Source organism: Homalodisca vitripennis, unplaced genomic scaffold, assembly GCF_021130785.1.
Source record: "Homalodisca vitripennis isolate AUS2020 unplaced genomic scaffold, UT_GWSS_2.1 ScUCBcl_2614;HRSCAF=7556, whole genome shotgun sequence".
Classification (NCBI taxonomy): domain Eukaryota; kingdom Metazoa; phylum Arthropoda; class Insecta; order Hemiptera; family Cicadellidae; genus Homalodisca; species Homalodisca vitripennis.
In genome coordinates, this window is record NW_025778738.1 from 6,906 (window position 1) to 72,248 (window position 65,343).

At 34.4% G+C, this 65,343-nt stretch overlaps 1 protein-coding gene across 2 annotated transcripts; it reads left to right on the top strand.

Annotated features, from left to right (window-relative positions):
* The first annotated feature begins 18,429 nt into the window (after window positions 1-18,429).
* Window positions 18,430-59,204, top strand: LOC124372147. 2 transcript variants are annotated; one of them, XM_046830515.1, is made up of 5 exons: window positions 18,430-18,584; window positions 38,488-38,708; window positions 54,687-55,350; window positions 57,679-58,001; window positions 59,017-59,204. In XM_046830515.1, exons 2-4 carry the CDS (start codon window positions 38,496-38,498, stop codon window positions 57,786-57,788), a joined length of 987 nt encoding a protein of 328 aa, XP_046686471.1. In that variant the 5' UTR covers window positions 18,430-18,584; window positions 38,488-38,495; the 3' UTR covers window positions 57,789-58,001; window positions 59,017-59,204. The 2 variants fall into 2 exon arrangements, with proteins under 2 accessions (XP_046686471.1, XP_046686470.1); XM_046830514.1 differs by lacking the exon at window positions 18,430-18,584 and adding an exon at window positions 29,018-29,174 and having other exon boundaries at window positions 59,017-59,203.
* The last annotated feature ends 6,139 nt before the right edge of the window (window positions 59,205-65,343 follow it).

Below are 65,343 nucleotides of genomic sequence, written 5' to 3' on the forward strand. Positions count from 1 at the left end.
AATAAACCTAGAATATGTAGGGATTGTGCTGGACCCTTCCACACAGATCCTTGTCAGGCTCCCCGCAAGTGTGTTCACTGCGGTGATTCACATAGCAGTAACTCTACATATTGCCCAGAGTATATAAGGCAAAAAAAATATTAAAGATCGGATGAGTCTCATGAAAGAAGGTTATCATGTGGCAGCACAGTATTTTCCTATTACTTATAAAAAACAAGGTAAACCATCTCGATTACTAGGCCTATCTTATTCACAGGTCGCCCAATTAGACTTCACTGATGATGAAATCTACCCAACACTACCAAGCTCACAGGCATCAACACCTATCAGTCAATTAAATGTAAGTAATAGGTATACACCACTGCTTGCAGTCTCAGAACCAAGTTCATCCAGCCAGCAACCGTTTTCTTCACAGTTTAAGGTTAGTAGAACTAGCTATCGTAGGCCCATCAGAAATAGTAGTTTATATAAACCTAAAGAAATAAGTAGGCCTATTGTAGATAAAACCAATCCGCCTACCAAACCAGTTCAGGATGATAGACTTAGTGTTCAGGATAAGTCCCACCTCACATCACTCCTGAAAATAAAAATTGAGGAAATTAGAAATAAATTGAACTCTACAAACATCACCAATCTCAAACAAGTTGATGAAATCTTACTAAGCTATTTAAAGACTGGTACAACAGTTCAACAGAAAATAAATTCACCAAATATCAAAATAAAATCTACTCCTGGAACATCGCCAGGTAACAAACAGTTAGGCCTATCTCAACAAACGAAATTAGTAAATAAGAATGGTAACAAATAAACTTAACATAGTACAGTGGAATGCAAGGTCTCTTAAGCCTAAATGGCCTGAGGTCATGCATTTATTTACAAAAAAGGAGATCCACATAGGTATTATCCAAGAATCTTGGTTACAAAATAATGATAAACCTATTAGATAATAATTACATTGTACATAACCTTAACATACCTGATGGATATGGAGGAACCTCCTTCATTATACATAAGTCAATTTCATATAATGTTGTTACAGAATACAACGATAACTATACACAAATGCAAGCAATACAGGTAAATAATTACAAGAGACCTATTATCATTTATAATATTTACTGCACAAATAATAAGATTAGGAATAGTTTTTTGGCACGAACTATTTAACCAAGATGAAGGTTATACTTTATTATGTGGTGATTTTAATGCCCATCACCCTTATTGGAATTCGAGCAAAGCAAATCACAGAGGTAATATAATTTTCAATGAGTATAATGAATCAAAATTCATACTATTAAATAATAAAAAACCATACAACATTACCAACCCTTTACCACCAAGCATCTACAATAGATCTGACCTTCGCCACACCCAATCTTCATGCCTTAGTAGACGTATGGGAGGTAGGTAATGATTCGTTAGGCAGCAATCACCTGCCTATATTCATGCAATTTAATATTAATTCCCTATCTAATGACTTCAATGTACATACAAGTTATTTTAATACTAATAATAAATGGAACTTTAAAAAGGCAAATTGGTCTCTATATACAGAGACTGTTGAAAAATTGACTAATGAACTGCCAGACATCCCATTGGAAAAACAATGGGATGAAATGTTTAGTATAATTAAATTAGCAGCAGACAAAGCAATACCAAAGTACAATACAGCAATTAATAGGCCTAAATTTACACCAAAAACAATGGTGGAATGAAGCTTGCTCTCAAGCTGTTGCCAGCAGAAGGCTTGTATTTAGTAAATTTAAAAACTGTATGACTGCTCTCAATTATCAAAACTATCAAGCTGCACAAATTAAAGCTAGGGAAGTAATTAAAATAGCTAAAAAACAAGGTTGGGAAAATTTATGTCAAAAAATTAATGACAAAAATAACTCCTCATTTGCATGGAAAATAATTAAAAAACTTAAAACTAATAATAAGGCAAATACAATTTCTTCAATCTTTGAAGACAACGATCTTTGTGACAAATTCATGTGCCATATAGTTCCGGATTCAGTTCCCATGGAAAGCGAGATAATTATTCCCAGGTACACCTTCTATGAAAATGCTTCTCCTATAGAAACTAATTTTAGTATTAAAGAACTAAATGTAGCCATAGATTTTAAGAGGAAAGATACAACACCTGGTTTAGATGGAGTATCTTACAGCATGTTAAGACATCTACCACTCGTTGCTCGATTATATATCCTAAATATATTCAATAATATATGGAATGGAAGTATAGAATTACCAAGTAAGTGGAAAACAAAGCAGAATTATAGCCATCTTGAAAACCGGAAAAAATAAACATTTGGAGACTTCATATAGGCCTATATCGTTAATACCCTGCATACTAAAATTATTTAATATAATTTATTAAAAGTAGACTGGAATGGTTTGTTGAAAACTCTAACATTCTACCAAATACCCAATATGGATTTAGGAAAAGAATAGGATGTAATGATTATTTAATTAATTTTGTTTCAGAAATTCAAACTGCACTGACTTACAATGAAACTACTATTGCTGCCTCTTTAGATTTATCAAATGCTTATGATACAGTACACATACCAGAATTAATAGAAAAGCTGAAGTGTTATAATATTCCATGTAAATTTATTTCCCATATTAATTCATGGCTAATCAATAGACAATTAATTTTAATTAGCTCTAAGTCAACTATAACTAGGGTCACGAATAAGGGATTACCGCAAGGTAGTGTTCTAAGTCCCTTGTTGTTCGCACTGTACATAGCACACATTAATGATTATATTCCTAATTATGTAAAATCACTTCAATTTGCAGATGACATTGTGTTATACTCCTCTGGAAAACATATCGAGGCGGTCTACACAAACATGCAACACACCCTCAGCACAGTACAATCAAACTTCAGTCAACTCCATCTAGAATTCAATGCAACCAAAAGTAAGGTAATAATATTCACACGAAAAAAAAACATTAACACCGATAAACTAATTACAATTAATAATCAAATAATACCTGTAGTAAGTTCTATTAAACTATTAGGTATGATTATAGACAATAAGTTAGATTTCAAAATTCATATTAATAAATTGTTTGTAAAATGCCAAAAAGACATTGATATAATAAAGTCTGTAGTTTGTGGCATTAACGGTGCAACACCTGAGTTTGCACTAATTATATATAAAAGCTTAATAAGAGCAAAATTAGATTATGGAGCATTTCTTTATGGACATGCATGTAGAAAAGAATTAAAAAAACTAGATTCAATCCAAAACCAAGCCATAAGAATATCATTAGGCGCTTTTAAAACAACACCAATTATTGCTCTACAAGCAGAAGCCGGTATTCAATCCTTAAGCAACAGAAGAAAGTTTCTGTGTGATAAATTGATTTATAAAACCATAACTCATGAAAATCATCCAGCATACAGAAGTTTAATGTTTCTTAAAATGTTGACAGACTGTATGCCATACTGGAAGAAAAAAAATCAGCCACTGTACATACAATCTATATCAAAAAATTCATTCCTTAGATTTAAATATATTAAAAAAGGAAAGTTACAAAACCTTTTGGGATTTCAACTATCCAATATTAATGATGACCAACAATATTAAATTTAAGCACAACATAGACAATCCACATACTTCAAAAAAGGTAAGCAATAGCACAATTACCAAACAAACCTTTTTGGAACTAATCAATACCAACTATGAACAACATTTGCACTTCTACACTGATGGATCAAAATCCACATTGGGGACAGGTGCAGCTTACTATGTCCCAGAGCTGGACATCATAGGTAAGTTTTCATTAGAAAATCAGGTTTCCAGTTACTCAGCTGAACTACTTGCTATTTTAAAAGCAACACAAACCTTTAATTCAATAGAACAACAAGATATAGTAATATTTACCGATTCACAAGCAGCTATACAAGCACTCGATAAAGTCTATAACAGCTATAAAGGAGAAGGCATACCAGTAAGTATTATCTATGAAGTTATTAAAAGTGGTAAAAATGTAACATTCCAATGGATCCCGGGACACTCAGGTATTTATTGTAATGAATACGTAGATAGCCTAGCCAAAGACTCAATAATAAACGGCAACAAGATAACAAATATTTACATTCCACCAGATGATTTCAAAGCCTACCAACGGAGAAAGTCTGCAGCAGAAAATGAACAGGCGTACCAACTATCACAAAAAGCGCAATGGTATAAGCAAATTCAGACAACGACTATTCATAATCGATGGTATAGTATTGCAGACTTCAACAGAAGAGAAGTGGTAAATATAATAAGATTAAGGTTTGGACATGCTAAGGTAAACGATAGACTATATAATATTAAAAAATATTTCACACCATTGTGTCTAAGCTGCACTCAAGCTCAACGAGAAACACTATACCATGTAATTTTACAATGCCCAGCCTACGAATATGCAAGAGATCGGTGCTTTAAGGTAATTAAAAATGTAACATCAATATCTAATATTATCTTAACGTATTTAATGAAATTAGAAGACACAAAAGTATATAAAGAAATAAATAACTTTCTCAGGACCATAAACAAATACATTTAATAACAAAACACAATACATATATGTATCCTGGTTTTGGCCTTTATATCCGTGGTCCATATTTCGGATTAGGAATGCCTGAAGGACCCCTGGCGGGAAGACTCCCCAAATCCAGAATATCCATCTATAGAATCCCATAGTAATCCCGCTATGTATTAACAAACACAAACAGTATAGGTACACAAAACATATATGTCAAATACATTAAACCATAAACTTATAAAAATAACTAATTCTTCCCAATTAAATTACCACAGAGGTTTAACAACACAGTGAAACCACGAGGCTGCATGGGAGCATACCCGAGCCTTTATTATAAACAGGAATAAAAAAAAAAAAAAAAAAATAATAATCTTTGGGCAATAACTTTAAAAATATAGTATTAAATTAAATAAATCAAAACAAAGCATGGAATAGTGTAATTAAAGCGTTTAGTTTTTGGTGACCAATGTCTAGATAAATTACATTTATGAAAGTAAATAAATAAAAAAGTTGGTAGAAAATGAGTTATGCATCATGATTGACAGTTGGATGATGAATGACTGAAATGGTTTAATATAAGTAAAGTTATTGTGGTGGCAGAATTGATGCCTGTGTACACAAGGTATTTCGTAACCAATGAAAGTTTAACTTCCCAGTAACTTTCATTGGCTACGAAATACCCTATGTACACAGGCACGATCAATTCTACCACCACAATAACTTTACTTATATTAAACCATTTTAGTCATTTAGTTCAGTTAGTCATTATACTAGCACATGCGTTTTGAATAAATATTTAACATTAACAACGCATAACGAAAATGTAGTACGAAAATTAAGGCTTATCAAGTTATTGTACACTGGTAAACAAAGCCAAGTTAATTCACTTGATTCAATTTAATACCAAGAAGTCTTACAAAAATATTTGATATAATTTAGTTTGGACTTTACATTTTTTAAATACTCTTTTATTTTTGGTTTTTAAATTGGTTTGTAATGTTTGAGGTTTGTATTTTTCTTTGTTATAACGGTATTTAAACATAATTTACTTTTATTCATTTCACCTACTATATATTTAAAACAAAATCTAAATATAAGCAACAAATAGGATGATAATAGTCTCATGTAGTCATCTAATTCAAAATAACGATTTTATATTTCTACTGTAATTACATTTGATTTTATGGAAAATGTTTTTAAATATTACGAATTTCTTCTTGATGCTAATTGTGGTACAATTTTACACCATGCATAAAAAATGTAAAGTGTAAATAATTTGTTCAAATAGCCAAATGTATGTTATAAAACGTAAAAACAGATCCTTAAATACCGGATTGGATCTCGAAATGCTGGGGTTACAAAAATGGTTCAGGACTACAATCCTTTTTACGAAAAAAAATAAATAGGGAACATAAGGGAAGGTGACAAATAAGTAGGCAATTTGCATCTAGTTCATTCCTTTATTACAGTGTCAGTGAAGGCAGAGTATCTAGATTTGGTTTCAACACTTAAGTACAAAACGTTCAACCTGAGAGAATCTGAAATAAAAACGTTAAAAATAATAAACTAAACATCAATATTTTTATTTGATTTACACCTTAAAGTTTCCATACTAAAATACGTAACTAAATTATAAATAAAATTCGAGACCACGCATTTACACTAACTCAACTAGGATGAAAAATAAACATTAATTTAACCGCGCTACAATGTTATCACGATTCTTGTACTGTTTGATTGTTTTAAAATATTACAAATTCTATAAAACTGCATTATTTTTATTTTACCTCTAACTCCAATTTCGATGCTTAAGGGTGCGCTCTACCACAGGCCAGAAATCGCAGTACGATGTTTCAAAAATCCGCTTGGAGCGCTGGCAAAATCGTTGTAGGGAGGGCAATGAGTAGTTGCTGTGGAGGGGATCGGAACTTCCCGAGCGCCTCCGACATTTGCCGAGCGGGGGACCCGAGCCAGGTGCGCGACGTCCGACTCTCACACGCGCTGGAGGGTACAGCTTCGTGTTTAATGGGGATGGGCTAGTAGGCCTTTCACTCTTCAGCCACTTTACCCACGCCACATGCTACTTTACCCACCGACCGGCAACTCCAGAACATCCGACGTAGCGGAGGCTCGGCGATCTTAGTGCATCGGCGAGTGACTCACCGTCTCCTGGCAGCAGTCCCTGCCCCAGGAATCGAGATCACTCGGGCTGCCGTCCAGTACAGTGGAACTGAACTGGAGATCGCCTCTGTATACAACCCGCCTCAGAGGATCATCCAGCCACGCTGCCTAGATGCCCTGCTGCGACCTGGCTCCCCTGCACTTGTTGCCGGGGACCTCAACGCCAAGCACCTGGACTGGGGATGCCGGAACTCCAACTCCACCGGCAGAGAACTCCACCGTCTCCTGGAAAACCGTCGCCACATCCAAGTACTGAGTCCCGAAGAACCGACACACTACAGCTACAACGGGCGTCATCTTCCAGACATACTGGACATCGGTCTAGCTGGCCACTTACCGGCCACATCGAGGTTTTCGCGGTGTCCGATCTTTCATCAGACCACGTGCCAGTTGTCTTTGACCTGCCAGACGACGGAGCTATAGCCTATCCACCGGCTCGCTCCACCAAGGTCAACTGGCACAAATACGCGAACTACATCGCTGACAGGCATCGACCGCCACCAACTCCTGCCGAGTCACCGGACCAGCTAGACCGACAAGTACTCGACCTGACGAGCACCCCTCAGGAAGCTGTGACAGCCTCATCATCACCTCTCTCCAGGACGGACATCGCACCACCTCTACCTGAGGACTTGAGAGAGGAGATACGTCTTCGACGCAGACTGCGAAGGGAGTAGTATCAGCAGTCCCGTTGTCCCCACGCCAAGCAGACCTTCAACCGCCAGGCCAGGAGGTGCTCGCGTCTCCTGGCGGAACACAGAGCGGCAGCGTGGGATGACTTCGTGGAGCACCAAGCTGACAGTGGTGTCGGCGGCATCTGGAAACTCTCCAGAGCCCTCCGAGGGGAGCAGAAGACGAGGCGGCCACTTCACGGCCAGCGTGGTATCGTCTACTCCCCTGGAGACCGAGCGGAAGCCTTCGCCGACACCATGGAAGACAAATTCTCCCCACACGCAGACGTCTACGACGAGGACACCTTCGAGATGATCGAGGACTTCCTGGAAGACTACCAACCCGAAGATGACGACCCGTTGCCACTTGTGACCACTCTCGAAGTGCAGGACTACCTTCGCCGCCTTCGCCCGAAGAAGGCCCCTGGCCCGGACTCCTTGGGGACTCCAGCATTGAAGAATCTGCCGGCTTGGGTGATCGTCACGATCACCTGCATCTTTAACTCATATTTACGTCTGGCTCACTTCCCGACCACCTGGAAGGATGCCAAGGTGATCATGATACCCAAGCCCAGCAAGGACCCTCTCTTCCCGGAGAATCACAGGCCAATCTCTCTCCTGCCTGTGCTCTCCAAGATCCTGGAGAGGATCGTCCTGGCGAGGTTCCCTGAGGAGTTCTTCACGTCTATCAGGACTGAACAGTTCGGCTTTCGCTCTGGACACTCCACCACACTACAGCTCCGCAGAGTATTAAATACCATCACTGGAGCTGTGGAGAGGAAGCACCACTCCACTTCGGTTCTGATAGACGTGAGCAAAGCCTTCGACAAGGTATGGCATGAGGGACTGCTCTTCAAACTCACAGAGTCCCCGTTGCCTGGCAGGATCTTCAAGCTACTCCGCAGTTATCTCCACCTCCGGACCTTCAGCGTCAGCGTTGCCCGATCCGCCTCCACGACCCACCCAGTGACATCTGGTGTGCCACAGGGATCGGTTCTCGGCCCGATCCTGTACCTGTCGTACACAAACGACTTTCCGGTCGCTCCGAGAGTGCAGCTGTCCCTGAACGCGGACGATGCGATCCTCACGGCCACGTCTGCCAAACTGAGGATGGCTGGATTCTACATCCAGCGGCAGCTGCACCTACAGGAGCCCTGGTTGACCAAGTGGAGGATTAAGGTCAACGTTGACAAGTGTGAAGCGATAAACTTCACCAGGACAAGGAGACAAGCCGACGGACGACACCTGTCACTCAACGGGGACTACATCCCTTGGAAGACGACAGTAAAGTACCTGGGGGTACTCCTGGACTCCAAGCTGACGTTCACTCCTCCCCACGTCAAGAGGATCTGCGGCCAAGCGAGGAAGGGCATCGGCAGCATCGCCCCCCTGCTCAACTCCACGAAGCTACCGACCAGGACCAAAGTCCTGCTCTACACGGCTCTGATACGACCAGTGCTCACATACGCGACCCCAGCATGGTACTACCTCACCTGCAAGACCGCATGGAGACAGCTGCTCGCAGTCCAGAGCGTCTGCCTCCGGCGGGCCCCTGGGTCGCCCTGGTTCGTGAGGAACACCGTGGTCAGGGCTTCGTCCAACGTCCCTACCATCAGGAGCTTCGTGGACGGACTAACATCCAGACTAGAAGAAACCGCAGCATCTTCACCGTGGGAACATCCACTACAGCTCAGTGCCCAGGAGGTCCCCCAAGTTCGTCTTCCAATGGAAGACTGATAGACATCGGTGACTACGACAACTACTACACTGCAAAACTACATCAAAATACTGACAAGTAGCGAAAGCTACTAGGGCTTTGATCCTTGCATACACTAAGTAAAAGCCAAATCGGCAGAGGCTTAGAAAGACGTGGGGGAACAACACCTCCACAGTCACAGTGACTGACTGACTGCAGTATCGGGACTACGGAGCATCTCAGTTATTTGCCGAAAGAAAATGCGTTCGGTGTCGTACGGCTCGTAACAACGCGGAGATCGGCTAAATCAGTATGAAACTGTAACCGGTACTTTTCCTACCGTTACTCGTTGGTACAACATACTTTTATTATTATGCAATAAAACGTTTTAGTAAAATATATTTTATTTTTGTTAATTTAAATTCGGTCTACTGAAATATTTGAAAACTAACAGAAACGTAATCATTCCAGTGATATTGTCAGGTCAGAGTGTCTACCGATCTGGAATACGTGGAAAAAACTGGGCAAGGCAGGAATTGTAATAAAAACCATAGAAAATTTAAATAATTTTAATGTTATCAACAAAACTAACATAATTTTATTAATTCTTTGATACAAAATGTAAAACCCACACATTTTCTTGTTTATATAATCATTCTTTAATTCTTTAGAATCATCAGATTACATAAGATTTTTAAGACTAAATAACCACGCTACCCGTAATGTGGTTAGTTAAAATGTACATTAAAAATAAATTTATAGATACATTATATCAAAGATAACAGTATATTAAAAAAATTACATATTTTATGAGCTCAGTTCATATTTACGACTTAATACATACAGCTACAAGTCACTCTCTGTGCGTCTGACAAATTAGAATGTAATTATAACTTTGTAACAACAAAAAACTTTACAGAATTGAACAATAGTAACGTAACAAAATTCAGCAACAAAAAACAAAGTCACAACAAGACATTAAAATTACTATCATGCAAAATATCACAAGACCAACATAAGAGAAATTACAGTTTTTACTTAGCAAATTGTATAGGATAAAAATTTACCTGAGTATATATACTGGATTAGATGTAAAATGAATTAAATGTCTCTAACATCTTTCTTCAACTTTTGGAAACAACTCATTTTAGTTATAAAAATACAATTTCTATTATCCTTAATTCCTATTATTACGCAAAAATAATAATGTTGAATTTAAACTAATAACACATACCGACCTATCTGTCATATTTAATTGTGTAGTTTGTTTTTTAACATACCACTAGTCTCCATGACTGTAAGGGATAATATAGGTATATATGCGAATTAAATGAATTACTGTATCAGCTGCTCTCGTCACGTCTATTGCATTATACTAACATAAAATTGGAGTTGTAAAACATCTATAAAAATTATATAAATTTTATTAATATATATATAAAAATATAAGCCTACTCTCTATTACCACCGTCACAGAGTGGAGGAATGTCCCTATCGACCGGTGCAAAAGTCCAAAAAGTGAAAATCAGACCTAGTCTAAAAATCTAGATTAAAAAAATTTTAATTGCTTTATTTTGTAATGGGTAACAGCTTCTCATGTAATGAGATTTTGTTTAACAATCAAATGAAGCAATCATACATTAAGTCAAATAAAAACTATTATAGTTAGACTATAATATTGCACTAAACAAAATACCTCATAATGAGGTATGTCACTCATACTTTGAAAATATTGACATTAATCAATAATTTATTATTCCCCAGGAGGTAGAGGTAGGTGAACACACTTACGAATTCATTGTTACAGAAAGAGTTCGCCAACACTATTTTGGTGATATGAAGATGTATGTGAGAGCTTCCACACGACACGATCATTCACAACATGGGCGCGCCACGATGGCGCGTAAGTTGTGTTTCGTCCATGGCCGCTGGAAAGACCCGGCGCGGCGCGTTCCTTTGAAACAGCCGCCCGTGAGCTCAGTGGGGCCTGTTATCCTATGCGATCCTATCCTTTCACACTGATCGGATGACGAATAAATAAAAATATTGTAGTTCATACTTTATACATACTTGTTCATAGTACATTATTACGAGGGTCGTCCATAAAGTAACCGCCGTTTGGGCGTGGCGCGATAAGTAGTGGGAGGGTAGTTCCGCCATTCTCACATCGGTGTGCGCAAGCCGTTCAGTACGCTTCTAGCTGTGCAAGGGAGAGCATCGTGCGATCGCGCGTTCTTTTCGTACAACGTAAAAAACATGAGCGCCGTGATAGAAAATCCGCCACGTGTGAAGTGCGTGGTGTAATAAGATTTCTGTGGTCGAAAAGTTACACAGCAGCTGAAATTCATCGTGAATTGATTGCGGTGTATGGCCCAAACATTATGAGCGAAGGTGTAGTCCATTCAATGCAATGGTGTCATACCGCTTCGCCAAGCAAGCCAAAGAAAGCTCGCCAATCTTTTTCAGCGAGGAAAATTGATGGCTACAGTTTTTTGGGTTGCTAAGGGCATCTTGCTCGTTGAATTTATGGAGCGTGGTACGACCATTACAGCTTGCAGCTTACTGTGAAACCTTAAAACGGCAGCGACGAGCGATTCAAAGCAAGCGTCGTGGTCTTCTGACATCTGGTGTTGTGTTTGTCCATGACAACGCCCGCCCCTCATACAGCTCAAAGAACAACAGAACTTTTGGAAAAGTTCAAATGGGACGTTTTTGACCATCCCCCCTACAGCCCGGACTTGGCTCCCAGTGATTTCCATCTTTTCCCGTACATGAAGCGGTGGCTTGCATCTCAGAGGTTTGCAAGTGATGAAGAGCTTCAAAAACGCTGTAACATGTTGGCTACGTTCTCAGGCGGCAAGATTTGTTTAAAGACGGAATTTAAAAAACTGTTTAAAAGATATGATAAGTGCTTGAATTTGTATGGTGAATATGTAGAAAAGTAGAGAAAAGCTGCAGTTTTAACATTTATATAATTAAATGTTTTGTATCTCAACTGGTTTATTTTATATTTCAAAACGGAGGTTACTTTGTGGACGACCCTCGTATTTAAAAACAAAATATTTACTACAATTTTTCATTTGTGCAAGATAGGAACTTGATTATTAATGTATGAATAGATATTATAAATCAACAAATTGAAGGAACACCAACACTGAAAGGCCACACGTTATAACCTAGCGAAAGCGGGTGAGGGGAAATATCCAGCAGGTAGTGGTGGGAGAGTTGCTTACAGTTTCCGGTTGTAGCCGCCACGCGCTCCACCTGACAGAGCGTTGAATAGCACTTGCAGACCTTTCATGTCTGCCTTATTGTACCTTAACTTCAGAACTTTTTAATAAACCGTTTTCAGTTTTACGTTTACTATATTCCAATCTACGAATGTCTGTATTCAATTCTTTAATAAAAATTCACGTTTTTATTTTATGAAGCGTTGAAAATACCCTTTATTTAAAAACTTTCCACCTGATGTGCAGCTTAAGTTGAATCGAAATTGAAATTTCAAAAACTAATGCACGTATACAAATATTTAGTTACTTAAATGACATCAAAATGTTTGTAATAGCTCAAAAAATAAGCCTACAATGAGGCAGTTTCAAAACCCTTGCATCAGCGTTCACCAGAGTGGTAGAGCGTAGCCAGCGCCTTCAAATAGTTTTTCGCTATTTAATATACTTAACTGTCTCGTAATCGCAGTTTTATAGTGTAGAAGCGCTTCAAAAACTTTTAACTTTTGCATTGCCGCTTGGTGGCGAGATACATCAATAGGCATAGCATATAAACCTTCTCCGTCAAAAAAATACATTAATGTACAAACTTTCATAATGATCGGTCAAATAGTTTACGATTCCATAAAGGACAAACACACAAACATTCATTTTTATATATATATATATATATATATATATATATATATATATATATATATATATATATATATATATATAGATGATAAATAAATACAAAAATATAAAATAACTATTTCTTGATTTTATTATTATTACTATAAAAATTGTAATTTTATTTTTATTAATAAAATATGCCCAAAGTTTGGTATATTGCATTTTAATTCACAGTTTATAAGAACGTTCTTTTATAAATAATCATACAAATGACAATAATTGTCTACTTAAGTAAATAAAGCAAAACAATTAAAACTAGTCAGATATGGTTATTACTCTTATAAAAATAAGCCAATACTTTTGAGTAGTATAAAAAAATAATCAATCAGTTTATTCTCTGTTTCATTACCCGAAGCAAAACGCTTCCTGTGTCACCAGGTTATAAACGGCTTGAAGGTGAATTTAAATAAACCCACCATTTTCTCGGAATTAACAAACAATAGGAAGGAACAGTAAAAATTGTATTAATTAGAATCTTTTGTGTTTGATTAAATATCACCATCTAGTGATTTATTTACGAAAATCTTTTCATCAAAAGGTAGGCTACTTACATGACCTTTTTTACCCAACAAATGATGACCAGTTAAAGACATTCAAACATCTCCATGAAATAGGTCCTTAATATATTAACTATTAAAGTAATGGTGGCTCTGAGGTAGTGGGTAAATAAATCTATGGATTAGATATCCAGCAAAATATCTTTCCGATATTGAAGCTAACTTTGACAGTAATATTGGGCGAGGAAGAAAGACGCAATAGATTTTTCAGCGTCGTTATTGTTACCAAAATCTAATTCAATTGCTAATTATTCTTTTCAGTAATGCCACATAAAGCTAAAAAATTTAATACATAAAACAATAAACTTTCAAACATGTATCCAATTTTGTAAATGTAAAATTGTCATTCAAACAGATTTGAAACTTATGGAATTAATACATACACATATAGTTTACCCACACAATTATATTTTTGGACATGTTATGGTAATGTACATATCAATGTAATATTTCAAGCATTTAAAAATATAATTATTTCCAAATAATTTCAGACATATCCTCCGTTCTGAATATATCGATATAACAAACATTTATTAAGTAAACCCCATAAGGTAGGTTTATCTACTTTTTGAAACTATGTGTACAATTTTAAACAATTTGTATATTTTGGAATTTTTCAAATGAGCTTTAGATACTGAATCTGTATGTAAAACATATCTAAATTACTATTTTTAAAACACAGAATGTTATAAAAAATAACTATGCATGACAAAACATTATTGTATACTATTAAGTAATTTTTATGATTTACCTACGTAGTTTATTCAATGTACATGTAAAAATAATGAAATAGTTTATTTGTTTTACATTGATTTGGCAAACTTTGAACGTACCGTTTTGCATCAGGAAGAACATGCAGCAGCTTAACTTACAACACTGTATACACTTCTATGTTTTATTAACAAAATGACAGCACAAACAATACCTCATGAGCAAAACTGCGTCTTATCCAGATATCGACAGCTATCACTACTGCTATATAGATTACCTTCAATTCCACTACTACCTTTTTTACTGTGAAGAGTAAATTCAAACTTACTAACAATGCCAGAAAGGCGTAGTTTTATATATTTAGGTGTATAACTAGACATTTCAAGAAACTGTTCTATCCTCAGTTAAACGATTGAACCACATTTAAATTAATACAAACATGTGGAAAATGCTGAAATGTGTCGACCATTGAACACTTCCCGGTGAATATGATAGATAGGTAGGCATTTATTTAATTTGAAATCCAATTTTCTCGGTTTTTACTTCAACTTCCTCTCCACTTTCCATACATAACAAGTGGAGAGTGTACTCGTACTTGTGCTAAGACTAAATTATCTGTTGGCTTGGTGTGATCGTTATCGAGTGGATAGTATAACAAAAACAAACAAATATTTCGTATAAAAAGTTAATATGATGGAGGGATACTAAAGAATGGCCGGGTAGCAGGGTGGTGGATTCGGGGGGAGGGCGCCGAAATAAGTTCTTGCAAGGATTGAGTTTCTAGTTCAGACTCAATTGTATGGCTTTTGTAAAACGCTTTCTGAGATTTCATTACTTTCTGCTTAAAAACTAAATGTTAGTAGTACGTAACACAGCCAAGCAAAACAGTACATCCATCCTCATTTATAAGAAATGCAAGTTCAACACTCCACTGGTACTCTTGTTCACTATTCAGAACTCTTTTAATATGTGAATTATTCAAGCAGTGGTCTTAAAAATTACAATAGCATAACATTATTAGGTATTTCATAATTTCTTGTGGACCCCAAATTTTGTGTGTTCACTCTACAATCAGCAAATCCATGGAAACCAATGAAGATGAATTATAAAATATTTGTTGTTTAAAAAAAAATAATTATTTCCAAGGATACGATTGTCTTTAAGTAGGTATTTGTTGGTCGATTTCTATTGTTCTAGTTGCGATTTTGGAACATTTACAAACGAACAAAAAACTACTTTTGAAAGCAAGTGCCTGAAGTTAAGAAAGGAGGGACAGAATCAATCGAAGTAGTCAAGCGTAACGCCTGTTCAATTTCGTCTAGAAGACACCAAAGCGTTTAGAAGACACTCTCAAGAAGAACTTGAAAAGAGTTTTCAAGTAGTCAAGCGTAACGCCTGTTGAATTTCGTCTAGAAGACACCGAAGCGTTTAGAAGAAACACAAGAAGAACTTGAAGGGTTTTCAATTAGTCAAGCGTAACGCCTGTTGAATTTCGTCTAGAAGACACCAAAGCGTTTAGAAGAAATTCTCAAGAAGAACTTGAAAAGAGTTTTGAAGTAGTCAAGGGTAATGCCTGTTGAATTTCGTCTAGAAGACACCGAAGCGTTTAGAAGAAACTCTCAAGAAGAACTTGAAAAGTTTTCGTGCCTGTAGAAAAGAAGCAACAAATTTCAGCGTAGATTTATATCAGCTAGCAGTAAAGACTTCGTTGCTACATCGAAGCTTCGGCCAGAACATCTCCTAGAACCCCAGAACAAGGGTCGACCTCTCGTGTAGCAATGGAGATGTTCTTACTCATCCTCCTGCGCCAGGTATCAGAACGATGGGACGACATCCACTGGTGCCCCATTGAACATGTTATTAATCTATGTAAAAACATAATCGATTTTTTTAGTCAATAAATTGACTTCTACTAATTCTATGTATGATCTATAAAAGCTATCATCTATATAGGCTATACGCTTTCATCATTAAAATAGAGGAATCGCCTAGGACATGAACAAAAAGTGTTTCATAATATTACTAAAACGTCCAAAACTGGACTTATTGTTTGGAAGTATGAAGACAGATGGGAACCTGCTTATGACTAACATAAGTTTCATCATAACAACATTAAAACCTGGCTGTACTACCAGATTGTATCCCTATAGAGCAATGCTAAACCTAAATAACGCTCTTATGGGTCGGAAAATGTTTGGTAGAACTTTCATTTTAGATATGCTCATAATGCATCCAGATGTCATTTTAAATTTTTAAACATTATTTTACTTTATTGTATACTAAAATAGTATACACTCTACTAGAAAAACATAAAAAATTTCGATGTGTATTATTCATGTCTTTAAAATGAGACACCAATAATAAATCTGCAACAAAAAATATGGACGTAGCAGTATTTGAGGTTGAACACAGGTCATTCGGGATAAAGCTCAAGGTTATTTCAGATACCTTTACACATATATCACATCACACGAAACATTGAAATAATAAGATGTCGATATGTCCCCTATAGTTATTGAGTTTATTGAGCTTTGAAGGGATCCGCGCCCTTCGAGTACCTTATCTTCTCAATATTACACCAGGATTTTCACGTGGTATAAACTGTCGCAAATCCTATTATCGTTAAATAAATCCTCACAATTCGCGTTCAAGTCATCTCCAGGTTACACACATCGTTCACGTTATTCTGCGTAATGGGTTCTTATCTTCCTCACATGAATACTATTAAACAATCGAATTAAATAATCATGCAGTGATGCAATGTGGACACATTAGTAGGTACAGTATTTACTCTCACATAAGTGGAGCTCTCACTTCATTATCTAGGCTAATGAAGACTAATCAATAAAATAAAATAATTAAAATATTTGCCTCAGTTAGTTGGTTGGTCGAAGAATGCAAACGTATTGTGACCTGTATTCTGCAGTTCTTTTTTAATAATTAGTGTTGTGTTTAGTTTTTTATAAAGTGTATGTTTTAGAGTTAGTGAAGTTGACACACAACATGGTGGCTGTGATTCCTGGCATAGGCGTGTCACAACGCTCAACGGTATGATGTGTTTATTTTAACCTAGTTTTGAATTATGTTAGGTTGCTTATTTACCTGAAGAGACCAGATTGCAGATCTCGATCCGTAGTGTTACTGATTTTTTTGTTTCACTGAACGATGGCTTATGTCCGGAGAGATCCTGTTTCCTTGACACAATTATTTTTTAATTGTCTCTCACCAATACAAACATATGTGCTATATTTGGTTTCTTTAGCTCAGCTATTTTTAGAGTTGATAATTTTTATAAAGAATTAAAAATGGCGGCTAGAGGCTATACGAGACATTTCTCGGCCCTATATTTATATGATATTTTTTGTAAATGATGAGTACTATCAGCCACAGAAGTTTGTGACGCCCTTTTGGGAACACTCTGTATATTTAAAAGTGTTAAGTTTAAATTACTTACTTCCGTCCACAACTCTAAAAAGGAATAAACTCCAATAGCTTCAGCGACGAGGTTTCATATCGTATTTCACGACAACGTTTGATGTCACAGCCTATATCTACCCTGCGTTTGGCCTATCCCTATTTATACTGTCACTTCTATTTATAGCAACCTAGGTTTGTAAGAGCGTAGATGAGATTCTTCACTATTTTAAACGTTTTGTTGCAACAGTCTGGCGCTTATTTATTCATGCTTATGTATCAAACTATGTAAATTAGTTTTTGGATGATTTTAAAATGTTGTGTTTGATTATTTATAGTTCTTTATCGTTCGAGGTTATATTGCCTCGTATGCTTGGTTTGAACAATCTGATGTTAGACAATAGTAGCAGACACAACAGCTGGTCGTAGTTACTTTTGTCTGTTTTTGTCGTCAGAGTCCTGTAGGTTAGTTTCACATTGAGGCGATATTCCCAAATTACAAACGAGTCTTCGACTTTTTAGTCTGTTTATTTTTATACTTGTCTTATATTTTTAGAATACTTGGCATTATATTTTAAAAGTGAAATCGGTACTTTATACCCTATATTAGTGTAACTTTTGTGTTGTTATTTAAATTGTGATTTAACGTTAATTTGATATATTATAATCAATCCAATTTTAATTACAAATTGAAGTGTAAAATCATAGAACACTGTGGTATTCTTTCTGAATTGAGAATTGACTATTACAGTTTGTTGAAATGTAACATAAATAGTGTTTGGAATTTGATATGATAATTAGTTAAAAGTTTAATAGATATCTCTCTGCTCAACTAGTGATGTCTTCCCAAAAACATTCGGCTTTTCCTTAAAGCCCCTCCTTCGCTATTCTCGTTGCCCAAGAGGTAAGAACTGGAATATTTACTGATTTATTCTATTGTCTCTTGGTTATATTCAAATAGAAGTGTTACGATAGTTCCGTTCTTTTAAACCAATTACAGAATGACAGCGCTCCTAGGAGCCAGCAGCTGCTAGAAATTTCCCTGAAAACTAGCTCTTGCTTTTGATTCCAAGTGAATAAAGATAAATGTCTAGGTCTTAAAGCTAGCAATTGCTAGGATTTTGGTGTCACACTCAGGGCACACTTTTGGTTGTTGGATAGTTTAACCTCAAAAATGGCGAAGTTCATTCACTTGCGGCAACCAAAATAAGTATAGTGTTCGTAGAGAAATAAACAAGTGTAAAGAACTGTTACGATTTGAGAAAGAAAACATTGATTTATGCTGGGGAGTTTTTTAATGCAAGTGATAATCGAGGGGGGGTGAACTGTCTTCTAGGAAACAAATTGAGATATTCATACGTTTTTGACCGATTCTAATTTTCACACAGTCACTGCCGAAGATTTAGATGTTCATAGATCTACAGCATGCAAAACTGAAAGCCGTGTTATCGATAAAATTATTGATAGAGCTGATTTTTTATCAGATTCCTAACAACACCATTAGACGTAAATGAAGCAAAAGTTCTGTGACAGATAAATTCTTTTTTGCCTACTGTCATTGGTGCTCTGGACTGTACACACGTGAAGGTTAAGAAACCTTCTCTACATGGTGACGAGTATATTAACAGGAAAGACCTACACAACACGGAACTAGGTGGTACTAGGCTTAGCAGTGCTACCCATAACACCTGCTTAAGCTTTTTCCGGGAATTTCTTAATGTAGACTAGATGATTTTTCCTAGTGTTAGCAATTATTTATTCACTAGGATTTGAACTAGTTCTAGGGGGTAGATGCTAACCAGTACATTCTAGGTTTTATTCACTTCATCAAATGATGAATTTTGCAAGTAACGAATCGTCGGAGTGTTCTGAACGATGACGTAGCAAGCAAGCAAGCAATTGGTCCAATGCAAGCAATTGGATGGGGTCCAATTGGTCCGGATCCCAAATTTTCAATTGTTTCAATGGCTTTGTACCGTTATATAGTTTCACTTCATATAGTACATATTTTCGCAACCCAGTTACTTGTTACTGGTTAGTATAAGTTACATCCGATATCCTTGGAACCAAATTCTTGGCGGATTGATAACTTAATTGGCACCCGTATTAATTTTTTCTCTCGGGAACTTTGTAGCTGCCGAACGTCGCTACCGAAGCTACATCTCGCGCGCCTTGTCCGTAAGTAAAAAATTACATTTTCGTATCATAAGTTAGCCCTTTCATGCGAGACATCTAATTTGAATGTAATGTAACAGTGATATTATAACTTGTAAAGTACCTTTAATGTGTTTTATTTACCAGATCGACTTGGATAATATTTGTGGCGATGTCCTTCTGATGAGACCACGTTGTCGTGGGTATAAGTTGTCTCGATAAATGGCTAATACCGTCGAGATTTTGTTTTAGGTTTTTTTTAGGTCTTTTAGATTTTAGCTCAAGCCCAATTACTTCATGTTTTAGACCTCCAGTTTACTAATCTTCCCCTTTTCCGACTACAGCTGCATTGTCGAGGCAAGAATTCTGACGCCCACGTTTGTGACTCGAGATCATCGTAAAGGGAAGTTATTTTTTAAAGTTTTAGTAATTATTATTTTGAAGGTACAATCCATAGAACATTGGAATATTTAGGCCCATCCCAAGGTATCATATTTTAGTTTATTCATACTCTATTTGGCAGCAACGTGGCAATACTTTATTTTATTTCAACAACTAGAATTGGTGCTTTTATGTTTATTTCCCATTATTAAACATATACGTAAACTTCGAATTTCGAATATTCATTACTACGAACCCCATGCGTATTGTCCATTCGGCACAACGTTTTTTAGTAAAGTATTATTATTATTTTAATAATTCAGTATTACTGACATGTACAGCCGAAGGATCGTTCTCAATATAGATACGGATCAAACACTTTTTAAGGAAAAAAATGGGGCCATACTTTCTGTCCACTTTGGGAAAATAACAGTTGTCTTGTCACCCTCCAAAATGTTTTCCTGGCCACGTTCTTGGTTCTGAGACCTCATTAAAAAAATTGGTTTATAAGAGCATCACATGATAAAAAATTATTATTTTTGCATCAGCATATTGCCTGCAACTGCTAGGCAAAGTTATTCCACTACGTGATTCAAAATGTGATAAACCAGCCCAAACAATGAGACTACATGATTAGGCTAGACTGTTTGAAGCCTATCTGCGGGAACAGAAAGAATTAAAAGTAGCTGCATCACATTTACAATACAGTGTGTATCAAAATGAATGACCTGATTTTAAAACTCAATATCTATTGCTAAAAATGTACTACAAAAATAATATTTATTGCAAAATACTCACAAAATCTTAAAGTTTTAGGTATGTTATTACAAATGTTCTATATAACCACCAGCAGCAGCACGAACAACATCCAGACGATAGCTAAATTCCTCATAAACCTTACACAACGTATCTGCGTTCACAGACCTTATTGCGACAGTTATTCTGTTCTTTAGTTCTTCGATTTCATGAGGTAGAGAGGGAACAAACACTTTTTCCTTCACATATCCCCACAAGAAAAAGTCGCATGGGGTCAAATCTGGTGATCTTGGAGGCCAAGAATGAAGGGCATTGTCTCGAGGTCTCGTGCGCCCTATCCAGCGGTGGGGAGAGTGTTGTTGAGAAGCTGCCGAACATTGTTGTGCCAGTGAGGCGGAGCTCCATCCTGTTGGAAAATGAACCTAAAACTATAAGATTTTGTGAGTATTTTGCAATAAATATTATTTTTGTAGTACATTTTTAGCAATAGATATTGAGTTTTAAAATCAGGTCATTCATTTTGATACACGCTGTATATTATTTTAGGTTTAGAAATAGTAAGAAATTACATCTCATATAATATGTATTTAAGTCATATTTAAGGTCACGAGAAGTCAATCAGACTATCCTATATAGCGTCACATCGGACCGAAGCTGCCCAGTCATTCCAGTCGTTCTGTCCGATTTTCTAGGTTTGAGGATATAAGAGTAAGTTTCCATCGAGATGTACTGAATTTTCCCCCTCGTCGTTACTGCGGTTCAGTTTGTATAGAGCATCAGTTCCGTACACTAATTTTATAACTTGTTTAATTCTCTAACCCTTTTATTTTTTTATATATTTTTTTGAAGAGGCTGATCTTTTACGCTTTGTTCTGTCCGTCCACTGGCCTATACGAGGATCATATAAAACAGAATGGGCGGGAGAGTCGATAAAATAGCGTCATGCTCCCGCTAGTTAGTAGGTAGATCCATTGCGGGTTCTCAACAACACTGCTTTTAACCTATCAAATATACCTACTGACTATAATATGTTTTATGATTAATTGACAGACTGCATATTTACTTTTGAAGAAATCGCTTTAGAATTGAACAGTTCCTCAATGTTTACTGTAATTAATTTTAAAGACGCTTATTTAGAATTGCCTGTTGATGGTGGCCCAAAGAAATATCTTGACATAATCAATTAAAAAGGAACTATTAAATTATAATGGACTTCTATGTCGTATAAAAACTACTCCTAAGATAAATAAAAACTCACTGACTATTTTTTGGCAGGTGTAGACACAGTATCTTGGTATTTTGGCGTTATTTGTATTGGTGGGAAAACCCGGGCTAAATATATTAGAAAGAAAGAATGGACTGTGTACACGTCAAGACAAGTTACAATTTTACGAAGAAATCGTAATTTATCTTGGCTCTAAGATCAGTGCTGATGAAATTCAGCTGGTTCAAAATCGAGAATCGAGTATGTCCATGGGTACACGGGCATCACCGTTATCACTCCACGATATTGCCACAAGCGTCGGGGAGGGACACGCGTTTGGATGGATCCCGTCTGTTTATCGCATACTAATGGGTCAAAATGACTAATTACACACAGACTCCGGCACACTGCCAAAGGGGGTTTAAAGCTGCGATCGAAATGCCCTCACTTTGTTTAAAGAGAAAATTAGACAGCTTACGGACTAGGTCATTACGAGACGATATTCAGAGTGGTACTGCTAATATCAAAGGGGTTATGAGATACCCCTAACCTTGGTAAACGAGAAAAGTTACCGCTCATGTTCTATAACATAACGAGATGAATATCAAGGCGGCACTGCTGGGGATAGCGTTCCCCGATAATTTTGGAAAGATATACAAAATACCACGCTATATCAGTAGATACCAAAGGCAAAGTTCATTAAACCAGTTTATTGATATTCATTGTGAAATGCACAGAAATCATATTACATGAAAACATAGTCTTATTCAGTACTTAAGTCTTATTAAATTCTGAAGTTAAAACTCTATTAGAAATATTGCTAAAATTATACACCGGACCCGTTGAACTCACTTAGAATTTCAATGAACACAAACCAAACCAAACCAAGAACTACTTGCTAATTAAATGAACACATACAAAGGAAGGCAGTCGAGATTAAGTAGAAGTACCTTGATCACAGGACTAACTTGGGTTCCGCCTGGAGTTGCACGACACTGTCATTGCCCGGGATGATGTTGGTGGCGCTAGCGGTATTCCTTGTAGTGGGAGGGATGTCCGGCAGCAATAGTACGGTGGCCCGATTGTACCGCTGCACTAGGGATGAGTCCATTTGCTTGCCCACACGGTTCGTCACATAAATCTTGAGGCAGTAGGGGAGTTTGTAACCAGACAATGGTTACAGTTAAAGTAGGACCTCAGGGACCCATGTCTGTCACACTTTTAAGTTCTGACACATAAAGGCTTTGGACCTGTAAGGCTAAGCACTTCACGGTTTAGTAGATGTCTCAAGGAAGAAGTATATGTTGAAAGTGAACGAGTCACTTTGAGAGAACCAATGTAGGCCCATTTAGAGAAGTGGTTGTCATCCGATTGCTGTAAAAAGACAGAAGTCTTACAGTCATCTTAAGGAAATTCATGTAGAAGTTTAGGTGATTTGGAAACCCATTTTCTAAGTTCTATGCCTCCTAGCTTCAGAGGCTGGGTTAATTGGTCTTGAAATCTAGTGCTTTTTCAACACTGTGTTGATATCATCCACATACTTTGATGTGTGATGCCCTCGGCTGCACGAGGGAAGCGTGCACCTTCACATTGCGATAATTGCTTGAACGTTTTGATGGCAAGACAGGGAGATCTGTTCATAGCATGTGCCACAGTAGTAGATACATAGGGGTTGAGTCGGATCAAAGCATCAAAATATGAGCTGTAAGCGTTGACCATCAGGGTGTATCTTAATGGCGCGGAACACGTACGTCTTATATCACATGAGAAGAACACATTGTAGAGGCGGAACTGGAGAGAGTGAGGGAGGGGAAAGAGAGAGATTCCTCTTGGACTTGCAATAAGCCCATTACATGATCAGAAGTTTGAGAGAGACAGACAGCAGGCAAATGTGAGTGCAGAGGACGCGTGTCTAACAGCTGAGCAGCGCACTCTTAGTCTAACATGCTGCCTGGGCCAAGGAGAGAGCGCGGAAAACCGAAGTGTTTCTGTTAAAGACGGTGATCTTAACGATTGCAGTACCCCGGATCACAGTGGTATGGCGGCCACTTTCAGAGCAATAGAGTGGGATTTTACTCAAATAGAGGTGCACACCACGGGCTGTGCAGTATAGGCCTAGATGTCTGAGGTGAGACCTTTAAACTTGAGGGTCATTCGTTGAAAATGAAGTAAAGTATGTTTTTTCTCTGACATGTGGCACAAGAGTCTTAGAGTTACATTGAGAACGTCTGTGCCCAGGCATGAAACAAAATGGTTAAGGGCCTTCACTATATCGGTAGCCCTGTTGTTTACTTACAAAGTAGGAAGAGCTACCAGGGACTTTCGTCTTGTGAGAGCTCGGCGGGACGGGAGTGGCGAGCATTGCCACATCTCTAGGTGAGAAAGAGGGCTTGAGGGATGAGGGCGGTTTAGCCCTTGATTAGGAACCTTTGTTTTCATGAGACGTTGAGTGAAGACTGGCATCCTCAACGCAAGAACATACAGTGCTCAGGAATTGAACAGGAGTTTCATGAATAGAGAGTAGAGTATGATTTTCGTTACATTCAGCAGGTGTGGGCCGATAGTGTTCTTATTTTTGACCAACCTGTGATCGAGCTTTTTCAACAAATATGCAGAGAGGAAAGGGTTATATACAGTAATATCACACTACATGGCTTTAAGAGCTTCATTATATTCATAACTCGTGTTGACAAAAAGCACGCAATGACTTGGCAGCTCCATGTAACACATTACGGAAGTCTAGTACGTGATTCAGATGTACATTAGTGAAGCGTTTAGAGTTATAATAGCGTTGACTCAATAATTAATACGCTATAAAGTATTTAGGGGCAGTGAGATTTAAAGATTTCACTAAATTGAGAGGCTTGCCCGATAAGACAGACTAGAACAACTTATTTAAATTAGTTATACTAGAGTTCCGGCTGATAGTAGAGCGAAATAAATTAATAAACGAGACCCATTGTAGTGGGGATCCGTCAAAGTGTTAAGATCTAATTTAGGGAGTTTGAAATTGAAACTGATTGTAAAAGGCAGCTCGTGGTGACCCTAGTAATGCAGACACGGGGTGCTGAGGATTAAGATCCATGAATATTTCGATAGTGCTAGATATCTGGACGTAGATATAATTTATTTGATTCACTTCATGCGAGAGTGCTGCACTGTCCGTGGTTTCATCTGATTCAAAAAGACGCGCAAGCATGGTTTCAAAGTCACTGCACCTCTTAGAGATTTCGGAATTTTAGGTTATGAGAGTGCGAAGTTGAACTTGAGCAAGAGCCCTCCCTCAATTGGGACCTTGCTAGAGTTCGTCGACTTACGGTAGGATGCGAGCTCTCGTTCACTAGGTATTTTGCAACAACAAGACAATAGACACACAACACAAAACAGGCCGGTATCTATAACAAAAAATGATAGTACCACAAACAATAATTACATTGTAGTCCTTTAAAAAAATCATAAAAACAAATTTTCAAGACATTTAAAAAGAGAAATAAATGTATAAATAGTAGGCCTAAAAAGGAATTACAATTACTTTTAGTTCGAGATTGACATAATTTGTTGTGTGGCAATATACAAAAATAAGTTATATTTACCCTCAGTAATAGAGATAATATGTAATAACTGTTACAATTAGAATGGCTAAAATAGCCTGTAAAAGCTATTGAGTATTTAGATCATTAACGAATGTGATCTAATTTAATACGTAGTAATATTTCATAGTAGAGAGAACAAACTGTCTTGTAATGTCACAGATTTTAGAATGCAATGAAATCACGAGAAAATATGGATACAGTGTAAACGCTGTCTAGTTTTCTAGACAAAGTTAAGGAATTTACATAAAGCTTTCAAAGACAAAACAAACTAACATAGGTAATTAAAATATTTTGATTTACATCTTTAACGGACAACTTTAGTGAACTGTATTAAATTACATTAATAGGGCTACAGTACTACATTCGGATCGGAAATCGCTACTGCCAACAGGTTAAGATCCTGAACTGAACAGTAACTTCAGAAAGCCTTTTGTGTAAAGTAAACATAATAATAAGATAAATGAAGATGGAAGACCTTCCAATCACAAAGAGGACTAAACAAGTCACAAACAAAATGATCAAGGCTTGAAGCATTTGATTTTATACTGTTCAAGGGTGGTCAAAAAAGAAATGTTCCTTAGAGAGGTTTTACATATTTCGTGAAAACTTATACGACGTATCTTTTGATGACAGTATTATTCTTTGGCTAGAACGTATTGTTATCCAACAGTCTTTACGAAAGTGCATTTTGATTTATATTCATGTATCCCACCGAGAAATTGTTGCTGTGAAGTCGCTGGAAAAGCCGAATGAGACGTGTTTGAGGAAATATTGAGAGTCGTATCATCCGGCATACTGAATTACTTGTCAATTATGTACTGAGGATTTTAGGTTGTTTACATATATTATAAACAACATTGGCCCTAAGATAAATCCTAAGAACCTAAGAACACCATAAGGCGTACTAACTTTTTTGTCATTACATCAGCGATCCGAACACTCTGTTTTTCAGATAAGAGCAGAGCCATTTATGTGGCAGACCACGTACATGATGTGATTCCTACTTGTGCAACAGTGTTTCATAATGCACACAATCTAAAGCTTTAGACAGGTCAAGAAATATGCTTAGTACGTGTTCACACCTGCCCAGTCTAACGACAATAGAGTCCAAAATGTTATGTAACAGCATCTATTATGGATTTGTTCTTCCAACATCCCAAGTGCTCCGGATCTGCGATTTTAAAGTTTTCAAACAACTTCATAAGTCTTTACAAAAAACTTGTTTGTAAACTTTACTGAGAATTGGAAGTATTGAAATGGGATGATAATTGTTTGGTACAATGGATCGACCTTTTTAAAGATTGGAAGAACTATAGCGGATTTTAGAACTGATGGAAAATCCCTTTTTGAAAAGAAGAGTTGATTTATTTTTGTCAGTGGTGTTAAAATATGCTTGTAACGATGTTTTAGCAACCAAGTACACATATCATTGATGGCACAAGATTTTTTCTCATTTAGTCCATGCACAACACGAGCCAACACTCCTTAGAGAGTGGAGGGCGTATACGTGTACTCCAGTGGTTGAGTGGAACTATCGAGTGTAACTATACCACTCAGGGGTGGTAGTTCCAATTTATGTACACGTCCAGCCTGGTGTTATGCCCCCGTATGTGTGGTCAGAATGACGTCAGATACATTGAAGGGTATAGGTCCACGGGGTTGCAATGATGGAGTACATACAGGTGGAGTTACATACAATAAGGAGAGTACTACTCATATTTAGACCATTTAACCATACAGACTCGGCTATAGGAGTTTTGCAGTTAACTTTTAAAAGAATTTTTGTTAAAAATCATAGATTTCATAATTGAATGCTATAGGGCCTTTCGTTATTCTACGGAAGAGAGCGCGCGGGTGTGTGCGCGTACTTGTATACCTTGTTGTTTATTTAAGGCTTTCTTGAATAACAGTACAATTTTGTTACTTCCATCACTATGATATACAGGAATGTGCTATAATAAATACATACACACTATCGTTTGTAATTGTCAATTCACAAGAAATCTTGAAAAATAAAAATCAAAACAGTTAAAAACCGTCAGATCAAGATCGTTGCAGTTAAATCACATAAAAAAGTAAGTTGGGCTAAGTAAATCACGATTTTATTTAAATAATTATTTAAAATGATCTGACCACATTCTGTTGTCAAAAATACTATAATAATGTATTCATTTAATTCATTAATATGTATTATTCAGTTTATATTAGCTTATGAAAGATTTTAAGCTAACTCCTTGTTTACATCAGTACTCTTTGATCGAAAAGGTTTGGTACTCGAGTTTAAGAGTGAACAATAAAACTGTCCTCCTCCGTAGACTAAAGGTTATAGCCTCTGCTCTCTTACCCGAGATATCACGGGTTTAAATCCCGGAGAGGTCCAAAAATGTAATAACAAAAACCAGTGCTGACGCTGAGGCTTAAAATAAGATGAAAAAAAAAAAAAAAACAATAAAACTATCACGTAGAGCCACTACAATTGAAATTACGTTAAAATTTGGCTGTTATATTAAAACAGGTGTTGGTTTTTTTGGAGATTATCACTAAATTTTGTAACTTTTAAAATTCATTACTTGTGAACCCATTATCTGATTCAGAACATATTTTTGAAAGATAGTTTCACAAGTGTACTGATTTTGAGTGTCATTTTAAAATGAAGAGAAAAATTATTATTTAATTATCATCCTAAATTTTATTCTGACCGGGTGGCTCAGCAAATACGCACTGGATACGTTAAAGTCATTATACGTACTAGGCGTTTAATTTAATTTTGTAAACTACTATTCAAAAAGTTTAATTTATAACACGAATCTAATTAAGTAGGTTCTGATACTCACCGCGGCTGGCACAAGCACATACTCAGTCGAGCGCGCTAATCACTAGACTGTCGAGTGGTATTAATGCAACTCAAGTTATTGAAGTTTTATTGGTTAGTCGTTAATTTTTAAACTCGAGTATCTAAAATTTTTCATCCGAAAGTAAGTTGACTAATTTCTCCAATTAAAGAAGTGTCGCTGTTTAACGACTTTATTGTACCTAATGTGTTATTGTGTTTTTATGGCGTTGTAGATTACCTTGACCTGGGTATCAATTAGATTGTATTCTTTAGAGTTTTCTGCTGTATCTTACATTGAAAAAGATCATCTTAATCCTACAATATTCATGTTCAGTTGACTATGACAGTTGCTTAGCTGACTTTGACCAGCTGTGCCCAAAATATGTAATGTCTTTTCCACACTATAAAATAAAAAAAATATAAATCTTAGACGATGGCAGATTCAAAGACCAGAGTTTGTGCGATAATGATATAGCCTACTTATTTGGTTTTGATTACGAAATGTGATGGAGACTGTATTTTTATTATATGGAATTTAATTATTGAAATACATTTGACCAAATAAATAGTTGGGTAAGTTTGTTGTTTATTATTCTAAAGGACTTATAGTTTATGTGCTGATTATTAATCAATTAATGTGAAATAATGTAAACACCAGTTAAATAGTTTGTAACGGTCTATATTTTCTTTTATTACACATTATTTCATATTCATATCGTGACTGCCAAAGAAATTGTTTGGGATGAAATTGTAAATTCAGTAACAATACAATATAAATGTACCTGACAGTATAACCTCAAAACCACAAGTTACCTTTCGATAGGGTATGATAAGCGGACTCGGGTTTTTATATCGAAATTTGCAAACGATATTACTTAATCATAACCATCGATATAATCAATTGATACTAATTAATTATTTTGAACAATTAACTTAAATAATCTATATCAACAGCTGAAAACTCTTTCAAATAATAGCCTACACGTAAGGTAATATTTTCAATTTTACATAAGTAACATTTGATTATTAAAAATGGCAGTCAATTTTAGAAAACTACAGACATTGCTTGAAAGATGATAATACATGTTTTCCGTGGCTTCAACATATAGGACTCGTACCGAAAAACCATTATGTGAAATTTGTGGGAAAGAAACAAATGTAACTATGAGAAGAGCAAATATGGCCTTCCTGTTTTCCTAATTTCGGTTATAATAATTTTTGTTTGATCATTGTTAATATTAAATTCACATTTTAATTTAAAAAATACGTTTGTTATTGTGGACTATAGGTACTTTTTATCAATTGATAGTCTAGGATTTGAGATGTGAATATTAGGTATCGATGATTACATTCTTCAATATAAAAAACCGGGTCCGCTTATCGTACCCTACCCTATCTTTCTGGTAGTGTAAGTACGAGGGGCCAATAGGATAACCAAATCATCTTTTGATTCGAAATATCTAAACTTTTGGTACTTTGGGATTATACCGACCACACCCAGACATGAATCGTTATTTGACATTTTGCTTCTACTGATTACTAGATTAGCGTAGAACAATATTTCTCCAATATAAAACAGGAATTGTCTTATCGCAAACCCCTCCCATCCTCAGACAGAGGTCAAAGTCGAGCGGTCTAGTAGATAACGTGATTGCAGTCTCGCCGCCCGTTCAGCTGGTTCGTCGCTTTGTTGTATTTCCGTGTTTTACCTCTACATTTCTCCAAACACAAAAATTCAACAAAAACAAACATTACCAAACTAAAACTAAACTCTTTATTGAAAAAACACTCAAAACTTGTTTTTATTCTTGATCACATTCCGCCACCCAAAATGCGAGTGCCTCCGGCCATCAGCGCGGGCTTCGTGCTGCCCCGCGCTGATGTCAAGGAAAGAAAAACATCCCTCGAGATAGTACCTATCAGTAAAATATCAAATTCTAGAGGGGCTGATCAGAAATATAAATTGAATTGTAATGGAAAGGCAATTATGTACAGTGCAAATCATGTGATGCCGCATGGCCTGCCGTAATCGGGATTCTCGAGAAGATAAGATAACAGCGACAAAAATACTGATCACAACACCTGGAAATGCTTGTAAAGTTTGTAATTTTGCAATTAAAGAGTTGTTTTTTCGTTCTATCATGTCTATTTCTATAAATTTATATTTTTGTGTTCTTCATACTGGTGTGGTCGGTATAATCCCAAAGTACCAAACTTTTGAATATAAATACAGTACTTTGGGATTATACCGACCACACCCAGACATGAATCGTTATTTGACATTTTGCTTCTACTGATTACTAGATTAGCGTAGAACAATATTTTGTGAATATAAAACAGGAATTGTCTCATCGCAAACCCCTCCCCATCCTCAGACAGAGGTCAAAGTCGAGCGGTCTAGTAGATAACGTGATTGCAGAGTCTCGCCACCCGTTCAGCTGGTGCGTCGCTTTGTTGTAATTCCATGATTTACCCCTACATTTCTCCAAACACAAAAATTCAACAAAAACAAACATTGCCAAACAAAAACTAAACTCTTTATTGAAAAAACACACTAAACTTGTTTTTATTCTTGATCACACTCCGCCACCCAAAATGCGAGTGACTCCGGCCATCAGCGCGGGCTTCGGCAGCCCGCGCTGATGTCAACGAAAGAAAAACATCCCTCGAGATAGTACCTATCAGTAAAATATAAAATTCTAGAGTGGCTGATCAGAAATATAAATTGAATTGTAATGGAAAGGCAATTATGTACCGTGCAAAAAACTCAAATAATCATGTGATGCCGTGCGGCCTGCCGTAAACGGGATTCTCGAGAAAGATAAGATAACAGCGACAACAATACCAACAATACCTGGAAATGCTTGTTGATTGATGGAATGTTAGTACTGTTACTCAACTACATCGTTTTATAACGTTCTAAGTTCATTGAAAAAAGTTTAAGCGTTGGGGGCATATAACGGAATCTGACCCCATTAACATTTGATAATCGTTTAAGTTTGTAATTTTGTAATTAAAAAGTTGTTTTTTTTTCGTTCTATCATGTTTGTTTCTATAAATTTATAGTTTTGTGTTCTTCATACTGGTGTGGTCGGTATAATCCCAAAGTACCATAAATACATTTGATTCACAAGTGGTTATAATTAATGTCATTGGTCATGAAAAGCACCATTAACACTCCAAATGATATTGCCCCCTTTAACCCTTGAACTGGCAATCAACATTATAATGTTGATCTAAATAATTTTACAGGTAGAGTAGGCTTATGATAAGTGAATCCAGTTTTTTATATTTAAATTATCAAATGATATTTAATTATTACCCGGATTGATATAAGTTAGGGCCATTCCATAATCACATCATCCAGGCCATGTCACTCACCAACTCAGATTTTGATGAATCCTGGAGGTTATGATCTTCCTACTAAGATATAGAAATATTCCAAGTTTCAACTCCTATCTCAAACGGTTATTGTTTTATAGCATTTTCAAGTTTTGAAAAAAATGATGTTTTCGCTTTTGAGAATTATAACAGTGAATATTTTCAGATAAATTATAATCTGCATCTTGGGCGTTTCTGGTTTAAATGAAAAACGTTTGAACAAAAAGCAGTATTGTCAAGTTAGCTATGCTGATTATAAAAAAAGGCAATTATAAGGTTAAAGGCCGGCCTGGAAAATCACGAATTTGATGTTATCAATGTATTCTGCTCATCCTCCTGAACAATTTCCTCCTGAAAGATTGTTTCATTTTTATTAGAACATGGAATTATTAATAATGAGTATATTTTTTCGTCGTGTATTGTTTTTAAACCGGGAGACTTTGATGGTTCGTTGCGACAGAAAAATTCGTAAAAATAGCAAAAAAAGTTTTAAATGTAATTTTAAAACTCTGCCTTCCTTATTTGACAGAACGTGCTTAGACATAGTTTGGTTTGGTGACCACGTTGTTGCATTTGAAACCACCGAGACAATGCTACAGTCCTTTGGAGTTTGGCGTTCTGCACATTCTGTGGTGACTGGTATTCTTTCTGGCGCAAAGTGCATTTCCGTCACATTTCAACAACGTAGAAGAAAATTGGTGGTCCTCTGACAGTCGTTGAAATTGATGAGGCCAAAATTGGAAGAAGGAAATACAGTCGTGGCAGAAGAATTTAGGGACAGTGGGTTTTTGAGGGAATCGAAAGGCAGAGCAGAAATTCCTTCTTTGTTCCTGTTGAACAATGTGACAGGGACACCCTCCATGACGTAATTAAAGAATGGGTTCTGCAAGGTACTATATTTGGTAGTGACTGTTGGAAGGCCTACAACTATCTCGGTGACGAGCTATTCAGGCACTTCTCCGTCAATCATTCCATTAATTTTGTTGACCCTGATACCGGTGCACATACAGACAGCATTGAAAGACACTGGCGAGAAGTCAGGGCGAACATCCCTCGTTATGGGGTCCGGGGTGACCATTTTGTCGGGTACCTGGCAAAATTCATTTTCAAAGTCAAATACCCCCACCCACATAACAGGCTCCAAATATCGTTGCTGCCACTTAGCTCTATCCACCAACACACTAATGTTAACTGTTCTCTATTAATGTCCATTTATATATTTATATTAGGGTTTTTCATGATTTATAAAGTTTTTTATACTTAAAATAATTGCCTTTGCATTAAATTTCAATTTATATTTCTGATCAGCCCTCCGAGAATTTGATATTTTACTGAAAGGTACTATCTCGAGGGATGTTTTTCTTTCGTTGACATCAGCACGGTGCTTCAGTGCTGCCCTGCACTGATGGCCGGAGCCACTCGTCTCAACCCGATAACAACTAATTAGTTTGTAGTTGGAAATTAAGAAAAACATTGTTCATACGGGTCAAAATTCTGCTCATTTCAGTATTATTATTTTTCATTTACGTTTCCAAAGATGGTGCCGTATTTTATGACATCATCACGAGGTTGAATCACGGTCACAAAAGGTCATGTGATGACACAAATCCTATCCTGGTTCATGGCAAGACCTGGTTCATGAACTACTCCTGACCTAGTTCCTGAACTAACACTAACCTAGTTCCAGAACCAATTCAATTAATATAACTAAATTAATGTTATTATTTGAAAACAAAAAGAACAAATACAAAAAAATTTATAGAATCTACTTAACTGACATTCTAAAACTAAAAATACTGGTTTTCATGAACAAAGTGTACTTAATTTCGCAAGCTAAATGCTGAAATAACAAATCTATAAATTACCGCACCTCAAAAACTTAGTTGTAGATTTTGATAAAACTTTCTATACACATTCAATACATGGTCTACTATATTATATTACTATCCTCATTCTTAGGCCGTACATATTTTCGGAAATTTATCGATTTTACCTGTCAAATACTGAAAAACTAAATCTATGGATGGCCGTACCTCAAAAACTTACGAACCGATTTTTATAAAAGTTTTATATACATTTGTGACACAGTCTACTATATTACAATATAACCCTTATTCTTAGGCCGCACCTATTTTCGGAGATATATTGATTTTACATGTAAAATACTGGAAAAACATATGGAAAGCCAAACTTCAAAAACGTTTGAGCTGATTTTGTTAAAACTTTCTATACACATTCAATATATGGTCTACGATACTACAGTACAACCCTCATTCTTAGGCCACGCCTATTTTCGGAGCCACGCCGATTTTACAGGCATTGTCCTGTAAAACCAAATTTATGGATGGCTGTACCTCAAAAACATACGAGCTGATTTTGATAAAACTTTATATGCACATCTGAGACACAGTCTACTATACTACAATATAAGCCTCATTCTTAGGCCGTGCCTATTTCGGAGATATATTAATTTTACATGTCAAATACTGGAAAAACATCTGGGTGGCCTAACCTCAAAAACGTACAAGCCGATTTCGATAAAATTTCTTAGGTACGGCCTATCGATGAGGGATGTATTGTAGTATAGTAGACCATACTATTCTACTATTCTGCAGCATTCTTTTATTTGTTCTTGTTTTCTTGGTATATTCATTTTGGTTTTGGTTGCATTTATATTATTCCTTGTTGTATTTATCTTGTATTTATTGAACTTAACATGAAGTAATGGTTTATTTCCCCCCTTGGTATGTCTGTTGTAGTTGTAGTCACTGATTCTCTTGTTATTGCTTTACAAACAAGCAAACACAAGTTCGATTTGTTTTTTGTGTTTGCAAATTTTTATCTCTGTTATTCTTTGTATAGTCTATTAATCTAAGTATTTATCCTTAGAGTAATTATACTTGTGATTGTGTTACTACAAGTATTATTATCTTTCTGTTATTTTATATATTATTCTAATGGGTTATCAAGTACCAACTACGGCTAAATGTCCATCTTATTATCTGTATATAACTGGCTGTTTGCCGTTGACTAAATAAATCTAAAGGCAGAATGATAATCAAGTCTAATTTTTATTTAAGTGATCTACACAAAATGAGCTACCTGAAGAACCAATAAAAATTGGGGTTTTTTATTTGCTTTTAGTTTATAAAATTAGTTTTAAGTATTTTCCTTAGGTTTTTGACAAATATAATGTTAAACATAAGATTTCAAGTTGCACAGCAACAAACTAAACAATTGATAATATAATATTCATTGATTAATCAAAATAATAATATTAATTGATTTTTAAAGCATATTAAAATATTGTACATGTGCTGTTGAGGTATAGCTTAAAACTTAAAACCAAACTCTGGGAACTGGAAAAGATATATACTATTTATTTATTATTAATTATACTGTATTTATTATTATTTATTACTTGGCAACCACTATTTACTACTGCCTACTGCTACTACTGCCTCTGAGTTGTGAAGACATGAAAAGATAGTACTGTACGTGGCAGTGGTGTCAAATCCACTTACTATCTGACTCACCAAGTGAGCAGGACTCAACATGAAAGGTTTGGCTTTCAATACTAAACCTGTTCACTGCCCATGTCTGACATTGTCAGTTTGGTTAGAGTGAGCATCAGTGTTTAAGAAGTTGTTTTATATTGTGAACAGTGTCAGTAGTTTGTGTTAAAAAATATAAGTAGTAGTATATAATTTTATTTTCTTCATATTAGTGTTTAATCCATTTTTTAATTCATTTAAATAAAACTTTTTGTATGTAATATAAATTTAGTCACTTTTAAAATGTCTAATTTAAATTCAAAATGTGAAGAAGGACTGCAGTGTAGGACAGCATTGTGGAACAGAGTGCCACGAAAAAAGCTACACAAAGTCAGTGAAAATAATAAATGTTGAAACATTAAGTGATATTGAAAAAAGGTTTATCATACTAAGAAGTGGTTTAAATCAAGAAGTATTTGTAAATATTTGTGCTCATCACAAAATGTATTCTTTGAATAAGTTTAAAACATATCAAATCTTTTGTTTTGACCCATTCCAAACACACAAAAAAGAATAACAACAAATTTAAGACCTGTAACTTTGGAATGTTATGATCAGATAAACAACATTTCTCATGTTGTGACAAAAGCAATAACTGGTCAGAAATTATGTAATTCTTGCAAGGAAGAATATTATAAGTGTAGAAATGAAGTTGACGTTAGTTTAGAAATTGAAAAGCTCCCTGATGACCTTCTAAACATTAAAAATTATTTGAGTAAAGAAGAAGCATTAGAAGTAATTAATTCATCTTTGGTTGATATTGGGGAGTCCCCATTTAAATTTCATGCTATTCCTTCTCATATGAAATCAAGTTATGCAAAAAGAAAATTGAATTCTGCTTGCTCCACTATTAAATCGAAAGTATGTAGAGTTTTGGAACAAGAATTTTCACCTGAAAAAAAATATAGAAAATGTGGCAAAAAATATTCAACAAAAAGCTGATGACTCGTATAGGCTTTTTGAATTAGTGAAAGAAAAACTTGAAACACCAGTGACCCGCAGTCAAAAAATTCAACTAGTAACACTTTTACCAGTTTCATGGAGTCGCAAGGTTTTTGAAGAATTCAAAGTTAGTGAATATATAGTTTGTAAAGCACGAGAAATATTAAAGAAAAAAGGGAACAGGCCACTGCGATATGGTCATGAGTTTCTATCAAAATGATGACTTTTCACGAATTATGCCTGGGAAGAAAGATAAAGTAAGCATATCCAAAAATGTAGATCAACAAAAAAGATTTATGCTTTGTAACTTTAACGAACTCTATGCTGCATTTAAATTTGAATATCCTGCCATATAAATTGGTTTCTCAAAAATGTTGTATGCTTCGTCCTAAGTGGTGTGTATTAGCTGCGTCCTCAGATACCCATGCTGTATGCGTATGTTCAATTCATCAAAGAGTAATTTTAAAGTATGTGCCATAGAGAACACATACCATGAGTTGATGAGTCACCTAGTTGGCTCTATTGATAACAGACTGTATGCTTCGGCACTGTTCTAACTGTCCAACTAGTGAAAATCTGAAGCAAGTCTTGCAACAAAAAATTGAAGATTGGGAACAAGAAGACAATTAAATGTAGAAATTAAATTTTTGGACCTTCTACTTCATTTCACTGGTCATACCAAAAAGACATTTGTTTTGTCCAATTGGACCACAAAACTTAGACAATAGACAATAGACAATAGACAATATTCTTTATTTGTTGTTTCTTTAAGAAATACAATTGCGTCAATAGTAGATAATAACAAAAACTTAGATTAATATTTCTTGCTTTACAAATATTGATGTGGTATTTATAGAAGATCGAAGAACTCCTTCAATGAATATACAGGTCGTTCCATCAGCCAGTCTCGAAAATGTCTTTTCAGTTCGTTCCCTTTCATGTTCTTGAGATTTGGTGGTAGTGCATTAATGATTTTGCGTCCAATGTAAGAAGGTTTTTTGCTGAATTGCGATGTGTGGTGTACAGGGAGAATGTAGTCCGTTGCTCGTCTGGTGTGGTATGAGTGAGCATTTTCATTTCTAGGAAGGTCCATCTGGCTGGTGTAGATGACGACTGCATGGATGTATAGTGCTATGACAGTAAGAAGCTGCAGGGATTTGAAAGCTTCTCTGCAGCTTTCCCTAGGGCTGAGGCTATAGAGTGCCCTTACAGCTTTTTTCTGGAGTATCAGGATTTTGTTGAGATTTGGTTTCAGATGTTCCTCCCCATGAAATTAAGCCATATCTGAGGTGGGACTCCACTACAGCATAGTATGCTGTCTTTGCCGTCTCCAAACCTCCTATCCACTTCATTCGCTTTACCACATAAGTGCCAGATGAAAGTTTTTTGGTCAGATCGCGTATGTGATCTGTCCAGGAGAGGTCAGCATTAATTGTTAGGCCAAGCAGTTTTGCCTTTTTTTCAACTAAAATATTAGGTATTTTTGGAATCTGCTTAGATGACAGTCATTAAAATAATTCATAAAAAATTCCAGTATAGTTAATTAATTATGTGTGACATGTTAGGTGTGTCATTGGTAATCAAACTGAGGGTTGCTGTGATGATGTATCTCGTACAAAGAGTATTCAATATGAATTGAGTCATTGTAACATATTTTAATTTGGAAATATAACAACTAGTCTATATAATAATGGTGCTATTTTATGTTTTAATAGTATTATTATCTAGTACCTAAAAAGTAGTTTAGAACCAAAAATAATTTCCATTGCCATCAAAGATTTATTAAACATTATTTTACCTGTTGAGGTAGTGAAGGTGATTTTGGGATTCAGTTTATAAAAAGATAATAAATGTGAAACATTTTTAGCTGTGTCAGTATCTAGAGTATAATCAGTACAAAGTTAAGAGATGAAAAATTATTACTTGATGAAAGCTATGTTTAGTCTTACATATTCTATCGTTGAGTTTAACTTATGTGACAATCTTAAACTAATGAACGTTTTTTACAGAATCCAACATGTCAACAACCATAGTGCCATCAGGAATATTTATTCCAGAGAAAAAGAGATTAAAATTTTTGCTGGCTTTTGAGGAGCCTCTGTTTAATTTATTCAGTATCATCCCTGCTTTTGAAAAAGCTGGGAATAATTCTTGTGAGATTCAGTTCCAATTTATTCGTAAAAGAAAACAAAAGCACACGTCAATGGCGTTGGACAAAAAAAAGGCAAAGGTAATTTGTAAATATTGTTTTGAATGATTTTGTAGAGTTACTGTTAAGATAATACACCTCCCTCGAGCTAATTATTTAGTTTAAGCTAGTGGAGGAGTCTCTTCTTTGAATCACTAAATCGTATAAATAGTGGAAAAGAATGGCCGAAACTACTTCCTTTACATATCTTCATAAATACCACTGCCCTTAAATACTGCATTTAACCTTTTTTTCACTTAGTTGCCAGAATTGGGTTCCCATAGATGCAATTAGACATTTACAAGAAATAAAATTAATACTTAAGAAGTCTAGCGAACGTGAAAAGTCGGGAATATGTATAGACATTTACCAAGTCGTGAAAAAGCGGGATATACCATAGGTATTCCATCAAGAGTCGGGAAAGGAATTTGAAAACGTATTATACACAGTTGTGAAACAATTCCGGTTTAAAACAGAGTGGAAGACGGATTACGACCTTTTTTGTTGCTAGTTCCTTCAATTAATAGCGGGAGTTCGTGTCATAACCATGGCAACGAGGTGTGAGCCAGAAATTGTTTTGTTTTCGCTCCACCCCCTTCCCCAACTTCCAAATTCCGTACCTCCAATTCGGTCCTTTGTCCGTGATTTCGCAATTGACAGACGGCAGTTATGCGCGTTGTTTTGGTGATAGATAACTTGTGATTTTCAACTGACATTGTTTCAATAGTAAGAGGTAAGTCATGTTTTATCAGTTTAATCTAAACATTTATTTTTATTTTAAATTAATTTATGAATAATTGTTTCATACTCGTAAAGCTATTCATAGACAGACATTAGGATTTAGATGTTTAAGTTTGATTTGTATAACTGTATAATATATTTTGAACGTTAAAATGTAGGATCAATGTTTTTATTCAGCTATAAACTTTCAATGGAAGTAATTCAACAAAAGCCACAGTGAGACAGGCTACATGGGATAGAGATAAGACGATAAAGGTATTACGCAATTCCAGCCATGCCCGCTGGCCGGCGTTTTACACCCGCTAGAGCTTCGTAAGATAATCTTAATTGTCGCTGAGAAAGTATGTTTATTTGAAGCTAAACTAGAGAATATCGAAAATGGCACATCTGATTAATAATCTATTAAACTAATGATGATGTTTATTCATATTAATAGGGTAACTAATTTTTTAACCTTTTCCTCCAACTTGTTTATTGGAAACTCAGATGGTGTTAGAAAAGTGTAGTATGGGTTAGACTCTTGTTTTTCTAATGTTTTATGCAAATTTAATAACCCTAAAATAAGCTTGAAAATTATTTGACAATTTTTAATGTCGGCCCCTTTACAAAAACGTTGTTATTTAGAAGCAGAATTATATCTCAAAGTTTGATTAACTTTGTTGAGGGGAGCTTTTATTGCAAATCACAACAAAAAACATAGCTTTAGTTTGTGACAGATGTCACATGAAAAGAGTTTAATATATTGTTTTAAACAATGACCATTGCATAACTTCAGTATGGCAAATGCAACAGTTTGTGAAGAATGATGTTTGAGTATTTGATAATCACATATTTTAAAACTTTTTGAAATAAAATTTCAAAATGTAAATCAAAGATAAAGATATTTTTTATTTAAACAAATATTGAGTTTTTATAGCCTACTTACACTTAACCTTACAATAATTTTGAGTAAGCTCATCTTGTTCATGGTGTTACTTAATAAGTATGAGGTATAATTATAATTCTATTGCAAATTGTATAGTAATATGTTTGCAAACAGTAATTATTCAACTCCTAAATGTTTTTAAAAGAGGCCTTACATATCAACTTGTTTAGAATTTACTTGTTATTAATATATTTAAGGTTTATAATCTTTTGTAAACATTAAAGAGGTTTTATTTATTTTAAGTTTTACTATATTAATTTTTAACAGTTTATATTTAATATATATTTTTATGCCTTAAATGATTAAAAATGGATACTAGCTTAGAATTTTCTGTATTATTCTAACATATGCGTATTGAAGTGGATTACAAATTATTGGCTACAATTCAATTTTAAAATTTGTTTAGTTACATTTTACAAAATTTTCTTCTTACAACTTTTAATTTTGAAAATGTATCTAAATAAAATTACATTAAAATGGTACTTGTAAGAAAACAATTGTGTGCATAATACAAAAGAGGAAAAACACCTTGAGAGGGAGGAAAGGGAGTTTAAGAGTCCACACCATAGAATTTATTTAATATAATAAATCCATCATGTGTTTATATTTTGTATACTTTGCTTTTTTGAAGAGTGATAATTTTGTAAGTAAATCCATTTTGTTACAAGTGTAAATAACTATAACATATATAAAGTGTGTGCTGTTATCATTAGGATGTCTTCTCTGCTACAGTGACACCCTCAATAAAATTAAATGTTTACTTGTGAAATCTGTTTGTGAACTTGTTGTTTTCTGGGTTATATTTAGTAAACCTTAGAGTCTTGTGTAAATAATATATTTTATAAATATATCAATATTTAGTAAAGCTCTGAGTTTTGTGTAGGTAATATATTTTAAAGATATATCAGTAAAATATTTCAATGAATTGGCTGTATAAAGTTCAAGTATAAAATAAAAAAACATAATGTGACATTTATATGTCCAACTTGTTTGCACTTCATTTCTAAAAATGAAAGTAGGAGTTCTACTCTAAATAAATTTATACTAAAATTGTTTTTAAAATGTTAGCCTACTATTTTAAAACAACACACCACATGCTACATCATGCTTACCATCTTCAATTGCTCCTTGGTGACAGCCTTAAAAGCATTGTCAATTAATGGCTCTATTTGCTCGATGTATGTTTTGTTATATATGGCAACATGTCTTGACTTCGCTCCAGACTTACTAAATGGGATTTTATTTACAGGTAAGGGGGGAGGAGTTATTAAAACTTTGAGTTTATAGGTCTTGGCTGTCTCATTAATAATGTTCAGTGAATACGTGCTTGATTTTTTACACCTTTGCAAGCAGTTCTTTCTTGAAGTTGTGCAGTGGAAAATCTACATTTTTACCTATTAACCAAATCTTGATATCTTCTTTTTTTTGTTTCTGTATTGATATTTTTTCAGCTTCAAGGCTATGGTATGCTGCCTTATTAATATCAACAACAGTACTAATAGAAACGTTGGGGACTAATTGTTCTACAAACCATTTTTCATATGTATCTCTATCCATTTTTGTGTGGCAATCGGCTGCTCCTTTTTTTTTGTTAAAAATCAAACTGCGCTCCTTCAACAAAGCCACTTTGTTTTCCTGCATGCATAATGACAAACTGGGACCTTGTTGAGTTGGGTCTTTCAAACCTATGATGGCCCAGCTTAGAAAGTATCTTTCAATGTTTTGATAGTTAGATCTTTCCATATTTTCAAAGTCGCTTGTCCAACATTTACCCAGGTTTTGTTCATAAAAAACAATGTTTTTCTTTGATTCCTAAATTGCCTCATCGATCTTAAGTAAGAATGACGCAAACAATTAAATCGTCTATTTCTAACAGAAAAAAACTGTCTGTTGCGTTTTTCAAAGCAAAATCCATTTTATATTAGCAACCTCCACAACGTAGTTCTTTTAAACTCGGAAAGATCTTGATCTTCGTTTACTTTTGCTTCACTAGTTTTTTTACCCAAAATGACACATTTTCTCTGGGAAAAGATTTTTGAAAGTATTTAAAACATTCAACTTTGAGTTACAGTCACTATTTTTTATAGGTTTTCCTGCAGCTCTTGACATTATAACATACAGTAAGAAACATATCACATCAACACTGAGTAAAAAGCATATACTGAAAAAGTACAAAAGTATTATTAGCTATACAACAACATTTTTGAAGGGTTATACTATCTTCAGTTTTCCACAAAATAAAAAAAAAACAAATTAAATGTAAAGACAAATGTACTGTACTTGTTTGCTGGTTGTTTTGTTTGTAACATTTTTTATTACATTTTTCCTAGCAAAAATATAAAACTCATTACCAGGAAACTATAACCATGACATATATAAAGACATAACCTAAAAGTGATGTCCGACTCAAATAAATTATAATATATTATTTTTAAGATTTTCAGGTTACTAAATTTAGACATGTCTCGATGCATATAGAACTGAAGATATTTTTTTCAAACAAACTTTTGCGATAGTCCTAAGTAGGTTGACCATCTTCATTAAAACCTAGAAATTTTGTAGTGTTCACTTCATGTAGCAAATATTCAGCCATAAAAACATCAATATCATCTTAAGTTTATTTATTCTGAAGATGAATACTTACCATGTTTTGTTTTATCTGGGTTTGGTAATAAATTTAATTCATGCTAGTACTGAAGAGCACTGTTAGAGAGATTTATTGTAGAAGACGTTTCTACATTGAAACTTGAACAGCCTGATCTTTTTATATTTATATCATCTGCAAATAAACAAATACTGTTTGGATTTTTTATTATTGAGGGGAAACCTGTCATATATATTAAGAACAATAGTGGTTCCAATATTGATCCCTGTGGAACTCTATACTATTACACATGATCTAATACTATGTACTGAGTTCTGCCAATGAGATATAACTCAAACCAACCAATTCAAAGCTCTATTTTTAATTCCTATATAAATTAATCTTTTAAGTACTTACTCATGAGACACTGTCGGATGCTTTAGTAAGGTCTATGAAACTTTTATAACTTCTGATATATATGAGTTATAACTGTAACTTTACTATAATATTAATATATCCTGTTATCTTAGAAGAATGCATTATATTAATTTAAGTCGAGTTCAGAAAGCATGAGAGTACTTCTTTAGTGTTTTAGTTAGTGATGTGCATAGTCGAATAAAATTTAGTTGCTAAGTTGACTAATCAATATTATCGACTGATCAGAAATATTAATCAACTAACTCAATGATTAATTTTTGTTGTATTGACTGCAGGTATTTAATCCTTTCAATACCAATGTTTATGTATACGGGTGTCAAAAATATCTGTATAAAATCCCAACGTTTATATATATATACGGACGTTCTTGGTATCTTCATAGAATCTTGGTGTCACTATAGATGTTTACAAAAGAATTGTTTATGTAATTCAAACCTGATTAAATTATCATCTTTACACATTATACTAAATTTGGACTACACTTAAATAAATCAGGTAAACATTTTTTAGCCGAACTAATTCATCAGTCTTTAAAGGTGAAAAAACCCACAATTGTACAAAAAGACATCCATACACCAGGACAAACATGTAGTAAAAGCAAAGCTCCTTCACCGGAAAACAACTCCACTTTTTTAATCAATAAACCCCTCACACTTCATGTGGCAACTAACGATCCATCAGCTGACATTATTCTACATAACATCCATGCATCAACACCTAATGAGAACTCTGCAAAATGCATAAATAAACCAAAAAACATCCAGCGCAAGAAAATATTAACAGTAACCTAGCCTGTATATCACATTCACAAAACAATACTTCTTTAACCTGTAAGAACCGTATAGATCACAAAAAACAAATATTAATAATATAAAAACCTTAACCTTATTACACCAAAATGCTCAAAGTATCCTAAATAAAGTTATACAGCTGGAGTAATCTGAGTCATGATGTAAATGTAGATATAATTGCTATAATGAACATTGGTTGTCAGCAAAAAACTTAAAATATTTTCAGATAAAAAATTACGTTGTAGCCTCAATTTATTGTAGAATTAGTTTGACACGGGGAGGTTCTTGTCTTCTTGTAAAAAATCATATACAATTTATGGAACGTAATGATATTTGTAAATTTAGTGAAGACTTTGTTTTTTGAATGTTCCTCTATAGAGTTAATTTCAACTAATCTAATAAATTAAATATTTTAACTGTTAGTTGTTACAGAACACCAGACTCCGATATTCATATATTCATTTCCAAGTTGCAATTGTTATTTGAATTAGCTTTGAAAGAGAAAAAGTACTTAGTTGTCTTAGGTGATTTTAACATTAATTTATTAAACCATAACTCAGAGTCTTTAGCTTTTAAGAATATTTTAAAATGTTATAATTTTTAGATATTTTATAAATGAACCTACTAGAGTTTACCAAAAATGTTGAATCTTGTTTAGATAATATTGTTAGTAAACATACCTCAGAATCTGCTATCAAGTCTTAACCTTCACTCTGGCTTTTCAGATCATAATTTTTCTCAAATTTTGAAAATAAATGTCAATAATTTATTACTAAAAAATGAAAATAGTAAAATAATTACACATAGGATATTTTCTGAGCAGGGTCATAGAATGTTTCATGACTTTCTGCAAAAGGAGGACTGGTTTGAATGTGATTTCTGGTGAATCGGTTTTGATGCAAATTTCTCAAAATTTGTTGATAAGTTGATATTATATTAAGAATTAGCATTCCCCATTAAAAACAATAACAAAACTTAAGTCAAAGTCCATATTCCTGGGTAACTGATGTGGTTAGGGCAAGTGCTGTCCTGTCAAGGGAGCTGTTTGCCAGAGCCAAGTCAATAAACACAGAAAATAGCTGGAAAGAATATAAAACTTACCTTAAACATCATAAGAGAAAATAGTCCTTTAACGCAAAAAGAGAACCCCTAGTAAATAAAATACAATCCTCTAAAAATATTCCAAGAACAACCTGGAATATCATTAATTCAGAGACTAAATCATTCGCTTCTGTAAAAAACATTAATCTAATTGTTAATGGACAAGATATTACTGAGTCCAATGGATGTTGCAAATAGCATTTAACAGGCCACTTCACAAGTGTACCTCATATTATCTCAAACCAACTTGACTTGCTGAATTCAAGGCATTTACGATCCACAAAATTTTTTGCCAAATCCATTTGTTAATGGTTCATTTTATCTCTATCCTGTTTGTGAAAAAGAGATAATTGAAGTTATAGTAAATTTAAATCAAGTAAGTCACCAGGCCTGGATGGAATACTCCAAGGATATTGAAGGAACACATCCACATCCTGTCAAAACCTCTTTGCTCTTTGGTGAATAGCTCCCTGACTCACGAGTCTTCCCTGAATGTCTCAAGGTAGCCAGAGTAACTCCAATATTTAAAAACAATAAATCAAAATCTTGCAGAAAATTACAGACCTATTTCAGTATCTTTCAGTTTTTTTTTTCAAAATTATTAGAAACTATTGTAAAATTACGGCTTGAAAATATTTTTAAAATCATTCTCAATAATAAATAAAAATCAATTTGGTTTTCAATCTAATTTGTCAACTTCAGATGCTATCATAAGTTTAACTGATTATGTGCTAACTGCCTTGGACCAGGGACAATCGACCTGTGGCCTGTTCTGTGACCTCCAGAAGGCTTTTTGATTGTGTAGACCATGAAATTTTGTTAAATAAATTGGAGTATTATGGCATCAGAGGAGTTGCTCTCAATTGGTTTAGTAGCTTTCTGAGGGATCGCAGCCAGGTTGTAGAGATAGTTCAAAACAGTGCTGGTTCTGTCCATAAATATCTATCTCCTGCCCGCTATTTGGAGGCAGGCGTACCCCAAGGGTCAGTTTTAGGTCCAATATTATTTTTAATTTTTATAAACGACTTACCCAAGCAGTTCAATTTATGTGACAAATTAATTCTCTTTGCTGATGACACCACTAGTTTGATTAAATCTGACAATAAAACTGAACTATCTCAAAAATTATATGATAACAATTAGTTTGATTTTTAACTGGCTTAAAGCTAACAAACTATCCTTAAATATTTCCAAAACATCCATACTTAATTTTCACTTTATTAGAAACTTTAGAGAACAACTTGAAATAACTTTTTACCAAAGTAAACTTACTTCTACAAAAAATTGTAAATTTCTTGGTGTTACTTTAGATGACAATCTTAGATGGGAAAATCACATCAGTCAGTTAAATGGGAAACTAAATTCAGCATGTTATGCTATTCGTAAAATTAGAGACTTGACTGACTTAAAAGAACAGCAAAAACTATTTATCTTGGCTATTTCGAATCTGTGTTGAGATATGGAATTGTTTCCTGGGTGGGAAGGTCACCATTTATTGAACAGGTTTTCAAAACTCAAAAGAGAGCAATCCGAATTCTAGGAAATTTGAAATTTAATCAATCATGTAGAGGACATTTTTTTAATCTTCAAATTTTAACAGTAAGAAAGTATTTACATAATGGAAGTTTTTAACTCAAACATATAAAAGAATACAGTCCAATCCCTTTATCTCCCATCATAACTACACAACACGTAATAGTTATTTTCTACCTGTTCCTATACACAGAACAACCCATTTTTAAAACATCTTTCTCTTACAATAGTCAGCATTTTTTTAACAAATTACCTTTAGCATGGAGAGAGATTCCTACATTAAAGGCTTTCAAAAAAACTATTAAAGAATACATGCTTCAAACTGAAATTTATACTTTTGACGATTTTCGTCCGAATTCACCAGAAAATAATTAAGATGTGAAATATCATACCACCTAGTATTAGCTATATGTTACTTGTGTTGTAGTTAGTATTTTTTTTAAATTGTTATTTAGTATTTAGTGTTATTATTTCTTGACGAGCCTTATAACAATTGTAATGTTCTATTGGGCTAAATAATAAATCATTTCAATCATTTCATTTCATTTCAAATCATTTATGTTATACCAAATTGATCACAAAGAATCGTGTTTTCTAATAGAATTATGTTCTTTACTATATATAATAGCCTATATTACTGGCGGTATGGAACGTATAATCAATAAGGCATAGTGGCTTGTTTCGTTTCTCTATGCTAGTCAGCTAGCTACTGGTGACCACTGACTGCGCAGTTTGTTGTCAAGTCATTGTTACACTGTTCTTGGGCTCTGTGTTACTGCAATTTTTGTTATGATACATTTGTAGTGTAATGCCTTTAAAAGTGTAGTGAGTTTTCTCAGAAAAAGGAAGGCATGCAAGGTTGCCTCTAAGCGAGAATACTCTTTGCCGAATTGTAGAGGATGACAGTTTTAGTGATGACTCAGCAGACTGAGACTCGAGGTACTGACAATGAAAATAGTACTTCTTATGTAGATGACATTGATTAAGACTCTACATATGATCCGACTGGTGACTTGAATAGGCCATCCACAAGCACTCAGCCTCAGATGGAGGGCAAGGTGGAGCTGATGTTGCCACTAGGCGTTGTAAATAGATTTTTTTGAAAAATTGTCTAATAAAAGGGAAAAAAACCTGCTGTGAATGCAGTGCAGCTAGTACTAGTGAGGGGGGCCGTAGGAAGAAGTCCACCTTTTTATGTACTAAATGTAAAATAGGTTTGCATCTGACATGCTATCCATTACACAAATGCTGATCAGACTGTACATACTGTAATGTTGTATTTTGTAAATAGTTTTTTTGTTTTAGTATGTTTATAAAAGTGGATTTTTCGTTCTCGCCCATTTACTTATGAGAAATATTGTGCCATGTTTAAAGTTTTTCTACTGAAATGTTGATTTTTTACATAATTTGAAGTCATTTGAATACTTAGGAGGGAAGAGAATTATTTTAAAATACGGTGACTTGAAAAAGGTTAGGCATTATAATTATTTTTTGTAATAAACTGATGAAAATTGGCGAAGTTGTTTACTATTAAATGTACTTTTCTGCACAGTGGTCAAATTAGTGATATCAATTCTTTTTGTACACCTTTCAAAAAGTCAGAATGAAAAAAATAACAAAATTTATATTTTTATAAAAAATGTATTATGCATGTTCACACACTTTTTACGTTTATAGTAGTGGTATTTCATCCCAAATAATAAAAAAGTTATTAAATTTGGTTGGAAAATAGGGAAGAAACAAATATTTTAACAAAACTCTCCCAAAAGTGCAAATTAGTCCTGGGATTTTTGGCAGAGCCATTATAAAAAATGCTGGGATTCTTTTCCAGATATTTTTGAAAAATGTTTGGGGATTGAAAGGTTTAAACATCCAACATGAGCAAGTTAAGAATTGTCTTCTTCTAGATTATTGTTTATTCTCAATCTGTCATCACTTGTTAATCGTCACTAGTCGACACTTGTTTACATTTTTCCATTTGTTGAGAAGCGCCTTGGAATGTATTTGTAAAGAATATTTTTTATTCTTAAAAGTTTACTTTAAGTTATCAATTTTGGAAAGTTTGGCTATTTAACATAATCATTAACAACAGTTCTAATTAATACGTTTGTTTGGGGTATGTAAATATTTAGATTTATATTTCTAATTGTTTAAAATTGAATATAGTTTAGCTGTAAATTAAATGCAAATTTATACTTGAGTTATTGAATTATTTAGCCCTCACCCTTATTAACAGAATATGACCAGCTTAAATTATCATAATTACAAATTATATTAAATATTAAATATGTGTAAATGCATTTATGAATTAACTTAAAACACCAAAGACTACAGCACATTAAAGATTAAACCAGTTATGACTAATAATATGAAACTATACTAAGATATGAAGAAAACATTCATTCCTTTCAGAATTTTAAGCCATACTAGTCGATTATTTGCCTCGAATAACGACTAAGGCTAATTAGTCGATAGTGCACATCAAGTGTGACTTATGGTTCAGGTGACTCATCAGAACACCCAATAGCAGTCATAACTCAAGCTTTTGTTTGTTTTATCAGTCCAGGCACACTCTCAGTGCTCCAGCTGTTGCTCTAAGTGGAAATACTTACACAGACAATCAGCTGTTGTTCACGGCTTAGTGTGCAAACTGGCACTCCACCATTATTGACTGTTGTGGGAGGTTATCCACTTTGCAATGTGGATTTATTTGAGTTTTATATAGTTTATAGATTTATTTCATTGGTATTTGTTTTTACTTTGCAACCATGGCAAAGATCTGGGTGAAGTATTATCTTGTATTAGTATTTAATATTGTTTTAAACTAGTATTTGTAAAATACTCATTTCAATTTATAGTACTTCAAGTTAATTTTAGAGCGTCTTTTTTTCGCCTTTGTATCTTTTTTATACTTATGATTTTTACTTCGTGTTTAATATTTTTGAACTAATTTAAAATTAAATATGCCTGAATAACTTTTTATAACTATAATTACATGGTAAAAACTTAATTTTGTTTTATTTCTATTACTGTGCTTATATAAAACAACAATTTTCAAAATTGCATGTTTTCATTGATTTAGACACCAACAAAACTAAAAATGATAACGTAAATAAATTTAAATATTGATATTTTCCAAGTTGAACACTACAGAGTTATCAGTCTTCATTTTGACAGTAATTTCACTCCTTCTTAGCAAGCCTTTTTATTGTTTTGTTTGTTTGTTGTTAAATTGATATTAATATATTGTATGCAATGTTGTCAGAAAAAATAGACAAATTTATTATGTCAAAATAAATTCTTTATAAAAAATTATTTATTTAAAAATTGAGAATATTAAAAATCTAAAATAGTAATGAGATGCAAATTTTATTTAGTTTATAAAAATGTAAGATTTATTGCATTAGGTGGAGTAATACAAAAGTTACAAATAGAAACGTAAGAATGTTAGTAAATCTGGAAAAAAAACACAATTTTAGTATGTTTATAATACAATTCAAACTCAAATATATTTTATCGGGACAATAAGGCAAACTCAAATTTGACACTGTAAATACATTAGGCTGGAAGTGAATTTAAATGGTCTGACGTATACTCTTTTTGATCAAAGTAGGCTTCTTAGTCTTTGTGTTTCCATATAATATATCCATATTATGAGGGTCATTTTTTTTAACCTCCAGAGGCGGTCCACAGTGTGCACAGTTGTCAATCGCTCATCTTCCCCTGTACAACATTTGTCACTGCCGAGTTCAAGTAGCTAGTTCGCTGCGCTGCAGTCACATAAACAAGGCCGCCTCTATTAATTCTCCTACCAAATGTAAATTAAGGAGTTTCATTCGTTTCCTGTAGCAGAAAGGAATAGTTTAACAGAAATCCATAGGAGAATGTGCTGGATGTACGGAGGAAACATTATGAGTGAAGGTGTTATACGTGAGTGGTGTAGAAAGCCAATGACATTGACTGACAACCACAAAATTCGCCAAATGGCATCATTCAATTGGACATTTTTCGAATTGTTCCTTGAATTTGACATTCAACCATCTTTAAACTTTTGACACGATTCATGCGTTTGACGGGTGTTTGTTTAAATAAATAATTATTTGTTGTATGAACTTGTATGAGTTGTTAACAAAGTCCAGAATACAGTCAGTTGAGACTAAGTCAAATAAGTTCTTAAGATGTAACAATTAAAATAAACATACTTTACGTCATTACTAATCTTAAAGAAAATCTATATAAATTTTATCGTTCATCCATGTAATTATTCCAAAATATGATTCCCACTTTTAGGTCATCACATAAATACTGTTTAATATAAACTAAAGTAAAGAGTGATGTGTTTACAATTTTAAAACCTAAACAGAATATGGTCTATAGTTGCTAAAATTTATAGACACATTGAAAAACTCATCCAGTGAATAAAACGGCATATCTAGCAGTGATTGTAAAATTTAGTTTTAAAAGTATTTATAGGGTATGTAGCTATTAAGGTTATTACCTTACTGTAGATTTTCACTGATATGGCAATACGGCTATTTAAAGTTTTACTAAGTCTATAAAAATCAACTAAAGCATCATATTTTTTCTTAGTGTTATATTCCTGTGATATATGTTCGATAAGATGAAAATTTCTTAACACATATACCACCAAATCATATATGTAAATATTAATTACAGTTTGTATTTGAGATTTTTTTGGACAGGGGCTTATAATGTTCCATTGATGGTGCCTGTGACAATATTCTATCTACTTTCTTTTGAAAAATCAGAATTTCTCCTATCCTACTGCAATTACCATAACAAAATCAAACAATATCTAAAGACAGACTGAAATAAGCAACATATGCAGCTTTAATGTAATTTTGGCCAATACATTGAGTTAATCGTCTTTTAAGAAAACTGACTGGATAGCCTGGAAGTAATGTAATCTACATGGACTCCCCAAGAAAGTGTCTTATCCAAATGAATTCCAAGCAATTTAACATTGTCCACATATCCCTGTGAAGAGTTAATGCCACAAGGTTAAGGTTGAATAACATTTTTTAGTTTTATTTTCATACAAAATGAATCCATTAGTTACAAACCACGTTGAGGCTTCATCAATAGTATTTTTAGCTAATAGTTGTAATTGTTTTATTTCAGGGTTAGTATTTAAAAAAACTTGTGTCATAAGCATACAAGTAAGATCTGATATGCACACAGAATGGTAGATAATTAATACAAATTAAAAACAATAAAGGGCCTAGTAAGGATCCCTGAGATATGCCATATTTTATATTTAGTTCTTGGGGAAAACTACCCATCAATGAAAACTTTTGTTTCCTATTACTAAAATATGATTTGAAAAAAGAAAACTGGGTTCTGGTTATGCCATAAAAGGGATAAATATCTTTTTCCCTTTTTAAAGATAGGGCAGATTCTAGAGATTTTTAGTTCATGGGGAAAATACCCTTCAAGAAGACAGAGGTTAAAACACTAAGATAGGGTCTCAGCTAAGATAAATATAATTTTTCTTTAACAAATTATTAGACATAACAGCCATTAACAGGTCAGAGTGTTCCACACAGTCGAAAGCCCTACTCAGGTCACAAAAGGTGGCTTGAGCAAAGACCTTTCTTTCAAACATCACTAATACCTCAGTAACCAACTTATCAATTACATCAGAAGTACATTTTCCTTTTCTAAAGCCAAATTGTGAAATGTTAAAGAAGTTGCTGTATTCAAAGAAGAAATTGAAGGTGGTCAAAGACCAAAATCTCAAACAATTTTGAGATAACTGGAATTACAGATATGGGGCAATAACTTTCAAGAATATCTTTTTTCCCTTTTTAAAGATAGGGCAGATTCTAGAGATTTTTAGTTCATGGGGAAAGTACCCTTCAAGAAGACAGAGGTTTAAAAACACTAAGATAGGGTCTCAGCTAAGATAAATATAATTTTCTTTAACAAATTATTAGATATAAGATATACATCGTTACTATTTGAGATATTAAATTTTCTAGTAGCTTCAATCACATCACTGGGTGTGATAAAATTACACCCAGTGTTTTTGTGTGTTTGTTACACTTTCATGTGTAAACTATTCAACCGATACTGACATTTTTCATGGACATTCTTAAGGTCCCTGGTTAATGTATAGATCTATTCTTATTTTGAAAATCCCTCTAGGCTACGCCTCACTGGTGTCTATAGTTGCTAAAAAGATCCATCTTTATAGATGAGCCGCTTTGAAAGCGACCTGCGTGAAAATTTCTTGCGCATACGAGGAAGAGGAAGCAGGAGCTCGAACACGCCTGCTGGAATTGTTAACAGCTGTTGTTATTATTACTGGGCTTGTGAAACAGCTGTTGTGTAAAACATACCCTTCAAGTGGTAAAGTGGTGACTGAGGAGTGGTTGGTTAGGAATGTGGAGGGGGAAGTGAGTACGCGCTTCTCCCTCCACATTCTCTCTCTCTCACCCCCCCCTCGCACTGTTCACTCAATAAGTTACTTTCAAAGTGGCTCATCTATAATTGAAAGAGCCTATTAAATGTAATCAGCTGTTCTGTGTAAACATAGTTTTCTGGTATTACAACTATATGTTTAAATAATTTAACCACTATTTTCAATTTGTTACATTTATAGTCTTGAAAGCTAGATAGTAACATCACTTTTTATTCATACCTTTACTGCAACCAATGTTTAGAAGACAGTAAAAATATCAATATAAAAAAATTTAAAAGTTTTAATAAAATTATACTTTTATCTGTACATTTAAGCAAATAATAAGTTCACAGTGCTTGGTGAGTATAGTGCAGATATAAAAGACAAAGTCATTATCAAACTTTTACTATAAAATTAGTCTGTTATAAACCCATTTTAGTTGTCTTTTGACAGAAGTAGGCTTCTTAGTCCTATGTATGTATACAGGGTGTAACAAAAAGGTTGAGCTGGCTATGCATTTTCATATTCTATATTGTGATTCTAAGCTAAAAATGAAGAATACATTTTTTCTAGTTTATACTTTGTTTAGCAGCTATACTCCATTAAAAAACTCTATCTTGTTGTTATCTTTACGATTGTTACAAAACTTTGGTAAAAATAACTTTTAAAACTTCCAAGAATACCTCATTTTTAAAAAATCGGTTAATAAATAGCTATTTTTATGGTAGGTTTCTTATTACACGTGCAAACTAAATGGCCCATAATTTGACAGTACTTGAACAACTGTTATTTTAAATCGGCTGTTACTGTGATTAAAATGCAACACTGAAACTGACTATTGAAACTTTAACATAAATGTAAACATAACCAAATTAACACGTTTGTAAGATCAGTTTGCAGTTGGTAGTGTTATGGAAAATTACTATTTATTACATGGTAAAAGTTCAATAGTTATTTTCAGTGTTACATTTTTAATTACTATAATAAACAGTATACTTTAGATGGAAAGTAAAAAATATTTATAACTAAAAATTAGATTAAAAATTATTTTATCTACTAAAATTTATTCACAGGTACTATAGTACTAATCAAAAGTAAAATCACACTAAATTACAATGGTTACACCATAAATGATTGAAAAAAAATCTGCCTAAATGGTTGACTTGGAAAATAAAGTCATCCAGCAGGCAATGACATCACACTATAAAACCAAAAAAAAAAGAAGAAAAAGGTAGGTAATTTTACCTAATGTTAGCTAATGATATCTCCTAATTTTTTTAAAGCGTTTTTCAATCAAGTTGATACATTTATATTTCCGGCCATAAAAATGAGAGGGTCAGCACTTGTTTATTAGACTGTAACTGTTGATTGCCGCAAAGAAGGTTAAGTGATTTCTTTACAGCATATGAAAGGTTAGGTTAATTAACTGGATCAGGGTAGGCTGAGGTAGATCAAATACTTATTTTCTTTCTTCTGTTGGCAGCACTACATAAGAAATAATAATATGGATATATTGAACGAGGAAAGGAGACGTTTGAAGTCACAGCCTGAACAAGCCGCCCCATTAGTAGATTTGGAAAGAGAAAATGTGTCTTCAAAGCCTCAAGTGGTTGCATCGGTAGATTTAACAGAAGCGGAATCAGAAATTATTGTGCTGGATGAAACTTTGAACCAGCTGAACACGACTCTCAGCAACCTCGATGTCACACTGGGCGCCTTTGACGATGTCGTCTACCTCGGCACTATTAACCCATCGAAATCCCCCAGGAACCAAATGAAAAATTCTGAAAGTGATGTGAAAATTGTGAATTCAATGAATATTAGACAAGATAAACTGTCCAACAAGAATAATGTCTATAGTAGTAACCTGGTAACACCAGATAAAATAAATTCCATGCTGAGGAAAAGCAAACTCCGTAGAAAGAGTAAAATAAATAAAATGTTGAATTCTACATTAACTGCTAAAAATAAAAAGTTGAGAACATCTAAAAAGACAAAAAGAAGTAGGACTTCAAGCTCACAAAGTATAACAGATGTTAGTATGGACAATTTACTCAATGAAGATATGCCACCAAATAAGAAGAGGAAATTAAAAAAAACCAACATTAAATCTATCACTACTACACCACCATCGAAACCTTTACCAGGTAACCTTTTAATATTGCTTGTTTTAATTAATGAAGTAATTTGAATTTGGTAATCTTCATCTTGTGGTATTGAAGTTCAGGAATGTATTCGGTAAGTTTGGAATATATATACGAGAACTTTCAAAGTGTAAATGTAAGTCTTTTTTAGGGAAAGAGTCTTAGTCTCTGCACTTAGTCCTGAAAGGACTTTTGCACCTCCCTTGTAAATAGATTATTTAGACGTGAAATGGTTCGTATACGGAGGGGTTTGAGAGGAAATGTGGCTTGGATGGGTTAAGAGGAGTAGAACGGTTTTTTAAATCTAAAATTTAGGTTTTAACTGTAACTAATCTTATCCTCGCTAACCATTTGATCATACAATTTTTTAAACCTGACGATGTTGGTGCCGTATTTAACTGTACATTATAGTGGGGTGCATTGTCAATAACTAAAACACTGTTCTTCCTTAGATTTGGAATGAGTTTTTCCTCTATACCCGCCAAGTAGAATTTCTTAAAGTTCTTAAAATTAATATCGTGGTGATAACCACCACCTGTCTTCTTTTCAGATTAAAACATAACCAAGGTATTAAGGTGGAACCCATCTTCATCACCGGCATGGGGAACAATCACTCATTTTCTTTTACTTGCTGGGTTTTTTAAACCCTTAGTTTCTCTTTCAGTCTAAGTTTTAGAGACCACATAAGAGCTGTGGAAGTAAGTTTCGTCCATATATGGCTCGACCTACCTTTATATTTTAAAATCTTTCAAGCATGACCCCTACCATAAGTGCCATGTTTTGGATGTTAAAAATTGTTTTCCCAAATTCTTTGTGGTTGAATTATGGGGTTTATGTTAAACGAAGAAGTTTTGTTTCTCGGTTCATCCGCTGCACACTGCGGACCAGTGATCTGCCTCACCCTGTCCGGGGTGTATAATCTCATATTGTGTTTTATATCTGTTTTTCTATTAAAAGTTTATTATTATTTTTCTGCCCTTTTGCACTTAAAACCGAGTTACAAAATAATGTTTTCTTATATAAACTCCCTTTATACTGTATTCTTTCATTTGTTACTCTTAAAATTCTCTTTAATGTTATTGGAATTTCCTCTTCTGTTACATGAAAATCATTCATTACTCTTCTCAGTAAACATTTATTGAAATTATTGAATTCACTCTTTACCTTTATCCTTGATCTTTTTTTATGAAGAATATAGTGAATTTCTCTGCTTCTCCCATGAAGTTTTACTTTCTTTTAAAACTCTGTACAAGGTACTTGATGATTTATCACAAGCATCTGTCGCTTTGAATCTAAACTGCTTTCCTCAGATTATGTGGTATTGTTTCTCCATGTAATTATAAACATATATTATTTTGCATGTTTTGCTATGAAGAAACTGGGTTTTTTTTTTACAGTTTTTGAAACTGAAGCACATGTGGTGCCATTATTTGTACATTGTAACCACTGATGTTTAAGTTTTTCCTCGCTAATACTCACTTCCCCCATGGGCAGATAGAACTAATGTCTAACTGAGCTGCTTGCATGAGATGAGTGGGCAGGACCGCACATGAACGGCAACCAATACGAGCACATCACTAATCGTAAATGTTTAAATGGGGTAAAGGACTAGTTCATTTTTTGCAGAGGAAGTTGAGGTCTATTAGTGTAAATGGTTTTAGCTAGCCTAAATATGAGAGAGGACCTAGACCTGTCCATTTCCTTGTCCCAGACTGGTTGTAGCTGGAACGGAGGAAGCCTACTCTTCTTTCAAGGTGGCATGACTGAGACTGTGCCCAATATCATTCTTTATGGTGGCATGACTGAGACTGTGCCCAATATCATTCTTTATGGTGGCATGACTGAGATTGTGCACAATATCCTTCCTTATGGTGGCATGACTGAGATCATGTGCAATATCCTTCATTATGGTGGGATGATTGAGATTGTGCAAAATACCCTTCCTTATGGTGGCATGACTGAGATTGTGCACAATGTCCTTCCTTATGGTGGCATGACTGAGATCATGTGCAATATCCTTTATAATGGTGGGATGATTGAGATTGTGCACAATATCCTTCCTTATGGTGGCATGACTGAGATTGTGCACAATATCCTTCTTTATGGTGGCTGTTCCATGTGATCTCAGAAAGAGGGGGATCAAAACCCTCAACCTTACCCATCCATATTATTCTGTCTCCCTGTATGTAGAAAAAGCTGATATATGTTTAAGTACATTAGAAATTTCCTTGCCTTCTTGTCCTAGTGAGCGAGAGAAAGGAATTTTATTTGGGAATTAAATTCCTAGTTCTTAGAGTAAAAACTTTGTTAATACTTCTCGTTATTTTTCAGGTAACATTTTAAAATATTATGCCAAAATAGAGAGTGCTTTTGATAAGATAAAGAATAGCGACAAAAAAGAAGAAAAAAATGTAAAAATCTTACCCCTGCAAGCAAACTAAACAAACGCAAACAAGATATCAAGAAAAAAACAAAATTAAATGATGTGGGTAAGAAGAAAAATAAAAAAATTGTCACCCCAAAAAAGAATGGCTGTACATGAAGATTGTATCAAGGTTAGAAGAGAAGCTAATATATTCAATCCGAATCCGATTGATATAGACAAGGAAGGCTTTACGACCAATAATCATTGATGGATGCAATGTTGCAATTGGGTAAGATTAATCATGGTGTTTAATTCAAGTAATTAATTACCTGGATAAACACTTGAATAAAAAAAATACAAAACTTTGGCGATTTTTTGTAATAAATAATTAAACCTTGTTTTCAAAGACCACAGAAATGTGCATTGCAAGTGCAAGTGGGTGCATGAGGTATTTAGTATCCCTACTATTTTTAAGAATCACATAACTAGATCTCACAGGTTGTAAGATGTACCCCTTCTTACAGATTGTAATTTTATCATTCTTTTTTTAGGCTAGCTCACACTTTTGGCAACTTTTTTGTATCTAAGGAACTGAACAGTTTTTTTACATTATAGTCTGCCACGCAGCTTTCTTGCTTTCTTGGATTGTTCTGTTATCCCAAAGTGTAATTATGACAAACAATGCCTAGTTAAAGTTTTGTCATCACTGATATTGTCACTCAGTTCTTAACAGAGAAGTGAGACAGTGAATAGGTTTGGAAGTGTGGCAGGCGAGGTAGTACTGGCTCACTGGGATGGAACATTGGAAGGGCGAAATCACAAAACCCACGTGGCTACTGCTGAGCCTAGCAACTGCTACACCTAGCTTTAGCTTAAGATTGGTAGGCGAGGTATTACTGGCTCACTGGGATGGAACATTGGAAGGGTGAATCACAAAACGCACATGGGCTACCACTGAGCCTATATAGCCGCAATAGGTTTGTACTTGCCAACCAAACACCTACGTTTGACCAGAGACTCTTAGTAAATGGCAATCGTCACGGCAGAAACAAAATGGCAACAAAATAAGAGAGAACAGGATTGGGTTTTTCTAGTATTGGTTCATGCTAGATGAACTTCTCAAAAACCAAACTTCAAACAGAGAGATTGGTTTATCTTTGTTCCTGGTATTTTATTCTGAATTTTAATAACTGCTGGTAGCAATGAGTTGGTATTTACAAACTTTAAATGAACTGTAGTTTCATAGAATCCTTTGTGTCATTTGTTAACATTTCTTGAACAATTAATGAATATCTTGGTTTCAGACACGGAAGAGGTAAATTTTCCGTGAAAGGATTGCAGATCTGCGTGGACTATTTTGTGAATCGAGGCCACAACCACATCAAGGTCTTCCTGCCACGTCACCGCCAGGCGCACTTCAAGGAGGAAGAGTTGAATCTGTTGGAGAGGAAGTGTGATGTCGTGTTCACACCCAGTAGAGAAAAGTCAATGGGGTCATTAAAACATCGTATGACGACAGGTCAGTATTGTACTTAGTAGTGTACATATAGGACTACATAAACTATATCATTGTGTCCATACTTCACTGAAGATCTGAGGAATGTTGTGGTCGTATTTCAACCCATTCCATAATTATTTTTTCTGTGCAGAGTTCGCCCAGATTAGAAGATTGGAGGATTTTAGTTGAAAGGAAACTTTATAAAAAAATTAAGTATACAGAGTACTTTGAAGTACTTAAGAACTTTGGGTACTTCTTAGGAATGATATGATGAATGTGTAAACTGTTTTAAATATATTTATTACATTTATTATAATGTACGTTTACATTATTATTTTTGTTAACGTAATTACATTTGTTACATTTCTTTAGATTCAGATTCAGATTCAGATTCCTTTATTTGTCATTACACATTACAGAATGCAGGACAAGTGTCAACAACAACAACAATAAATTAATAAGTTACAACAATTAATAATAACAGTCAATAATTAAGAAAGTTTATGTCATAATACTCTTGAACACTGTACAGACATTCATCCAATAAAATATGCTTAATACTATTCTTAAATTTGTTTACAGGCAGCACCTTAAGATGTTGTGGTAAACAATTATACATTTTAATCCCTTGGTAGACGAAACTATTTTGAGTGAGAGTATAACAACACCTCTTTGTCACCAAAATGTTGCCTGTATCTTGTGTTGTGTTCATGTACTGAGGTGTAATCCTCAAGAGTAGACAAATGTGTTTCTTATGTACATTAAAACAGACAATACATAAATAGATGGCAGGGAAAGAATTCTTGATTTTATAAAGAGAAGTTTACAATGTGTTCTAGCTGATTACCCCACATATTAATCTGATGGACCTTTTTTGCAACACACAAAAAGTCTCTGAGCTCCATGATAATTGCCCCAGAGGGAAGTGCCATAGGACAATAGGCTGTGAATGTATGCATAATAAAACACATAATAAGGTATCTGTGCCTACACTATCTTTCAGTATCCTAAGTACAAATATACCCTTGCTAACACGAGTAGATAAGATGTTTATGTGATTTTCCCATTTTAAATTAGATTGATAATTTTAATTCCAAGAAATTTTAAACTACTGGTAACATCAAAGTGGACTTAAACTAACAGGTAAGTCAACAACCTTCTCCATGTTAATACAAAGCTTTGTTAGCAGCGCACCAATCATTTTAAATTACTCTGGTTTGCTGGCTTAAGACTGATCTCATGACTTCAAGGCTCTTTTTTTTAACATACACACCTAAATCATCAGCAAAACAGGTAACTACTAGCACCAACAGAACTTAAATTAAAAGGCAGGTCATTTATGTACAAAATAAACAGTGTTGGACCCAAAATTGAGCCCTGGTGGTACGCCATGTTTTAACATTTAAAGACGGAAGAAAATGTAACCATTTAGAAACACTGATTGATATCTATTTGTTAAGTAGGATCTAAAAAACTTCACAGTAACATCAGTGAAACCATAAAAAAACTAACTTATCAACTAGAATGCTATGTACAACGGAATCAAAAGCTTTAGACATGTCAAATGGATCTAAAGATTGAGCAGTCTTTATTTTCAACTCCATTTAGACAATCATTTATTAATGTTTGAACTGCATCAATGGTACTACGTTTCGCTCTAAAGCCAAACTGTTTTAGTAGATAACAGACAGTTTCCTTCTACATATTTTACAAGTTGATTATGCACTAAGGATTCCAGTATTTTAGGACACTGCTGGCACAATAGAGATAGGCCTGTAATTTTTTGGTTCATCTTTGGCACCTTTTTTATGAACAGGAATAACCTTGTTTTGTTTTAAAAATATTAGGAAAAGACACCCTGACTTATAGACTCATTAAACAAATAAGCTAAGACTTCACTAATGTATTTTAGCAGCTATCTTAAGAATAGGAGCATTCATTCCATATATATCAAGACATGTACTGTTGCTTAGGCTGCAAATCGCTGTGTACACACTTTCCACAGTGAATTCCTCCAAAGAGAAACTAATAAAACATTGTTTTTTGATTTGAACTGACAGCTCTCAAATACAGATGATAATCACTATTGCTAGGTGGTATATTATTACTAATATTATCAACAGATTCGATAAAAAAACTCATTAAAATTTTACAGAAGTTAGGCCCATTTGGTTTTAGTACAGGCTTTCTATTTACATTAAGTGTTTGATTCACTACATCCCATGCAGCTTTTGTTCTTATTTTTAGAGTTATCAATAAGGCTACTGTTATAATTAAATTTAGCTTTTTTCTATTTCAGATTTATACATTTTTTTCATCTGGTGGTACTTTCCCCTTATAGTTCTCGCAGCCAGTGGAACTGCTAGTCATCTAGAAAATACAGCCTATCCAACTCTTGTTTTTAATTTAATAAGGCCTACCATGGTACCATTTACAGCATACACTTTTCTTTTTATTCAAAATTTATTTAAGTGGAATAGATGTATTTAATGCTGATAAAAATAGATCAAAAAAAATATTTTTAAATTTACTATTTACATCACCTTTGGAGCAGTTAAACACTAATCCAATTTATTTGGTTTTATAAGATTTACCAAAATGGACTAATTTAAAACTATTTACAGGTCTAATAATATTACTATGTTTAGACATATTCTCCTTGAGAGACTCCAAATAAGCAGTAAACAAAATTGCATTGTGGTCCTGATACCGCAGTGTTAAATAACTGTAGCAGTCCAACGATCTGGATGAATTGACGTAAGAAGATTGTCTATACAAGAGCCCCCTGAACTGGTTCCACTCGGTCGAGTGATATATCACGTACCGTGATGTGCAAGCCAAAATCACTTATAAGGTCACGCAACTGAACAGTGTAATTCATCAGAGTTAAGAAAAATTAATATTGAAATCTGCAGCCACAATAATGTTAAGTTTAACACCATGCACACTTGTGAAAACAGAATGGAGTTTGTCAAAGAAAGAATTTATATTACCTGAAGGTGATCGATATAATGTCACAATAACCGTGTTCCAGCCAGGCAATATCAAAGCAGATTACTTCACAGTCAATTTCTTCCGCAAAAATTATGGACTTTATCATACACTTCAAAGTCCAGATTCTCTTTAATTATTAAAATTATGGATCCACCATGAATTTTAACAGTTCTTACAAAATATGATGCAAACAACGTAACCTGGCAATGCAAGGTTGCTGATTTCATGTTCTTTCAGCCAGTGTTCATTAAACACAAATTACATCAGACCTGATGTGTTTTAGCCATTAGATTTATAAAATCAATTTTGTTTGTAATACACTGTACATTCCAATACAAGACATTAAAAGGCTGTTCAGATTCAAAGCCCAGTTCACAAAACACTCCGAGATAGGCTAGGCCTATTTACATTGACAATATTTAGCCTCGAGAGATTTTACACTTAAATTACCAGAATTTTGTAGTGACTGCAACTACATCACTGTTCAAAATTATGTCACTGAATTGGCTTTCCAATTTGTGTGTTTTAAAAGACTTCTTAAAGTGGAATCTATTAATATAAACACCTTTAGGCCAAAACTCTGATTTGTACACAGTTCCCCCACTTATCTGCGGAAATGCTAACCTTTAAAAAAGAGAGTATTCCTCAGGGTATTTTGAGTTCAATTTCTCAACCAAAACATCATTACATTCGCGATGCGCTAAGAAATTCTTGACTTCATCCTTAGTTGTAGTTGATGTAAGTCGTGAAATAAACAAATATTCTCGTTTACTCCACCGTTGTAAGGTTATGTTCAACATCAACACTAGCCACTGCCACTGCCCGTTAGGCCCACTACGATTTGATGTAGACCCTTTTTTCTCCCTGTTCGATGTATGCTTTGATTTATAAGAGATTGAAAATCTTCGACATTCCCACTAGCCCTACTGGGTACACGAAAGTCTGAACGTCTTTCTAGTTTCTTCTCCCCCGCCATTTACAGCTCTTTCCACCGTTCTTCAGTGTGCACTGCTGACCTGGAAGACTGTCTGTACTGCCATTTTTAGCAAGGTCAATCACTGAACTTAATTTAGGCCCACCTGCGATAGGCAAACACTTTGAAGGTTTATCCCCTCAGTAATAGTTGATATTAAATGGTTGTTTTTTATTGTGTTGCTCTAACATTATTACATCTTTACCCACTTTTACTTTGCTAGCATATGTGGTGCAACTAACACTTTTTCCATCAATCAAGTCGCTCAGGGACTTTCTGCCTGATTGTCCAAAAGCAGGACCTTATCCTAACATTCTCACTTTCAACTAGAGAAAAGTCGTTCACACAAGGCTTTTTGATTTGAACTTAAACTGGTGAATTTCGTCAATAAGAGTTTTCATGTGAGGATAACAGCCCGAAACATACCTCTTCACTGTCATCTTTTAAGTTTACGGGAAACGTTCCATACACTTGGCTGCCGGCAGCCTAACAGTTTCACGCATAACCAAGACCCGTTATTTCCAATATCTAAATATTCCTTGATATTCTTGATATCTGTTTTTTAAACTTTAATAAAAATTTCCAAGTTTTCTTTTTTTGATAGAGGGGATCCACATTTATTTCTTGTAACCTTGGAGTAGTTACTTACATTTTAGTCTTGAACATTTTTGAAATAAAATATACAACATTTCGGCTAATGGTTTATGGGAACTATCACAATTTTGTCCAATGGTGAATACTTCTGAGCCAAAGGACACGCACACAACAGCAACACAGAAACTCCTCAAATATACTGCTAATCATTACTTCAAAGATCTTAAGCACATCTTACACTGGTGATGAAGTCGGTTAGGTACTTTAAATTACCTCTGTTAATGAGACCAGTGTACTCGATACAGCTACTGTGGTCTAATGTCAAATCTTTACCTTTTATCTTAAAACATTATTTACACTTTATACACTTATTTGTTAACTTTTACAAATATATCCCTATGTAAATTAGTACCATACAATCGTTTTGGGTCAAGTCTTGATTATAATTTTTTCCTAACTACATTCACAAATTTGCTTGTAATTGTCCCACGACTCAATGTCTGTACGTTTTCTTCAACATCACTGCATTCTAATGGAAGGAGTACACCTTTTAAGGACACTGTTCCTTTTTGTAGACGAAGAAAATTTAATTTAACTTATCACTTAACTTTTCTCAGACTCTAAAAATTTGCGGTGTCATATGATACCACTCATCTGTGTGTACAAAAGAAAATTGTCCTTTCAAGTCTTCTGTTTGAAACTTTCGCAGTAACACATAATATAAAAATCGCCATTCTCTAGCAAATCTACACACATGTACCATCATTGCAGCATTAAAATTTACTGAGTACAGCTGGGTATCGCTGAAAGTTTTCCTAGTCCTGATTTTAGTAGGAGTTTACTGCATCGGAAGTTATTGTGAGGTTATAAGTATTTACAGTACTGCAAGTAAATTATTCCACATCTTCAACCATGACGACATTCTCTTCAGAAACAATACATATCATGTCAATTTACTGATGATATTGGACTTGTAATATGAATAATTATACCTCAGGTTTTTGCAATTAAAAAAACTTCCACCACTTTATAATTAAGTCCATCAACATGACTGTACCACTTTCATTCTCATTAAGTGTTACTTGTAGAGCTGCTAAATTTATTTGTTGAGGCGTTACACGTAAATTAACATTTGCCTTTCAACTTATATGGGGTACAATTACCTGTTTGTTAAGTGCTATTGTAAATTGAATTACTTTGTTTTTTTTCTCTTTTTTTAATTTGACAGTGATACCAGTTCTAATGGTTTTAATGAGAGTCAAGTCCGGGAAATATGTGTCTGGTCACAGTTTTCTTGTTCATCCAGTTATTCCTGGTACACTTAAAAACATGAATTGAGTTTCAACAGTATATATATATACTAGTTGTTTCATAAAAGGGTTTTTTTAAATTGTGTCTTAAAATGCTGTTACATATTTTTATGAACATGCTTCCTATTTATTTATTGTTATGTGAAATTATACTAATAACAGTGAAAACCCAATGTTCCCTAAGTTCGTAATGATTGGACTCGCTATTATTATTTGCCACTGACGCCTTCTAGCTTCCCACCTTTTTTTGGAAGGCAGGTTT

Coding starts and splice junctions, on each gene's coding strand:
- LOC124372147 (XM_046830515.1), top strand. CDS start 38,496: ATGTCAACAACCATAGTGCCATCAGGAATATTTATTCCAGAGAAAAAG. Junction 38,709..54,686: donor TGGACAAAAAAAAGGCAAAG/GTAATTTGTAAA, acceptor TTCTGTTGGCAG/CACTACATAAGAAATAATAA. Junction 55,351..57,678: donor ACCATCGAAACCTTTACCAG/GTAACCTTTTAA, acceptor GTTATTTTTCAG/GTAACATTTTAAAATATTAT.